General features: G+C 42.6%; 3 protein-coding genes and 1 long non-coding RNA gene across 7 annotated transcripts; 2 read left to right on the top strand and 2 right to left on the bottom strand.

The window, feature by feature from the left end:
- Nucleotides 1–467: 467 nt before the first annotated feature.
- Nucleotides 468–1,639, bottom strand: LOC147148415 (uncharacterized). The gene is made up of 2 exons (XR_015086532.1): nucleotides 1,456–1,639; nucleotides 468–1,103 (listed from the first exon to the last, which is right to left on the bottom strand). It is a non-coding gene; the product is annotated as an uncharacterized LOC147148415 (long non-coding RNA).
- A 2,191-nt stretch (nucleotides 1,640–3,830) lies between these two features.
- On the top strand, nucleotides 3,831–25,130 carry phrf1 (PHD and ring finger domains 1). Of its 4 annotated transcripts, XM_086027701.1 has the most exons (20): nucleotides 3,831–3,948; nucleotides 4,508–4,578; nucleotides 4,685–4,800; nucleotides 4,903–5,016; nucleotides 5,488–5,684; nucleotides 6,582–6,665; nucleotides 7,240–7,373; nucleotides 9,144–9,232; nucleotides 9,808–9,983; nucleotides 12,103–12,235; nucleotides 12,310–12,425; nucleotides 12,528–12,721; nucleotides 12,808–12,930; nucleotides 13,087–13,241; nucleotides 14,028–15,804; nucleotides 15,898–17,015; nucleotides 17,103–17,167; nucleotides 18,623–18,832; nucleotides 18,929–19,099; nucleotides 20,092–25,130. In XM_086027701.1, the coding sequence occupies exons 3-19, from the start codon at nucleotides 4,722–4,724 to the stop codon at nucleotides 19,064–19,066; spliced, it is 4,902 nt and encodes a 1,633-aa protein (XP_085883827.1). In that variant the 5' UTR covers nucleotides 3,831–3,948; nucleotides 4,508–4,578; nucleotides 4,685–4,721; the 3' UTR covers nucleotides 19,067–19,099; nucleotides 20,092–25,130. The 4 variants fall into 4 exon arrangements, with proteins under 4 accessions (XP_085883827.1, XP_085883828.1, XP_085883826.1 ...); XM_086027702.1 differs by lacking the exon at nucleotides 20,092–25,130 and having other exon boundaries at nucleotides 9,814–9,983; nucleotides 18,929–19,515; XM_086027700.1 differs by lacking the exon at nucleotides 20,092–25,130 and having other exon boundaries at nucleotides 18,929–19,515.
- irf7 (interferon regulatory factor 7) lies at nucleotides 20,683–25,310 on the bottom strand. The gene is made up of 10 exons (XM_086027704.1): nucleotides 25,156–25,310; nucleotides 24,802–25,052; nucleotides 23,787–23,955; nucleotides 23,632–23,714; nucleotides 23,486–23,537; nucleotides 23,319–23,393; nucleotides 21,776–21,963; nucleotides 21,204–21,405; nucleotides 21,005–21,120; nucleotides 20,683–20,911 (listed from the first exon to the last, which is right to left on the bottom strand). Exons 2-10 carry the CDS (start codon nucleotides 24,967–24,969, stop codon nucleotides 20,756–20,758), a joined length of 1,209 nt encoding a protein of 402 aa, XP_085883830.1. The 5' UTR covers nucleotides 24,970–25,052; nucleotides 25,156–25,310; the 3' UTR covers nucleotides 20,683–20,755.
- Nucleotides 25,311–31,255: 5,945 nt separating this feature from the next.
- Nucleotides 31,256–32,601, top strand: ascl1b (achaete-scute family bHLH transcription factor 1b). The gene has a single exon (XM_086028781.1). The coding sequence runs from the start codon at nucleotides 31,380–31,382 to the stop codon at nucleotides 31,950–31,952; it is 573 nt and encodes a 190-aa protein (XP_085884907.1). The 5' UTR covers nucleotides 31,256–31,379; the 3' UTR covers nucleotides 31,953–32,601.
- Nucleotides 32,602–50,999: the final 18,398 nt, after the last annotated feature.

Genomic DNA, 50,999 nt, shown 5'->3' with positions numbered 1-50,999 from the left:
GTATGGATTGCTATATGCTGAGTGATGTAATGTGAATTGTAGGCTTCGGCCCACTTTTGGATTTAGAGCACAACCTCGACTATTGTCACTCACTTGATCATTCACTGTCAACTTTATACTTTCAGTTTTTTTAAACTCCATGCATTGTGTAAATGGTGACGTTAAGCTTCACAAGATGGCCAGTTTAGATATAATGATTATTTATGTAGAATTGGATTATAGTGAGAAGATTTCGGTCTGTCTGGCAGGGGTTACATAATCTCCCAAATCCATGTGTTGGCGCCACTGTCTGGACTGACCCGGCGCACCTCTGACTCCCACTTGTGGACGAGATGAGCCCTACATGCCGTCCAAGCGTTTCCATTCAAATGTCCAACCAGCTATACTTTAGTCACATAGGAAGCGCTCTAGTTGTCTACATGCTGTATGCCCCCCTTGAAACAAAAATGACTACACTGCTTCAAGACTTCCGATTAGATGTTTTGTTTATTTATTTTTCAAATGTAACGTAAACTCACACACCTAGGAACATGCCAAGTAAAGCTGACTGACTTCCCATTAAAATGATTGTGATGACATGCAGCTATCAATTCAATGAGAATCTTGCAAAAAAAAAGGCGGCGGGGGGATAAATCACCACGCTTATTAAAATGTGTCACTTTACAAACCACACGTCGTTTCACATAAATGCCTTTATGTAATACGGTGAGCTGCTCTAGTTTGCAATCAATTTGCTGCAATCGTATAATAGGTATCCATTATGAAAGTACAAAAATTCATTAGCATCAATGTATTTGAGAGAGTAGGTCACAGAGGTCGGACCTAGAAGCACATGGTGCACCCGCATGCAGGCCATAAATAAAGTACAGTAGGTGGACAAAGGGGGGCAGGGAGGAGTTGCACTTCCAACTCAGCTCTGCCCAATCGGCAATAGAGTAGTGGGACATGGTGAAGGCGTGCTGGTCGAATGATGTCTTGTCTGCTCCATGAGAGGCATTCCCAAAACCAGGTTAGCCGCTGTCACACGCACAGTGGAACTGGCATTGGGCGCAATGTGCGTTAGTCAGTGGCTTACCTACTTTTAGATCTTTTCAATCACTAACCTGGCAGTAAAAACACAAACAATACAATATTATGAATAAAACACATTGAAGGCATAAAGAACCAGGACAGTCTGTTAATGACATTTGGTCAAAACATACGAAATATTATTTAAAAATATATATAATAGTTTCAACGACCCAATGCAAACGGTGAACTATACATAGTAGTTGGGGGTTTATTCCTGATTCAAATTATCAAAATTTGTCGTAATTACATTATAGGAACTGTAGGCAATCCAAACAGATGGGGTGTAGTCTATTCATTAATTTCATCTGAATAAAGAACGTCCATCCATCAATTTTCTTTACTGTTTAACAGAGGTGTAGAAATACTAAAAAATGTTGTACTTACCGGTCCCAAGTTTTTCTTGTAGAATTTCTAAATACAAAAAACGTGGAATGATATGTTGTCATATCTCGCCTATTTTCCGGACACGCTAGTAATTTTTTTGTCCTTTACTGAAATCACAGCGTTTGATAAAACTTGGACGCATTTAGAGATTACAGTATAGTAAATCCTACACTGCCGAAGTTGAGTTTACTTGCACTGGCTCTACCCAGCCCACTCCCGTGCATCGACAACCTGACCTGGTTATGCAAATTAACAAGTCAATAGGCACAGAGTCTAGCCAATGATTTGGCCGTTAAGCAGAATACGCTCCGCCTATGAGACGTTATTGACGAATGAAATCCTCAGAAAGGTGGTCTTTCCCCAACTAGCAGTTTCTTTGACGTTGACGCTCTAGTTGGGGTGCGGTGCGTTCAGTTTCGCACGTCTTACATTAGGGATAAACCATTGCGCTTATAATCATTTTTTAATCATGTTATTATTTACTCCAAATTTCCACCCGGATGGTTGTATTTATATTTAACTGAACGCTGCGAGTATTTGTAAATGCTGTTATTCTTGTAATATGTGTAGTTTGAACCACTTTGAACAAACGACGCCCCTATGCGTACAGTGCAAAATGGTTGAACTCGACTCGCTTGTGTACAGTGTTGCCATGAGCAGAGGGAGTTTGTGCACGTAGCAAGGATGCTGCATGACAATCTGATCTCACGATGACGACCAGGAAGAAAAGCACTTCATTATTTACGACGTGACATTCGGGAACGTTCTGAGACCATCAACAATACCTATTAATTATTCATGTATAAGAGCATCACATGTTTTTATTGCTGTAATGGTATTGTACATGGTATTTAATTACAATTTAACGCATCTTACACACTGCAATAACGAAAAATAAATATGATAAAACAATAGGGGTCTGGTTTGTCAAAAGGAAGCACTGGGATTCCTCCTTCCCAACTTTTCTCCAAGAGCATGTCTGTTACCAGTCACACGTCCGGTTGGAGACCTTTATTTGAACCTGTCAATCCAAACAGTATTTAGCTATGAACCCCTGGTTGGATTATTCCCATCCAGGATACACATAACCCCATGGAATAGTGTACCAAATCAGATTACACCGCATTATGTAACAAATTACAGTGGTTGGTTAAATTGAACACGAGGGGGCGACAGAGAAACGATGGAAATTGATTTTTTTTCTTATATGTACTGTATCTTTATTTAATAAATGCCAAATACAATGGCAAATTGAACACAATTTGCATTTTAACACACACAAACACACACACACACACACGCACACGAACATCCAATGTGCTACACACCGTTTACTCTTTTTTGAGTATATCTCATTTCTCTTTTTGAATCTTGAAGGTCCTGGACCCACCCCAAGAAACAATAATATTGTATCAATAATTTGATTTGAGCACTCTCGATTCAACAGCAGCATAGACCAGGGTCGCCCCCGTCCTTATTTCCCTTCCTGATCACTATTTTAATGACCTTTTTAAATTGTAATTAAATACTATTTTTGCACTAGCCTACAAAATAAACCACTCCGTGAATGTGTTTCTTTTTGGAAAGGATATCCATCCATCCATTATCTGTACCGCTTCTCCTCACAAGGGTCGCGGGGCGTGCTGGAGCCTATCCCAGCTGTCTTTGGGCAGTAGGCGGGGGACACCCTGAACTGGTTGCCAGCCAATCGCAGGGCACACAGAGACAAACATCCGCACTCACAATCACACCTAGGGGCAATTTAGAGTATCCAATCAACTTACCATGCATGTTTTTGGAATGTGGGAGGAAACCGGAGTACCCGGAGAAAACCCACGCAGGCACGGGGAGAACATGCAAACTCCACACAGGGAGGCCAGAGCCGGGATCGAACCCACGACCTCTGAACTGTGAGGCGGATGTGCTAACCAGTCGATCACCGTGGAAAGGATATGCATACATAAATTAATTTTAAACATTAACATCTTGCGGCGATTGATCAATTCATTTTAACAAAAAAAAAAACACAAAAAAACCTCACAAAATACTTTTTTAAAAATATGTGCAACTGTTAAAGTATGACCTTTTGGGGAACCCCCCACCCCCTATCTGCCACCCCAACCCTCCGCCACAACCACCACCAATAGATGCTTCCCATGATTTTCAGTAATCGGGAAATGCCATAATTTTGGAAGAAGAAACAATTGAACATGTCAGAAATGCTCTGGAGGAGCGGACAAGTTACTTTTTTTTCTAAAGAAAAATATTAAAATACTGTAAAATAATTCTGTTTTTAAATGTCACACCTGAACCACACTCCAAACCAGTAGGTAGCAGTAATGCACTTTAACGATATTTACTAGCCGCCATTAAACACCAAACATGCACACGGCAATTTCCGTCGAAACAGCCGACGGTGTCACTCATCACCTCTCCCTTGGAAACGAAATGTCATTTATTCTCAGTGTAGCTTTCACTTTGCCACCGAATATGGTAGGGTTTTTTTTTAGCCTTTACATACTCGATTGTGACTTTGAGTTGGTGCGTGGAATACACGCTTGCGCGGAACGGGAAAGAACACATTTCCACTGAGTATAGTCGGAGCTCAATGCTAAATGTAGCTTATGCTACTCGAACGGTAGCTAACAACACGGCTTCATGCTACTGCACGTTACGTGCTTGTTGTTTTAAACAAGAACATCTTTGTTAAGGGTTATAATCGTGTTAGTACACACACCTGTAATAAAATAGCTCTGTTCATCCTCTATTAATCGTTAATGCAATACACGATATGAGCGTCGTTCCATGCTGAGTTTGCTTCTTTGTTTACATAATGTAGCCCTCGTCTTTTGAGCATGCATGCATTTTTCCAGCATATAATGTTATCATATTTTTATGTTTTCAAGCAAATAACCGTACTCATTTCTGGCTCTAATGGTCACCCTTTAGTTTAGACCTCGTGATGTCATAAAGTATTGGTGTTGTTTTTCATAACAGTGATTAAAATTTTACTGACCTGTATTTGCATCCTTCATGCCCACTTTTATGTTAGTTTGACACAGGCAGCATTATGGAAATAAACTTTTCTTTCTGAGCAAATCAACTTGCCCCGTCTTCCAAACAGTGAGTAATCCGCCTCTTGTTTAATCCAGTTAACTATCACAATTTTGAATACTTATTTAGAATATGAATAATCGGTCTTAATATTATATTTCCTTCAATTTTGCAGACAAAATTTGGAGTGAAGATTCTGTTCATGATCAATCATGGATGATGATGACAGCCCGGATGAGCTGATAAAGCGTGGCGTCCACAAAAAAAGAACTGCACCGTGGGACATTTCAGGTCGTGTGATCTGTGTTTCTCACAAAAGCATAAAATGCATGAATAACTTGTATCCAAAAGAAGTCATTAATATTATTTATATTTACACTTATGTCATTTTAGACTCCGATGATGACAATGATGGGTCTGAAGAAGGAGAATCAGAAAGCAGCGATGAAGAAGGCGACGAGGATGATAATGATGAAGATGGTGATTTGGAGGGAGAAGAGGAAGATGGTAATATTGTCAATGTTGTCATATGTATTTGAACAGTCACTTGGGTAACTCCACTTCTGGTCCTCATCACAATTAAAGTAAGCCCCCAAAAATCAAATATTTCACATTGCACCACCAATGACTATTATGGACAGATTTAATACTTCTGTAGAATTTGAAGAAAGTGACAATTATGTGCTCAGTGCAGTGCGTATTATGGTGGACAAATACTTTTCAAGTCACAATGTGATGATAGTAAACGTATTTACTTTCGAAGTAAGTTCATATTGTCATCAAAGAATTGCATTGAGATTTTAAATTGAAATCAGCACATTTCATAGGAAACTCGGTAAGTTTGCTCGCCATAAATTCTCTTATTGAGTTAAGGGAAAACATGATAGACAGTATTTACTTTATTGTATCGTCTACTTGATGATTATTTTATATTTGCATTAATGATTAAGAACCTGTACTGTGTATTCTCTATGTAAGATGAGGATGAAGAAGAAGACGCTAAAGCTGAGGATGGCGTTTTAGGCGAGCCCTCTGCAACCATTTCAGCCATGAGCTCAGATGAAGATGCAGATAAATGTCCCATCTGCCTGAACACCTTCAGCAACCAGCCTGTGGCGACACCAGAGAACTGTGAGCACTACTTTTGCCTCGACTGCATCCTTGCTTGGTCCAAGGTAAGACGTGTATAATTTCTCAAGCTCAACACGGTTGAAAGTCGGGGTAATGTGGAGACATGTACGCGTACCAAATGACAAGCACTCGCGTCAGTGCTGTGTCCAAATCTGGAATGAACAGACATTGACAGCTATTGTACAGAGGGGCTTTTTGAGTGGACGGCACACCATATTCTGTTCGTTACATTCAGAGTCTGTTGCCTTCTGGGCCTGTTTAATCGAGTTTCCTCGGTATTTCTATTCTACATGGGTGGATGGATGAATGGATGTCTCAGGGCTTTATTAAAGCAACACTGGGCAAGTATTCAACCTTAATCATTTATTTTCACAACTCTTTTGATGACACATTGACTTACAACTAGTTGAATGGGACTTTTGTCATGCTCTGAGGGGCTCTGTATCGTTTTTACTGGCACTAAGCAATTTTGAGGTGAAAATTGAGAAGTTCCATGTTTATCTTGTAAAATATATGTTCAATTCTTTTTCTGTTGGTTGGCGCATGCTTAACACAGACATAAATCCACTGCCGTCTGTTATTGACTGGAATTGATGTCAAAGTGCCCACGGGCTATTGTTACATTTCTGAGTTTGATCACGGAACACAAGATGTGCCGAGGGCGCTTTGACATCAATTCCAGTCGACAGCAGAGGGCGCCAGAATGTCAAAATGACATCCTTAGTTGGATGAAAACAGGTGGCTTAATTTGCATAAATTCTCATTCCGCCAATACATTATTAATCAGAATATTGTGTTTAGACTGGTGGAGGCACATAGAACGTATTAATGAAAACAACATTTTTGACTTGACTTCCAATTTAAATATTACATTTGAAGTCTTCTAAGTAGAAGAGACAATGATGGCATCCAATATCTGATGTTTTTATCCCTCTTTTTAGAATGCCAACTCATGCCCTGTGGACCGTATTACATTCAACAGCATATACCTTAGGAAATCTTATGGCGGCAAAGTGCAGAAAATGGTAAGTGTAATCACTGCTTATTCCATCAATGCAACAGACCCAATCAAAATCCCAAATGAAAAGAATAAAGTCAGATATGTTACAATATATCACAATCCATGAAATGACCTCACTTAAATCATCACGACAAATAACATACCAAGTTTGTGATTTGGTGTGCCTTGTTGTAGGGCTGTGCAATTAATCAAAATTCAATTGGCATAATCGTAAAAAATTATTATTAATATTCATTTATATGCAATGCACTATGTCTCTTTACACAAGGAAATCATACTTGAATTTATACCTTTGCACCTTTTTCAAAAAATGTATAATAATTTCATAAATGTTTTGTTCCGAAAGGAACTTGCTTACATTGATTTGTTTATATTTTCTATGTTTAAACATTTTCTTGTTTTGTACCAAAAAAAAAAAAGATTGTTTGAATAATCGTGATTTCAATTATTACAAAAATAATCATGATTAATATATTTTTTTCATAATCGAGCGGCCTTACCTTGTGTGCATGTCTCTGCTATTTGTATGTGTCTAGATTGATACTATTTAGTATTTGTTGTCCCAATGCTCCATACAGATTACAGTACAAAAACCAGTGAAGGGAGACGAAGAGGTGACAGTGGATTTGGACTTGGAACAGACCAACTGTGAGGTGTGTCAGGGCAGTGATCGAGAGGACCGTCTTCTCCTTTGCGATGGCTGTGACGCCGGGTAAGGCATTCATCCAATGAAGACTCTTGCGCTGTGTGGCATAAGTAAGTTCCAGTTTTGCTGCCAGTTGTCAGTTTACTGCCTCAAATACTGATTGACTTCAAATGGAAATGGCATTTCTTTCATTGATTTGGTAAATTATGGATTGTTACTTTTTACCGTCATTGTTAATTGTAAACCAATTTTAGTTGGACTGGAAATCTCGATTCCAAGAAGATTATAAATTTGTGAATTTCATTTGTTCTGTCCATTTTCAATTGTCAGATTATTGACAGAGGCAGAGGCGTGAGGAACAAGATGCGTGATTCTTAATGCAGCGTTTTAACCGACTAGTGAAATACTAAACGTTTAATAAATCGTAGACGGTTAAACGACTAGTCGCGCACATCCCTAGTGCTAGTCCACATGCAGCCAAGCAAGCAAGAGACGCACGGCGTTGTGACTCAAGTGTACGTCATTTCCGAGTGTTACGTTCAACTCTCAATAAAACACTGGATATTCATGTCATTCACCACATGAATGAAGCACCCGGTTTCCTCCTCGCTCCAAAAGTGTTCTTTTGTGCTGCGTCTCTGAGCTTGTGTATTTGCGATGGGTTTCGCGCCAAACAACGCATTTCCGCATACAAGCACTTCCTGTACTACAACGACCATTATTCCTTGCGGTTGAGCATGCGCAGAGTGTCTCGGTCGTGTCTGTGCGCGCCGGCAGTATTTTTTTTGCCTTTCTCGCCCTTCTCTCCTTCTCCATCCACCTCTCAGCAGTAGTGCTAAGTACAGCATCCGATGCTTATTATTTTAATGTATTTTCAGTTTGTTATATAAAGTATTTTGACGTAAATTTCAGCTTGAACGGTGAAATCCGACATAGGCGGAAATTGGTGTTACATAGCCAGTGTTGGAACGGAACTCGTTCGTAAAATGAGGACTCCCTGTATTTTAATTCCGGTTAGACCGCCCCTAGCGCTGGAAGAAAAATCCACAGAATAACCGTACCTTGATATATGCTGCCTGGTTCAAAACCGGGGAAAAAAGTAGCGGCTTATAGTCCGGAAAATATGGGAGTTCTCAGAGCTAGCTGTGTTCTTTGTCAGTGAATGAGCTGACTAATAGTTCGGGTAGTTACAGTTTGGCTGGGTACTGTAGGTGTGTCTTTCAAACAAGTTATTAAGGTGGGAAGTTGAGTTCTGTATTGTTGTTCCGGCTTCCCGCTATCCTCTTGCAAGTGGCGGTCCATCACTGTTACAGTTGATACTTTTCAGAAGCCGATAAATGTACTTGTTGACTCCAACTGCCCATTCCTTATGTGGACCTAAAATACAGGACAGCAATTTGGTAGAATGCAGTGAAAAGGCTAGTTTTGATCGGCAGCGTTGAAGGGGATATTGTTGTTTGACTCTGCTGCTCCTTCTTCTTCTTCTTCTTTCGTGTAACGTCAGAGGTCCAACTCGGTGTCGTGTAGCCATGCCAGCATCTGGGGTCCTCAGTCAAAGAGGCTGGCTTCCGAGGGTGGTCTGTATATGGGGCAAGTGGTGATAATATGGCCGGCTGTCTGCTGACTCTGGTGCTCTTTTGTGCTAGGTCTTCACTAACTTATAACTCTTACTTCTCGGACATTAGCAAATTCTGTAAATGGCAAGGGAACTCAATGAATACTGAAATGCAAATGACAAATTTTGGGTTGACTGTTATGCCTTCCTTCCTCCAAAACAAATATTCTTGTACACTAGCAAAGCACTTGAGTTATTGGACAACTCTTCTTTGTCGACAGCTACCACATGGAATGTCTCACACCACCTCTGGACACTGTTCCTGTAGAGGAATGGTTCTGTCCTGAATGTGTTGCTAATAACAACTCAGGTAAGTTAGACAGAATTAGTTTTTTGGGGTACAACCTGCTTAAATATGATTTTGTTCATTATATGTTCTTGTATTATTAAGTTAATTCAGTTGGTGTGTATTTATGTTGTCTTAATAAAATGTCTGTGGCATGTGTTCATTAAAATGATCAATTACAGAGCGCTTTGAAATATTATTTAAGCCTCCTGAATTGTAAAAGGCTGTGACGAGAGTGCAAAAGAGAACCCCTGTAACTATTCAAAGCATTTTCACTCATAGAGGCAGCGATTTATTCTCTACACTTCATACATGTGTCAATTAGCTTTCGTAAGCATGCAATCGACTCTTTGCACAACAGAAATACTCTACCTCGTGACGTAGCAAAATTCAGAACGGCTTTTTGACAGGCATATTTTCAGAAATAGGCAGATAATATAAGATTAGGTTGTTTCATTTCATACTTGATTGACCAGAACTCCAGAGACGAGAGCCAACTATTTGTATAGAATGAAATATAATAGAATCACAATAAACTTTTTTCACAATATAAGTGTCAAGGCTTACATGCTTTCACTCAAAAGCAGTCTTTTTTGAAGGAACAGCAGAAGAACAGAATCAAACCCAAAGGCTCCCAACTACTGCCCAGCCGACCACTAGTCGTTCCCATTCCCGAGCCGCAGGTCCAACACGAGCCATCGCCCGTACTCAGCACAGTGAGCGGGTTCGGGCCAATGTGAATCGACATCGTATCACACAGGCACGCACATCGCAGGTTTGGCATGATGGTGTGATGCTTCTTCCTTGTTTTTGTTTTGTTTTTGTTTGTTTTTTGTTTTTTGGCTTTTTTGCTTACCTTAGACCAGGGGTCGGCAACCCGTGGCTCCGGGGCCGCGTGCGTCTCTTTCATCCTTAGGTTGCGGCTCTGCGTGGCTTGGGAATATTAATTCTAAGTGTCCGATTGAAGTGCTGGTTATTTGTCTCAAAAACATACATCATGTCTTCTTAGGAAGTCAAAATTTTTGGCCACTTTCATAAGTGGCCCTATATTGGATGCCTATCGGATTTTTTTTTCAATGCGACCGCAGTCTGAACCTCCAGGTCGCATACATTTGACATTGATGTCAGGAGCCCAAAATGTGGGAGGGATCAGTGCTGACAACGGGGAGATGGACTCTGCAGTTGTTTTGAGTAACAGTATTGACTTTATATTTGACTTTAATTTAATCCCACTTGAAACATGAAGCATAGAGTTGACATTTATGGTGATAGTAGTAATTCAGCCACGGCTCGATCGGCTCATTTTTTCCGTGCGGTTACAACGTGACGTCATCTTTAGGGACGTCTCCATGAAATGAGATCGAAGAAGTCTCGCCTCATCATTTCCCCCAAATACTGTATTTCTCCATTTACTCACCACATTTACTTGCGTAAACACAATATCGCGAGTGACGTCGATCGTCTCCTCCTCTGCGTATGCGGGTCACTTTAGGGGCGCAATTATGTTCACACAAGAAAAGAGACTGGGGTCGCATTTATAATGTACAGGAAGTCCTCAATTTACAAACGACTTCCGTTCTTACACTGGCGATTTAATCTGAATTTCCGCGTATGTCGGATTTCACCGCTAAAGTCGAAATTTACATCAAAATGCTTGGTATAAAAAAACAAAAATACATTAAAATAAAAACCTAAGATGCTGTACTTAGCATTACTGCTGAGAAGCGGATGGAAAAAGACCAGAGGAGGGTGACAAGGGCAAACATACTGCCGGCGCGCACAGATGCGATTGAGACACTTTGCGCAAGGAATCCTCGCCTTTGTAGTACAGGAAGTGCTTGTATTCTGAAGTGTGTTGTTTGGGGCGCAACCGCGGCAAATACACAAGCAGAGGTAAAAAAGCTCAGAGACGCAGCACGAAAATCACACTTTTGGAGCGATGAGGAAACCGTCCGCTTCATTCCTGTGGTTAGTGACCTGAATATTGGGGATGGACCTTGTATCGGCCTCCTTGACTACCAATAATCGGTATCGGTATCGGCCTGGAAAAAAGCATATCGGTCTATCTCTAATGAATATCAAGTGTTTTATTAACAGTTGGAAGTAACACGCGGAAATGACGTCCACTTGAGTCACGACGCTGTGCGTCGCCGTCACAGTGGATTATTCAAATGCTGGAGCAACTCTGTCCGCTTATTCATGTAAACGGGACATTCAGATTGTTTCAGAAATCGGAATTTTGACTGCGTGTAAACGTAATCACTATGGTGCTGGGGACAAAAGAGAAGAGGAAGCGGCACGAGCATCGTAAAGTCGAAACGTCGTAGGTCGCGTACGTCGTAATTTTGAGGACTTCCTGTAATATGAACGCTTACACAAAAAAATGGATTCCGCAGGATCAGTCCTGCGTAAAGATGAAAATTACTTCCCATCCCAGCCCTTAATTGCAAACGCAAGTGCGCAAAGGTTCAGGAGCAGAAGTCCCTTTAACCAGGTAAAATAAATATTCAGGCAGTTATTTTGCAAATATTTATTTTCATTGTTCAGTGAAATAGTGTTCCAACACACTATTTTACAAGTGTAGTAATATATATAAACATCTTCATTTTGCATGTCAAAAAGTGTTTGCGGCTCTGTGTTTGCTTTACCGTGGAAACCGGGGCGAAATGGCTCTTTGAGTGCAAAAGGTTGCCGACCCCTGCCTTAGACCATTATGTGCATAGATGGCTATGTATCAATGTGTTTTGTTAGTTGCTACAGTATTTAGTGTAAAGGAAATGTACGCACCTTAAGGTAGTATTGACGACAAGATATGCATGTGTTGGGCCCTTGTACCAGAATTGGCTGGTAAAATAAACCTGGGCATTTATTCATATAGTGCTCTTTCTTCCCAGCTCGCTCCAACAGACCAGATCCAGTCTAATTGGCTGGATGAAACCATCAATGCAGTGGTTGCTGGGCTGAACACAGCCATATATGTAAGGGACCTCATACCTTGTGCACCAACCGGACGCAGGCGCAAGACTGGTAAGTAGGTTGACCAAAATACATCAGTGGGAACAATTGTAGCAGAAAGAAAAGTAGCACATTTTATTGAACAGGAACACGCCGAAAGGCCACAAAAAAGAAGGCGCTCTCTGTCAAGGGGAAAAAAGGTCGGTCAACAAAAGCGAGGAGGAAACGTAAAGGGAGGAAGACTAAATCCAAAAGGACACCGGTGAGTCTCTGATCAGCAATTGTGAAGCTTCCACGAAATATATATAATCCTCGGTGCAATGTAAAATTACTATCTCTTGTCTATATTTATGCTTTGTCACAGGTGGGGAAAAAGGTAGCGACTCCTCGGAGCCGCATTGCCAATAGTCTTGGACTGTCAAAGGACAAGAACAACTGTTCACTTCCTACAGTGTGTCGACCCTCAGAGCACACGCTAAGCAGTATGCGCGCCGACATAGGCGCTGCATCCCTTTCAATCTATGGGGATCCTTTTGACCTGGATCCTTTTGTAGATCGGTATGATCACTGGATTATTGCACTGTGATAAATTACCCCGAGAATGGTTGAGCAATTTGTTAGCTGTGGAACTGTTTCTTTGCCAGTGAGGAGGATGAGCAGGAAGGAACCGTTTCGTCGTTGTTGGAGGCAAAGAGACGAGGGATCTCTCATTCTGCTTTTCGCTCTCACCAGCCTGTTGCTCGACCTGTCAGTACGGGCATGTCAAGGTAAAATCCCACCCTGATGTGTAGCGTTTTGACTTCCCAGTGATATTGCAAATATAGAGAATCTTAAATAAAAAGGAGAAGATGCTGAAAGGGTTTTTTCCCCCCCAAAATATTCATTTTAAAATGAAGAAACCCAATACCTCTGTGTGATACCAGGCGGGGTCTGGATGTTCCCCAAACTGGAGGTGTTGCGGAGGCAGCGCCAGTGCCCGACCTGCTGGGGAGCATTCTTTCAGGGCAAAGCATGCTCTTGATGGACAGCTCTGATGTCGTCATTAGTCGTGATGGTTATCTTAAAGCTTCTCAATCAGGTACGTTTAGAGATTCGAATCATAGAGCCAAAATCATAGCTTTTACCTTTTATTGAATTCACCCTATCGGGGGGAAAAAGTTCTTGCTTTTAGCTAATGACTCATGATCAGAATTACAGATGTTGGCTTCTTCTCAAAAGAGGTGAATATTTAACTGCCACTTAGTTCTTCCAGATAAAAATCTGTGCCTCATCAATCATTCAAAAGTCTTTTGATACACAAACACAAGATTCCTTCCATTGTCTGAGAAGTGGGAAATTCCAATAATAATTTTAACGTGCTACAATATAACAGGATAGGCTATACACACACGTACACAACAACAAATCCTTTAGAAGTGGCCTCCGCAATCACAACTGACAAGGGATGTAATGATTAATTGAAAATCGATTCAAAATCCATTCACCCTGATTAATCGTTTTGATTAATCAAAAATCGAGTTGATTAAATTCATCTAGAATACGATGTCTTGAAACGTTTTTTCATTTCAGATGCATATCACATTCTGAATGTGTAGATGAAATGATGCTTTTGCGCCAAACATCATTGCGTATTGCATATGTGGATGGCTGCAGAACCACACTAGTGCACAGAGACAAGCATGTAGCAATTTTTAAACAATCGAATCGAAAATCGGGAACTGAAAATCGAAACTTGAATCGAAACGGGGCTTGAGTGAATCGTTACATCCCTACTATTGACTGCTTTCCTTCACCTAAATGAGCATTAATATGAATACCTTCCACAATCAGTATGATGTGCCTTAACATTGTGCTTTAATTTCAGCAAATTTGTCTACATTGAGGCCAGGTTTAAGAGAGCGCAGTAGCTCAGAGGATTCCAGTGGTTTTGCCCAGCCAGCAGTTTCAGCCAGCCAAGGAGACTGTTCTTCGTCCACTTACAATAGACATGTACCAAGACCCTCCCACAGCAACCTTAACAGACCTCTCTCCCAGTGTTCCTCTCCAGTACCTTCAGATGTCAGCCATGTCCAGCCTCCTCACCATCCAGATTTATCATCTCGAGGTCATTTGGGTTTCCAGCCACCTCTTAAAAACCGACCCTCACCATCGTTTGGTGTCCAGAGAACCAATGGAGCTTCCATGTGCGACGCACCCTCCTCATGTAGGGGCTCGGACCCGAGCTCTTATAGCAAAACAACACTTCCAAAACAATGTCAACCTAGCAAGGCACCTACAAAGCCCATGTGGGTGGACGTGAACATCCTCCCAAGGATACCCAAAATAAAACGAGATGCCACAAATGATGGCAATAGTGGCACTAATAAAAGCAATGGTAATTCTTCCTCCAGTATTAATAATTCTGGCATTCCTGAGACAGCCTTGGTCAGCTTTGCTGGGGACAAAAACGGGCAGCAACATGTTGCCCAACAGAGCAACCCTGACCGCCAGCCTCAAAACCAAGAAGCCGGGTCCTCTCAAGCCTTTGCCAACTCATTCTCCATTTCCTCCTCCGCCGTCTCTCCTTCCGCGTCATTCTGCAATTCTACAGTGTCTTCCTCATCGTCTTCATCCATAAGTTTCCGCATTAACATCAGCAGGAACTCGTTGCATTCACGACGAATCATCTTCCCATCATCCTCTGCTAGTGGAAGCAGCACACAGGCTGAAAGGAGAGAGAAGATGGATGAGACGAGGAAGAGACAAGAGCACAGGGATAAACAGAAGCTGTTGACATCACGCACAGCTGCCAGTAACCAAAAAGACACGAACGTCTATGACCCCTTTAATCCAACCATGTCAGATGCAAGCAGTTCGGACAGTGAAGACGAGAGCTCGGCCAGCAGCTTTCACCGATTTAATTCGGTTCCCGGTTCAGCGTTCACTCGGGATGTCACGCAAAGTAAGCAGAAGCAGCTTCAAGTGAAAACGCAAACGCATGAGAGTGAAGTCGCACAAGAAGAACAGAGGAGTGCTCATTTACGGACCTCATCACGGGTGGGCAGCTGCTCAAGAGTTGTCAAAGTCGAAAATGAATCCATACTGGTAAAAACCGAGAACCATGCAGCACTCAGTGGCATCGAGGTGAAGAGGCAGACGGGACTCGCTGAGTCAGGAAAGGACAACATGTTTGGACACAGTGTGAAAAGTTGTTCCGGTTCAGAAACACCAGTCGCGTTTTCGCCTCTTCAACACAACCTGGACTACTTAAAGATAGAAGAGGAAAGTGGACAGTGTGCCATTAGTTCCCAAAATGTCCCCCACGACAAAAAGATTGATTCTTCGGGCTCAGGTTTGTCTTTTATGAAAGTAAGACTACAGGAAGACATCAAATCTGATCCAAGAGATTTGAGCCACGGAAAGAAAACGTCCACCACAGCGGTTCCGTTTAAGCAACAACACTCTACTTCAAGCGTCTCAGCATCCGACAGAGGCAAGACTAAGGACCATCTTGTCTCGAAGCAGGGAGACCGGCAAAGGAAAATGGACAAAGACAGAGAAAGACGGTCAAGGTCACGAGAGAGAAGGACACGCTCATTGTCAGAAAGTTCTCAGTCCAGTTCTCCCAAGAGCACTGGTAAAAAGAGGCAACAGAGATCAAGGTAAAGTGACACAGCAATTTTTTTTTTTCTATTTTCAAAGCACTAGATATTCTTGTCTTGTTAATTGTTCCTCTGTGATTTTTTAATCTGAAGCTCTAGCTCCAGTTCGAGCAGCAGAGAGCGTTCAAGGAGAAAGAAATATGACGAAAGCAGCGAGGAAAGATTTAAAGGCAGCAAAAGTGGCCGTGAGAGAAGAATGGCGAACAAGGACAGGACACGCCGCCGGTCTCGGTCCAGATCGCGCTCCAGAGGTAGAGCCAAGGACCATAGACGTGGACGCTCCCGCTCAAAATCCCCATCAAAGTCACCATACAGGTCCAGATCCAAAGAAAGAAGGAAAAAGCGCACGCACTCGCGTTATGAAGACGTGAAGACTGGACCTAAGGACAAAAAGAGACCCCGGTCCAGATCCAGCTCAAGAGAGAGAAGGAAAGTGGATGGTTCATGTAAAAATGTAACAAAAACGTCAGCGTCCTGTGTTCCATCCTCACAATCTCACAAGGATTCTGAAAAGGACAGCAGAGTCTCACCAATTTCTGTAAAAGAGGAAAAAATTCCCCAAGTCCAAAAACTTGTGTCCAACTTTGTTGCAAAAGTTAAAAAGGAAGATGACAGTGCAGACACTATGGCCATCTCCATCGGAATTAAAAAAGAAATAACAATTGGTAAAAAGGTCAAGAAAGATGAGCAACAATATATAGACATGTTTGAACATTCTCCCACCCCCCCGCAAACTAAGGAAGAAGCTACACCTTCAACCATTCAAGAAATAAAAAAAGAGCCCATCAAGATGGAAGTGTGTAAAACAATAAGGACAGAAGAAACTCGTGAAATCACCCCAATTAACGCCGAGTCGGTGTCCTCAGAATTGCCGGTCACCTCGCCTCGCACCTCAGGCGGTCACCAGGAGTCGCCGAAAGACTTTCAGCCCAACGGCAAGGCGCCGGCGGAGCAGGCGAGCGCGACTCGGTTGAACGTCCCAGTGAAGCAGGCCCCAGAATCTGACGAGGACATTTCTGTGGAGATGTTGCTTGACAGCTTGGACTTTGTGAAGCAAGAGCACACCGAGGGCCTCGGTGCCCATGTCAAGCAGGAAGGCAAGACTCAGGCGGAACAGCCGCCGACTGCCTCCAAAGTTAAGATTCAAGGGAAGAGAGTGACGTGGAATATACAAGAACCTGTTGGAGCGCAACCAGACAAGTGTGCGAGCAGTAAGTGTTGATTTCTCATTTCCACATTCGGCAGTCCAGTAATTGCATCGGCATCCGTTTGATTTCATTCACGACGCTTTCTTTCAGAACTGGCTTTGTGTAAAAGAAAGCAGGAGGACGCTCACAGACCCCCACCCATTACCACCAGCCAGGTAAGACCTCCTACGTTGAGGTCCATGTAGGTCCGCAAGTATTTGGACAGGACAGATTTGGTTTTTAAAGCGGAAGTCAACCCAAACATTTTTTTTTTTCAAGAATATGTTCCCAGCAGGCCCACTAGTTGAAACAGGGCAGGACATCGCAACTCCCCACAACGACCAATCACGGCGGACCAGTTGCCTGAATCTGAGACGTGATTGGTCGTTGTGAGCAGTTGTGAAGTCATTTTCAAGTCGACAGAAGTGACAAAATGGCCGCCCCCAGAGATGGCTGAAAACGAGTGCATTTTGCTGCTTAATTTATATTCCACAAATGCAAAATGAATCAGAATGCCGTGCTCCAACTAGTGGGCCGGCTGGGAACATATTCTTGAAAAAAATATCTTTGGGTTGACTTCCGCTTTAAATTTGCCTCGTTACACTACCCCAGTGGATTCAAAACATGGCTGGGACAGATCAATAACATTTCAATTCATTTAAATGGGAGCGGTGATGTGATATATATACAGTCAGATCCATAAATATTTGGACATTGACACAATTTGTAGCATTGCAGCTGATTACAACACCACAATGGATTTGAAATGAAATCAAGGACAGGATAAAGGCTGGAACCCGTGGACATCACCAGATGACATCACAGATTGTTTAGATTTTTCAGCCTAATGATGACTTGCTTCGCTGGTAGCGGCAGGTCTTTGGACTTCACATTGAGAGATGGTCTCCTCCCCAGATATCAAATCTGCACCTTGTAAGTGAAATAACGAGGGAATGACACGTACCCGGCCACGGAACAGCCGAGTAGCCAATTGTCAAGTTACTTTTGCACCCTTAAAAAGGTGGAGTCGCATATGCTCTAAAGTATGTTTTAAATCCCAAATGCATTGTGGTGTTGCACAGAGCTGGACTGCTGCAATTTGTGTCAATATCCAAATCTTGAGTTATGAATTCAACTCATAAGTCAAGTTACCACTGTATTTAAATTTAGGTCTTAATCCAAATATTCTGAGCTCCCGAAAATGCAAATTAAAAATGGCTTTTGTATTTCTAAATGGTAATTGATATCAAGACCCGAGGCACTTCTTGTTTGCTTTGTATTTTAGTAATTGAAGTTCTGCACCCATTTATGATAATAATTGAATCACCAGTGGGTGGCAGTGTTTGTCCCAGCAGGGGTTGTTGGCGGCAGCCTTTTGCCGTCACACCATTGAAACCGAAACCTGAAAGTGGTGTCAATTCAGACTAAATAAAACTGAAACCCACATCAGGAAATTGAGTATACAATATTACTCATGGAATAATAAGAATAATCACATTTTATATTTAGATGCCATGTTCAGTCAATAACCTTGAATAGTACTGCCTTTTAAAAAAAAAAAAAAAAAAAAAAAACGTTTGTCAAAATAAAACATCCGTCTCATGGGACTTTTCTACCCCTTGATATGACAGGACACAAGTGGACCTGGTTCAGTCAGTGATTCATCCAAGAGAGACGACAGCACTTTGCCAACCGGCAGCGGGTGTCAGGCGTATTTGAAGAAGCTTCACATGCAGGAACGAGCCATCGAAGAGGTGAAACTTGCCATCAAACCTTTCTACCAGAAGAGAGACATCAACAAGGAGGAATATAAAGCCATTCTACGCAAAGCGGTGCAGAAGGTGGGTTTTTCCAGGATAGTTGAATGAAACGACACGCTCGCTTGTTTTCAGCCTCCACCGAAGACTTGGAATTGAAGTCGTTATGTGTTCAACCAGGTGTGCCACAGCAAGAGTGGAGAAATTAACCCGGTGAAGGTGGGCAATCTGGTAAAGGCTTATGTGAACAAATACAAACATGCTCGTAAACACCAGAAACCTGAGCCGAAGCCCATGAAGACTTCTGACGGCCACTGATTGAAGTCCCATCAACGCTCATTCAAATTTACTGTAAGATTTCATTTCTTCATCACGGTGGACCAGCATCGACTTTGGTCTTTTGCTGTGATGCAAGTCAAAAACGTGTGTTTTTGTGCACAACCCAAGTTGTACTTTTAAGAGACTTTTCTCAAAGTACTCCCCTTCTCGGCACGCGTAACTTTTTGTTCACATGATATTCATCGGTGGCCAAAGCTCCTCTTTCGGTTCACGGGCAGTTTTTATGCCGTTATTTAAAATGTTTATCATTAGGAAAAGTCACTGTTGTTAAATCTGCGGAGAAAATGTCAATAGTCTTATTAGGAAGTTCAATATTAACTTGTAAATAATTTGGATTTAATTATGTCCACTTAGCTGTTTCTTTTGGTAAACGCTGCCTGTTGCTAACGTCTCAGTTTAATAAATGGATTAAGATTTTGTTACTTGAATACATATGTATGGTACTCTATTTTCTTCTCTGTCAATTTTTAAGTAACAGCATCCAAAACAACACTCACTGGTAAATGTAGCCGAGAAACTCCTCCTGAAGAACACAATTACGAATATGTAGACCAAGAGAAAGGAGAGAACAACATTGTGTCTAGTCTAAGCCAGCTACCTAACTATCAAATACAGCTCTCCCGTTTTTTAGGCCGTATGAACTTTATTTAATGGAACAAAGTAGAGCTGCATTTTTTTTTTCTCTCGTTTTTGTCTCTTTATAAGATCATTTTAGGAGCGTACTGAAGGAGGATTGTGTGTCATACGCTTCCTTTTTTCTGCTTTGACTTTGAAAATATTTTTCCTGTGAATGTTTTTTCTTTCGTTTTCACTATTTGACTTTAACTCCTCTAGGAAGCTAAGTAAAAATATACAGTAGGAAATTAAATAAATCTGTGGCAGAACCGCTTTGAGTTGGCATGTCATGCAAGCTCAGCACCGTATAGGCAGTAGCTACAGTCAGTGGATCGGAAAAGTATTTGACCCCCTTGATCTTTTTGACCTTTTGCCATTGACCATTTCAGGCTTCAAACATGAAGATATAAAATTGGATATTTTTGTGAAGAATCGACACCAAGTGGGACACAATCGTGAAGTGGAACGAAATCCATACCGTATTTTAGTGTTTTTTTTTTGTTAGATTTTTTTAAGACTCACCCCACAAGTTCCCTGAGGATTTCTGAATGATCCAATGTTGACCTAAATGATTGATGATGTTAAATAGAGTCCTCCAGGGTTTAATCAATCTCAGTATAAATGCACCTGCCCTGTCTCAGAGATCTGTTTCAAGTGCATATAGACCAAGGAAGACATCAGGCAGGACTGAGATAAATTTGTGGAGAACTTCAAAGCGGGAATAATATTTAAACATCTCGCGGAGCACTGTTCAAGCAGTCATATTGGAATGGAAAGCGTGAGACTGCTGCAAACCATCCAAGACCCGGCCGTCCCTCAAAACTTTCAGCCCAAACGAGGAGAGCACTGATCAGAGATGCAGCTGAGAAGCCCATGATCACTCACGATGAACTGCAGGGATCCACAGCTGAGGCGGGGGAAATATTAGTCACACACTTTACAAATGCGGTCGTTATGGAAGAGTGGCAAGAAGAAAACCATTTCTCAAAGGAAACCATAAGAATTTATTGGCAAATAGAAAAAAAATAGGGGGTGTGGATCCCCACTGGACTGTTAGCTAATCTCTGTTGTCGGTGGACTCATGTGAGAAGCTATGAAATCATAGAAGCTGTTGTGTGACAACTGGAGGCTGATATTGGCGCTGTTCAGAGAAGACGCTCCCTCACTCTGGGCCTTCTCGTGTAAGGTTTGGAATATCAGCGGGACCACCTGCATTAGCACAGGGAAGGACATTTTAGATCCCTTGCATTGTCTGTCCGAAAGAGGATTGACTGCACCTGATGTATGCAAGTGGAGCCCCACCTGGACAACAATCAGCTTCTTCTCCAGCGGTTTTCCATCCGGGAAAATCTCTCCAAAACACATTGTGATGGTATAGTTAGGAGAGCTTCCCTTGTTCTCCTTAAACTGTTTTAGTTCTGAAACACATGTAAATGAAAAAGGTAACATTTCACTGCGTACCATACTTTGATGTTAATTGATTTTAGGTCAACATACTCACCGTGATCAAACTTTTTAATGTTAAAGAGCTCCATAATAGTGTTTTTGGGTAATTTTCTCGGGGGCGCTCGAGCCATGCTGGGCATGTCAGTGCTGGCAAACACACGGCAAGTGTCCTGCCTGATGCCATAAATGCCAGACTCACGGACCTCAAGGAGTAGACCTCTCTGGATACTGTTCAGGATGCGATTGGTGTACGCAATCTGGTCGAGGGACAGTTGTGGTTAGGAAATAATGAGCGAATTATGCTCATATGAGTCATTTTTTTCAAATGCTTTGCAGAAGCATTGAACATTAAATGGTTGATGGAAACAGCACAAAATGATTTTTTTTCTTTCTGGATATCCAATACATAAACTGTTTTTGGAATAATACCGTTGTTTCTCCTTTCCGAGGTGAAATCAGATTATCAGGTATGAGTCTACAATTCAATCATGTTGATTGAGTGGATGGATTCCACACCAGCTGCAAGTGAACTGGCTCATCCAGTATTTCTCTGCGGTAACACTTATAAAATCAGTTCTGTTGCCGTCGGCCATTTAAGGCTATGTTTTGTTGAGTGTTGCGAGGCACCTGTTTGTGGTCTAGCAGGCCTTCAGTGGTGGGGAAGCAGAGGGGAAAGGAGTTTTTCTCACAGGCCTCTTGGAGGTAGTGGAGCTGGAGGCGGGCCGTGTTCACTATAGTCTTTAGCATTTGTCTCTTTTTGTAGTGGATGGAGACCTCCAAGTCAATACTCCAATACTGAGGCAGGTATGGATGTACTGGGAAAAGAAAAATAAACAAGTTTTAGTCATGACCGAAAGAAGAAGGTCATGCTACAAGGATACAAGTAGCTAGCGTGGCGTCCTCGCCTCCTTTGGAGATAAAGTGAGAAGCTTAGTCATCTGAAAGGGCGATGAGTAGAGACTCCTCCACATTGGAAGGAGCCAGACAAAGTGGCTCGGGCATCTGGATAGAATGCTTCATGGGCGCCTCCTCGGTGAGGTGTTTGGGCACGTCCCACTGGGAGGAGGCCCTGGGGATGTCCCAGAGAGGCTGTCTCTCAGCTGCCCTGAGGAGGCCTTGGGATCCTCCCGGAGGGGCTGGGCAAAGTCTGGACTTAAAATGCTGTTCCTATGATCTGGCCCCATGTAAGCCGAAGGTGAATGGATGGACATCAAGTCAATCATCAATCACACACATTTAGATGAAGAAAATGAGATTGTCAGGAGAGATTAGCAATTGCATTTTAGTACTGTCCGTCAATGTAGTATTTCCCACAGAGCTAATTATTCAACTCAAACATTCATTCATTATCCATACCGCTTATCCTCACAAGGGTCGCGGACGTGCTGGAGCCTATCCCAGCTGTCTTTGGGCAGTAGGCGGGGGACACCCTGAATTGGTTGCCAGCCAATCGCAGGGCACACAGAGACAAACATCCGCACTCACAATCACACCTAGGGGCAATTTAGACAGTCCAATCAACTTACCATGCATGTTTTTGGAATGTGGGAGGAAACCGGAGTACCCGGAGGAAACCCACGCAGGCACGGGGAGAACATGCAAACTCCACACAGGGTGGCCGGAGCCGGGATCGAACCCACGACCTCTGAACTGTGAGGCGGACATGCTAACCAGTCGACCACCGTGCCGCCCAACTCAAACATGTCTTTTTAAAAATCTGATTAATATTGTGGAATATGAGTTACAAATTCCACACGTTTTTACCCATCTCCGAGGGCGGCCATTTTGTCACTTCTGTCCACTGACAATGACATCACACACACTCTGATCACGACCAGTGATAGTTCAGCTTCAGAAAACAGGTGAGCCTTGATTGGCTGTTATCTGATCCCTGAGGGTCTGTGATGTCATTTTCAGTCGACAAGTGACAAAATGCGCCCCCCCTCCCGAGATGGCTAAAAACGGGTGGCTTTCGCTGCTTAACTGATATTTCATTTTAATCATAATGCCTTGTTTCAATTAGTGGGCCTGCATAAAACATTTTCTTGAAAAAAATATGTTTGGGTTGACTTCCCCTTTCAGGTACTTTTTCCGAAATGTCTTGTTTTAGAATCCATTGTGAGGCAACAGTGTCTACTGTTTACCCGCACAGAGGGAAGGAAATGCTCACCTTGTAAAAGTTGACTGCCATTCTCAGCTATTACAGAATAGTTTTCCTGGACAGTTGGATGTTGAAAGTGTTCTGCTACGCACCATTAGAGCGAGAGGAAATGAAATTGTAATGAAGAACGTTGTAAGAAGGAGAAATGTTATCTTTAATTAAGCAAATGGGGGTACCTGCATGATGACTGTCAAGCTCTAAAACTGTAGGATTACTTGCAAATTGTTGCTGTTTGGAGGGAAAAAAAAAAACAGAATTGAAGTGTTACAGAACTCTGGAGCACCCATTAGCGCAGACATCGGTGGTGAAAATGGAAATTCACCTCTGGGGGAGCCCCATAGAGGTCGACAAACATGTCAGACTCCTCCCATGGGTTATGTGTCTTTTGTATACTTTCTTCTGTGCCTTCAAATGAATGAAAAACAACAACATTAAATTTGTTTTAACGAGATATGGATGAAGTCAGAACTGTCTTACTCTTAGTGTTGATAATCTCATAGATTTTATGAGGGTCTGTAGTCTTGGAGTTATCTTCAATCAGTTTGAAGCGCAGTGGGTGGTTGTTCATGTTACAGCGAAAGTTTGTTTTCCATCTGGCCTTATCATTGGGGTAGGCACTGATTTTACCACTGACAACTGCCCATGCCTGCGAAATAAAAGTCACATCTTATTCGGTGAAATACAGTGTATCTGTTTGACCTGAGCCGTCATTCAGTTCTACTGTACTGTACGTCTTTTAGTTTCTTAGCTCTGCATATTTGTGCAAATATACTGTATAGATGAGTGATTCTCAACTGGTGGGTCAGGACAGCTAGTAAAATATGACATGTATTTGTATTCTGAGTTTTTCAGAAACGTACAGAAGAGTACCAAGTTCACGCAAAGAACATAAACTATTGGATAAGCGTCAGGAAATGTTACTCACTTACGCTCTAATCACTTGCTAGTCTGTAAAGAAACATGTGCAGCTTAGCCTTTGGCTAGCAGACATGCTTTTGGCGGCATATCAAGCTCATTTGAAACATCGTTAAAAAATGGAACATCCTGTACATGGATGAATGGATGGATATCTTTTAAAAAAATGTGTTATTCTTCTTAACTTCTATAAAAGCGGTTTGTGACATTGCAATAGAAAGATGTTGGTCCCAGGGTGACAGAGAACCACTTGTGTATGTAATCTTGCAGCACACGTGTCCAGTCCAATGTCCCCAATGTGTAGTTGGTTAGAATATTCTACATTGTGCTAGAAATTCCCGGGTTTCTATTAAATTGGTGCAAATAAATAAATAAATATTGGACACAATTTTTGCCACATTCTAAAGCCATTTCAAACTCAAACATTCAACAAATTGACTTGAAATTACATTTAACTCCAAATTTAGGCTTTACTGTACATTTAGTGAAAAATACCAAAAATGATCATAATTATTTGAAACCTCATTCATTGAACTGTAGAATATGGCAAGCAAGTGTGCCAGGAAGCCAGACCTACATGAAATATTTTAATGTCGACATCATTGCAGTCCCTTTTGGAGTTGTGCTTCCAGGGAATTCGGATCCTGTTTGCAGCGACGAAGCGCAGACCCTCATACTGGCCCGCCTGCACTTGCTCTATGAGCCAGCTGGCAAACGCCGGCTTGTGAGTGCTGAGAGGAAACATGTTGGATTACTCATCACTCTGTTCTGCTGCACTCGGGAAGAAGTATTCGGTCAGTTGGGAGACTTGAGCAGTTAAGTAACAAGCTGGAAAAAAAGAGCGACACTGCAAGCTTGAAAGCGGAAGCTTCCACACTATCACACACTGTCCACCCAAAAGCAAAAGAGTTAAAGATGGAGAAAATCTTACCATTGCATTTCTTGGCAGTTGTTACTTCCTTGAACAGAGGTTTATCTGATTCGTTCCCGCACTGTGTGAGATTTTATATGCACACTCACACGGGGGGAGGGCACCATTTCCTGTGGTATTCCCTGCTTGAGAAAGTGTGTTTCATTCATAACCAAGTAGGAAATGTTGATCTCACATTGCCCTATAATCAAGTGGGAGGCTGCTTCAGGTGCATAAATTAAGTGAACCGGTGTTTTTTTTTCTTCTTCTGATTTTCTTATTCCACAAGTAGTTTCGGTATTGAAAGAAAACGAAAGTTGTCAAGGACGTATGATGTCATCTCTTGTCTTGCATCCTTGTTTTATCAGCGGTTTCAACCAACTGAAGCCTTGAGACCAAACATACCCTATTCCAAATATTTACTTAATCTCCTGATGGATTATTATATTCACACGGGGCCTAGTTCCGAGTTTATTGCACAATGTACTATTTGGCCTTCCTTTTGACACAATGAGCTCGAAAACCTATTGAATCTGCCTTGCTTGCTTCATGTTACAGCATGACAGGTTAAGTATCACAATAGGATGGGTGGAGAAAAACAAGATGATTCACTGATCTACGATAATGTGGTGCAAACCAAAGCTATTAATAAAATTGAGATCTGTGGCTGAAACTAAACTGTAATTGAGACCCATTTTGCGGCATGAGCTCTCATCCACCTGCTCTGACTCTTGAGGTTTTGCTCACCCAAAATACTGAATAAGAAAGTACTCATGGATTTCGAGTTAAATACGTCATCTCTAAATGAGGTGCCATAATCCACACCAAGGGACTTTTGGCATCAGGATCCTCGCAGGTGTGCCATTGTGTGAGTGACTAATAACTGGTGATGGGGCATACCAGCTTCATGACGTACTTCATCTTCCAAACCACCCAATAGAGATTCCCTTTTTTTTATAGCACCACGATATTTCCACACCTCTGAGTGGACCGCAAAACTGGAAGATCAAGTTGGATTTCATCTTTTATTGGTGGCTTGTCCATAGTTCTACCCACACTTACCCAACTGTGCAATGGCTTTTGGCTACAGTATTTGCTGAGGTTTTCCCCCTGTTCTTTAGAAACATTCATAGTTGAGATGTCAGTAATGCAGAAGTGATACATACCCAATGTGGACACTTCCCCATTCCTGCTATGTGGAGTCGCTGTATCTCCTGTTGAGGTCACAGGCCTCATGGCAGGAGCAGAGAGGATTTCGTTGCATGTGACGCTTTTGTATCCGAAGAATGCGGTCCAAACTTTCAAGCTACGAAAAAATCCGCTGGCCTGTGAGATCCAATGGGGATCTGTCTTATCGATCGTCATGTATTTTTACTGCTCAAACTCAAGAGTGGATTTATGCTGCACGTTTCAAAGTTCCCATTTTATGCTCCCAACAGGCACAGTTCTGATATTGGTCGTAATATTGTAGAGATACGAGGGGGGAAGGTTTGTGGTTTTAGCACACTTAGCGGACATGCCCACAGCGTTTGCGAATCGAAAGAATGGTGTGATTGTTTTCCCCTCCGGAATTTGAATCCTCATTTTATATACTTACAAATTGATTTTTTTTTTTTTTTTTTTAATCATTCATATTCGTCAGGGTTGCTAACAAAATTCTTCTCTGTAAGGTGTCAAATTTAGAAGACCTTTTCACTTTACAGGAATTTTAAACTTGTAATGTAAATGCTACTGAGGTGTATGGCGGTCTACAAACGCAATGTTGTAATTACTTGAGTCGTACAACCGCTACACTACACGGCGCTACACAACTGCAGAAAATGTGGTACCTTGCTTGTACCTTGGACCATCTTCTGTCTGTTGGACCACATGACTTCTTTCTGGGATGAATTCAGTAAGGTTCTTTAAATATTTGCTGACGTGTCGGGACCTTCGGGCCATTTCTGTGTTCGTTCTCCTGTGCTGTGACTCCTTGCCTTCCCTTGTGCCTTCCCCATCAGTCTCTTGTTTTGGGGTTTTTCCAAATATTGGAAAGTTAAACACTTCTGATGAGAGTGCATTGAAGCACAGCTTGAAACTATTTATCGCAACCTGTTCAGCATGGGAAATGATGAAATGTGTTACTATATCCTCTGTGAGAAGCAATTTAGTACAAGCAAACAAGGTAAGAAAAGGTAAGTGAAGCTGCCAAAACAAAGTTTGGTTTTGTGTTCAACCTACCCGCTAGTATTCAGAATACGTGTTTGATGACATTCCAGACTGGTTGTGTTGTGTTGATTTTCTGCAATACCTTGACTGCACTTCTTTTGGGTTTTAATTCTCATGGCTGTCCTCTTCATGCATCCACTTTTCTCCCCCAGTAAGACCCAGACAAGATACTTGACTGAATTGAGATGTGAAAGGCCAATTGTCATGATTAGGAAAACACTTTGTGATGGTTTATGCTAATGTTGGTAGGTTAGCCTGCTAAAGAAGATGCGTGCCTGTGCTCAACAGCAGCCCTCTGGTATTAAGAAGGCTTCAATATTTACTTCCAACCTTTAACTTCTTAAGTGCTTGAATTATGCAATTCTTGTAATGATCATCTTATAATTTCCTTCTCTTAGCCTTATTTAAACTTTGATTTTGCTGTCATGATTTTTGTCTCATCTAAACTTGATGACATTTCAGTTTGCAACTTTGTAACCATTAATATGATGCAAGCATTTAAAAGGGGATTTTTTAAAAATGTAACGCATCAACAGTACTGTTGTCCCTCCTCCTTCAACTTTCCCTCCTGTTCATGCTTGCAAACATACTGCACACCAGCGCTCTCACACACCTTTCTAACAGCATATGTCGCGCAAGGCTTTTTCGTTTGAACGATGCTGTTGTTAACTTGTTCCTTCTAATAACTATGAATACACTTGTGTATTGTGTTTCTTGCTGTGATATGTGTTTATGTTTGGAGGTGAAAGTCCACTTGTTCCACTTTTGCATGACTGTCATATTCAAATGGGGAAGTCCCACAGACATGACTGTCATATTCAAATGGGGAAGTCCCACAGACACTTTTACAGGGTTTTAAAAAATGTTGCATAAGATGTCAAGTGTGAAGAGTTGCGCGAGTAATCAGGGTTGTCCCAGCTGTTGATACGGGCAGCCACAGAAGCATTGTGGTGCGATCTTCGGCATTTTGTTACGGGATAGGATCCGTAAGCACCATCCAAAATGAATGTAACTCCTCCGATCACAAATTCCGAATAGACTGAGGTTTACTTTTTCTGCTGTGTGAAAATCCATTAAGAACAAGACATATACTGTATTCCTTTTTTTTCCTGAACTATTGAGTTTTGCTGGTGTATACAATTGTATCAAAACATTAATAAAGTATGCAAAGTTCATAGAAATGGGAAAAATTGTGAATTGGGAGCACATACTGTATTTTGACGTTATAATGATCGCACCAAACCAAAGTGTAAGAAAAAGTATATGTACTGAAATAATCACCAACCCATGGCCTTGAACACAAAACCTTTATTCTTTTGTCATTCGGTTGTAACTGGTTTGGTACACAGGTGAAATGTACCTTCTGCCATCTAGTGGAATTATACATGCCATTCTTCTGCCTCTCACGATTCGTCGCATTGACAAATTAAAAAAGATACAGTAGGCTACATGATTTAGAGAAAATCGGTGTACATTATTTTCAGAATATCCCGCGGCACACCTGATGGTCTCTCACCGCACACTAATGTGTTGCGACACGGTGGCTGGCAATCACTGATCTAATGAGATCCACAGGAACCTTATGACCAAATTTTATGTTTTTACAACAGTGATGACACTGCTGTCAGATAGGGCAAGACTGAAAGAGTGCTAGTATTGGGTAAAATAAGAGAGCATTACAGGCAAAACAACACACACAAGAAAAGACTCACGTGAGTTAGCCTGATAAAAGAAGAGAAAATGGATGGATTCATCCAAAACATTTTTTATCCTTATGAGGTTAAGATGGGCAGCACAGTTAGCACGCCTGCCACGGTTCAGAGTTTCGGGGTTACAATGTCGACTCAGGCCTTCCTGGCTGATGTTTGCATCTTCTCCCCGTATAAACAATGCATGTTAGGTTGTAGACTCTAAAAAGAAATATAAGAAAATAAACGAAAATTGATGGATGGCTTGGCGGCACCATGGTCGACTGGTTAACACGTCCGCCTCACAGTTCAGAGGTCGTGGGTTCGATCCCGGCTCCGGCCTTCCTGTGTGGGGTTTGCATGTTCTCCCCGTGCCTCCGTGGGTTTTCTCCGGGTACTCTGGTTTCCTCTCACATTCAAAAACATGCATGGTAGGTCGATTGGACTCTCTAAATTGCCCCTAGGTGTGATTGTGAGTGCGAATGTTTGTTTGTCTCTGTGTGCCCTGCGATTGGCTGGCAACCAATTCAGGGGATCCCCCGCCCACTGCCCGAAGACAGCTGGGATGGGCTCCAGCACGCCCCGCGACCCTTGTGAGGAGAAGCGGTATCGATAATGGATGGATGGATGATGGATGGGTGACACGTTTTAAGTTTTGGGGAGACGACCAGAACGGGCACAACACAACACGGGGGCTAGGGGGTGCTATAGCACCGACAGTAATGTGTGGAGCTCCAGTAAAGCCCAACCCACCACAATTGCCACGCCCGGTATTTTATTTTATACGTTAACACATTTTTTATTCGTATGATTACATTTAATAACATTAAGACGTTCACAACTAACCACTCTGCTCTAATTCAATCCCTGCTCCCATGATTACCTTTACCCCGTTTGTGTTAGTGAGGGAGGGGGAACGGCGGGGGTCGGTAACGAGGGAGTCCTGCGCTTTAGGTTCGAGATTTTGCCATTGGTCCGTTGTCACTTGTACGTATTAGGCTTAAGTGTTGGAATGTTATTTATCTAAATTCAATTAAAACATAGGCCTGCGTTTATATTGAACAACCTTGTGCGGTTGATCATCCTTAAAAAAACACACAAAAAAAACCCGACAGTCTCTGAATAAAAAAGTGAAGTGATGAAATCGATTATTTTATCAGCAACCCACCCATCGCCAAGCCTCCTCTAAGTCCCATAAAATGTGTTGGCACCGTGCCTGGACCAGAAGGTGAATTGGTTGCAATTTCTGATTTATACCAGAAGGTGGCGTAATTATCTTTTTTTCCACATACATTGAGTCGCTGAGTTTCTTCTGAAAAAGACCGCCAGTGCGCAGATAATACTTAACAGTACCTGAACAAACCCAAGTAGTTTCCCCCCTAACATTTTTAAGCATGGTGCACATTTAAAACGGCAAGAAAATTATTTCTTGTTATCAAACTGTCCACTCTGAGATGGTGCTGAAATGCCTCTAGGCACCTGCACTTCAATTTGGGATTATGAACTCCCTCTGCGTGCGGTTTTAATACCGCAGCAATGTCTTTTGATTCCAACAACAACGAACGCAACAGAGTGCACATAGCCTGCATGTCATAAACAATGTTTACTTTGGAGTGAATCGCGTCCTCGCGCCACTTGTCTAATTGCCAATTACTGTGCACAGAGACACGCTTAGCATATATTTGGCTGCGAAGAGCTGTAGCCTGGATACAGCACCAAGCGTCTTGGTATTTGTGATCGTAAAGCGCCAGAGGAGAACGATGGTGGGGGGAGAGGACTTAAAATTTGAAGACTTGCCAGGGGTACATTGTCAAATTCAAAAGGCATTTCAAAGAGTCCAACCATTCACTTTTTCATTCTCCCCTTTTTTTCCAGTCTTTTCTGTGTCTCCCCCCCCCCCCCCCCACACCGCCCAACCTCTCCCCCTCGAGCTCCCTGCTTTCTACTCGCACGGTTGCAGGCCGTTTGAATGGACCAATGGGCCTTCAAGTTGGAGACATTGGAATGCAAATTAGTCCAGCGCGTGCTCAGGGCCCAGTGAAAGCTCAGATTGTTTATTGAGCTCCCGGAGCCACGCGCCTGGCCCGAGGGAGCCGGCCCGCAGAAGAATCACACAGCGGGGGCGGGGCCTCGCCACGGAGCGTGCGAGGAGGGGGTGGGTGCTTGGGTGGGGTGTGTGTCAGGGCGCGTGTTGAAAAAGAGGAGTGCTGCCAAAGTTTGGGTCACATAGGCTCGTGCAGAACAGCAGTCAAGAGAGACTTGGACCACAGTCGGCCACCACACGGTCCCCCCACGCGAAGGACACGAGAGCCAAGCGTCACCGCATCCATCACGGGAGCTGTCACAGACATGGCAACCATCACCACCACGCAGACCGCCTTCGCCTTCGCGCTCACTGAGAGACGCGCCGGTTTGAGCGTGCACGCCCCGGCGCACGATTGCTCGCTCCCGACCGCGCACGAGCAGAACCGAAGCAAGGTGCTGAAGAGACAGCGCTCCAACTCGCCCGAGCTGCTGCGCTGCAAGCGGCGCCTGAGCTTCAACGGCCTGGGCTACTCCATCCCGCAGCAGCAGCCCGTGGCCGTGGCCCGGCGGAACGAACGGGAGCGGAACCGGGTCAAGCAGGTCAACATGGGCTTCCAGACGCTGCGCCAGCACGTGCCCAACGGGGCCGCCAACAAGAAGATGAGCAAAGTGGAGACTCTGCGCTCAGCGGTGGAGTACATCCGAGCTTTGCAGCAGCTTTTAGACGAGCACGACGCGGTGTCGGCGGCGTTCCAGTGTGGGCTGCCCTCGCCGACGCTTTCCAACGCCTACTCGGCCGACCCGGAGTCGCCCCACTCCACGTACTCGTCCGACGAGCCTCTGAGCTCCGAGGAGCAGGAGTTGTTGGACTTCACCACTTGGTTCGACCGGTACTGACGCAGCACCACACGGCGGCGCCCGTGCGTAAAAGCGAGCCGGTGCATGGCCCAGACTGGACACACGGCAGGTTCGAACAATGTTGTGACCGCCCGCCCTCACTTGACTCTGCTAGCAAAGCAGCCAAGCAATAATGACAGGAGTCGAGGGAACGACGGAGTGAAGGACTTGGACTGTGTCATGTTGACGCGCAGAAGTAAATACTGTTGAATAAGTGCAATTAGCTGACGCTCTCACACGCACACACACGCACACTCACACACACACACACACACACACACACGCACACACACACACACACGCAACCACTACCGCAACCGTCCTCAAATGGCTGAAGATGCATGGACAGACATGTACATTTCTTTCTTGCTATTCATTGTAACATGAAGACCTATTTTTGTACACTGAAAATTGTCACTGACTGATGGGCTAGGTTTTATCAGCAATATCAAGGTTACTACCTGGGACGAATTGTAGTTTATTTCCCCTTTTGATATAAATATATCTAAAAATAAGGGGCGATAAGGAGATCTCTTTTGATGTATGCACTTGCTCTCCACTTCCTGTAGCCTCCAAATGTACATATTTGATTTTAACAGATATATTTGTGTAAAACGATTTTTATAAATAAAATAATCTATTTATATTACATGCCTGTGTGTGTGTGTGTGTGTGTGTCGCTTTGCTTCCATCTTTATGACCTTATGTTCTCGCGTGGGAGGGAGTGTGTGGCGGTAATTGAGCAAACTACGGAGCACTTCTATTCAAGTCCAGCCCCCGCCCGCCTCCTCGGTGACCTTTCCCCGATTTGATTGGGCACATGGGGCTAAAATTGCGCAGCTGGGTGAGCCCTCAATAAGCATTAGAGACGCGCACCTTCCACGACTCTTTGTCTGCATTCAGGGAGGGGAGATTAATATTACTTTTCTTGCATTGCATTGTTTCATGCCTGCACTATTCCGCCTGCAGGGAGAGTGCTTTTTTGGAGGGGAGGGCAATTCACTCTTCTCAAAGCCCATTTGAAATACGGCCCCGGGAACGTCAGCAAGACAATACTCAGGTCAAAATTCGTATTGGCCCGACTCAGATCAATCTAAATAAAAACCTGGCCTTGTAGGCTAGTTGTATCCCCGACTGTGTTTTTCATGCGAGGCTCAATCACAAGCACACCTCGCGCAAAATAGGGAGCACAACACCCCACTGTGGGCGCCATTGTGCTTTCTTTGCACCTCATTATTTAAATTTGGGTCCTTCATTGGAGATGATTAAACTCAATTATAACTATTATCATCATAGCCATCAAAGTCTGATGGCAAAAAGAGCCACACAGATCGATCATGACTCAAAGTGTATTGTTTTCCTGATGCAGCACATTACGAGGTCACAATTATATGTATTCCGTAGCTAAAATATGTTTGATAAAATAATATCAATATATAAGTCTGACTCTGTGTCTGCCCCTCTCCCTTTCTCTACTTTATTTATAATTAATTTAATAATTATTTTGACAATTTCGGTTATATTACTATTGATTTAATTAAATATTGTGCTATTAATTTTTTTTTTCCAAAATCCTTATCATTGTACTTATAATTGAGTAAAATCTCTGAGAGCGAACACAATCTCTTTTAACTTCAAAGCAAATTTCACACAGCAAGTTCATGTATAGCGATATTGTGTTTAAACATAAAGTGCCATGAAAGTATAGCAAATCAGTTAACTGGCCATCAGACTAAAAGAATTATACAAAGTGCATAAAATAACATCAACTTCATGCTTTTTAGCATTCTCAACCTTCATTAAAGTGCAACAATAAGTTAGCCATTGTACTGTCGCTTCGCTAGACAACTAACAATGTACTTAATCGGAACTTTGATTTTATCGGCGGCACACCCGTGGCACAGTGACGAGTATGAGGAGGGAGAGTCTTGTGTGTGCCTGGGCGGGTGTATTCACATAGAGAATAAACACACATAACATCGTGGTATACTTTGTCTTCCTTTAAATATGATTTTTACTCACTTTCACCCTCGATAAGTGTGCTGTTTTTTGACACAACGGTAAGTTCTGTTTTGGGTTACATGGTAATCATCGCAAACTCCTCTCACCTTTTCAAAGGTACAATTCTGTGGTGGTTTAAAGTTTAAACAATAACGTTCTCATTATTATGATTACATTTACTCCTCGATTGGCTCAGTTGGTTCTTCTGTCTCTTTGGGAGGGTATGGGGCGTGGGTCCTATTCAACTGAAGTTTAAGTTACGGGTCCTTGAATGCTCTGTAAAAAGGCTACACACCCACACACGCACGCACACACTTACACGCACACGGCCTGCAGGTGTTAGCCACGTGCCTGCACTTGGGGTTGGGGGAGGCTGGGGGCGGTGACAAAAACTCTGGTGCATCTATTGGTCGGTGGCACAGTCAGGATCAAACAAGTGATAAATGACTTCAAGGACATAATGTGTCGTATAGCCCTCCTACGACACCAGGACTCCCAAAGACAAATCAAATTTGGGCGTGCAACACCCCGCTGCCCCATTATGACACGCTTGATGGTGTCTCTGATGTCCTTGAGTGTCAACCAGAGGCCAGCTCCCGCAATGAAAGAAAGCGTTTGTCCATTGACGGATTGATTGATACGCAATTTTCTCCTCTGCTATGGCGGGACAAGATGAATTTATTCATGCTACTTTGTCCTGTAGGGTCATTTTCATGTTGCAAATATAAGGGCCATGTTCATGTTAATCCATCATTAAATGATCCATCACATGCAACCCATTTGTGCAGCCAGGCCAATGTGCCGAGAGTCAAGAGTTGGGGGGTGAGGAGGGGCGGGGTGTCCCCGCAAACAAGCAACACAACACAGCATTAAGAATTCAGAGCATATTTACATGATATCAATCTAAGTGGTGCTGTTTGCATAACTGATTTGTGAGACACCACTGAGGAGCTCAGTGTGATTCATTCAGCCCTACAAAGTGAGATCAGCATGTCTTTTTCTTTGTACTCACTTGTATTTGTCGTAGTTGTATTCATATACATTATGAAACAAAGGCCATCATTATATTATATCAAATATTCAGAACACGCGCACACACACACACACAAAGCTACCACTACAGCAAGAAGCTACAGTTAAATTGGAGTCCCTATGTGGTAAATTCTGTTGCTTTGAAGATCCCAATAAACATGACCTCCATCATCCATAAATGGAAGAATTTTGTAACCACCGGGACTCTTCCCTGCCTGTCTACACTGAGTGATAGGAGGAGAAGAAACCTCTGTCAGAGCTCCAGTGTTCCACTATTGGAAGAAGAGAATCTTCCAAAAGAACAACAATCTTTTGAAGCAATCTATCAACCAGGCCTGTTTGGAAGAGTGGCCATGCAGCAAATGGTAGACTGCAGGATTGAGGCACAAATGAAAGCAGAAAGCATCTTGGATGGAAGCCGGTTCCATCACGCTCTTGACCTCAGACGGGCCTGACGTTTCATCCGTCAGCAGGACAATGACCCTGAGCAAAGAGGCAAGACAATAAAAGAGCGGCTTCTGGACAACTCTGTGAATGTGCTTCAGTGGCTCAGGCAGAGCCAAAGCTTCCAAGAATCCAACTGAACATCTACCGAGAGGTCTGAAAAAGGCTGTGCACTGACACTCCCCGTCCAACTTGATGGAACTTATGAAACTGCCCTAAAATAGGTGGGCCGAGCTTGTGGCATCATTTTCCAAATGACTTGAAACAGTGACAGCTGCCAAAGGTGCATCGACAAAGTATTGAACAAAGGCAGAGAACATTTTTTTGTTTTTGATACATGTGCGCTTCCGCCACCCATATTGTCGGTTTTATTTTTGTTCTTATCTTTTTTTTTTTTTTTTTTTCAAAAAGTAAAACAGTCTGAATCAGTTACAAATAAATTATAGTATGTTCATTTAACAACACACAAAAAAGGGAAAAGTTAGTTCTGGTTCCATTAACAGAGAAACAAATCAAAAGAACCCTTAGGGTGCTGACCCAGGTCATAGTCAGAAGAAAACAGCATCTTTAGGGCTTGAAAAGGTCTGACATTATTTAGAGGATGTGTGTGGGAGTGTTTGTTCACATGTGATGGAGGCACTAATTGACGTAGACTGCACTTAAAAATTGGCATGTTTTTGTCAAAACAAAACAAATTGACAAACTTTTTTATTTGCATTTGAGAGTTTAGCATTTGTTTGATGCTGAGCTGTAGAAAACAAGTTGAGGGTCTTGTGGGCTATTCCAACCAGAGAAACGGACCACGTTTACATGCAGTCAATATTCGGTTAAGGTCAAAAATTCCAATTTCCGAAACATTCGGAATATACCGTTTACATGAATGAGGAGACAGAGTTTTTAAAAACCTGAATTAGAGCATATTCAGGTTTTCGTACGCATTTCCATGGGATTTAAAAAAACAAATACTGCCAATATTCGTGTTTTAAACGGGTTATAGACCGGATGTAAACACAGTCAGTGACAAAAGCTGTCGTTAGCACCGACACAATCTGAGAGCTGTCCTGGCTGGGTTCCATCCCATATTGTAGGTCGCTAAAGTTGGGGTTGGCATGGAAACGAATGTATGACTATTCTCCTGATTATAAGTCCAAAAATGTAAAGTGAGCTGTAATCCTAACCAGAGCACACAGATTTATCTTGATGATGATGATGATGATATTAGGTCTCTGCTGAAAATGGTGACAATTTACATTGAGTATTTCCATAGTGTTATACCGGGTTAATTGTGTCTCTCGAACTTGAATTTGTCCTTCCTCTCAATGGGGCTATGTGTGCTGGAAATCCACACTCCAAGCAAAAGTCTTAAATAGATGTCTTCTGTTGACAGCCACAAAGTCACTTGTGCTTAGTGAAGAAAAAAGTCAATCTTCAGTCCACGGAATGAAAAGGGGCATGGACGTGAATCCCTGACACCCTTGACACCTCTGCATGTGTGAGGAACCAAGCTCAGGCTGGAAGAGGGGGGGGGGGAAGGAGTTGGAGGTGCGGCTGTGTAGTAGTGTGTTGTGTGGAGGTGGCGGGGGCTGTGATTTGCATGGGCTATTGTGCTGCACAAGTTTGGGTGTTTTTTTTCTGTCCCGGGCCCTTTTGGCCATTTACTTCCACTCTGGCTGGCTGTGGTGGGCTGTGAATAGTCTCTGCTTGGAGGAGACACAAAGGTGCTTTTGTGCTCCGGCTGCACCATATTCATCATGTAATGCCTGTAAGACAAATCTGATTGGACGTCTGTGTCACTTTGATGTGGGTCCAGAATGCGAGTGGCCCTGAGATTGCTAACTTCACTCTCTATTGCCTATTCTGCAGCAGTGATACGGGGGTGGAGGAAAGGCAGAGTGAGAAGAGGTGGCTTGGGGGAGAAGGAAAGCGCAGGCAGGGGGTACGACTCATTATTTGCAGGAGAAAATTCATAATAAATTTGCCCATTCTCCAAAACCGGGTCGAGATGATTGACACTACTTTACACCAGGCTCAACAAAAGCGTTGATTTGAGCAGAATACCAAATGAATGGGGCGAGCGTGGACCTAATTCAAACAATTTTAATCCTCTCTGTCCTCCCTTATTTCTCCGCTGCCCATTACCTCACACTTACCCTCTTTCTCAGCTCCAACTTTCTTGCCTCTTTTGTCTCATTTTACAGGTTAATTCTACTCTAACGGATGTGCTAATTATTGATGGTTTAAACTGGAGGCTGGTGGACTCCTGTGATACAGAGCTTATGCTGGCCCAATGATTTAGCGCAAGCTTGAAGCATGCGGTGTGTGCTTTTCTTTTGGGCTATATGAGGAAGTTAGAGTCAATATGAGCACGAAATTTGGAAATGCAGGGAAAATAAAAAAGACATTTCAATATAATGAGTAGAAAATGACAAACATAGAGCCTTAGTATTATTATCGTTATCCATTTTTATAGCACTTGTTCTCATTAGCCCATATGCATATCCCAACAACCGGTCACATTCACTTTCACCTTGCACGCACGCCTTCTGAAGCTCAGATGAAGTCGGAGTTCCTACAGAAAACTTAAAAACTCAGAGCCAGGATTTGAACCCGGAACATCTCAACTGTGACCCAAACATGCTAATCTCGATTTCACACTCTAAAAACAGTTGGTTTAAAAATAACACAATTTTGGGCCAAAAAAGGACCGATCCACTACTTGACCCAACGTGTGGATTGGTCAATTTTTGACCCGCAATTGTGTTATTTTTAACCCAACTGTTTTACAGTGCATGTTTTATAATTAGTAGTAGTATTAAATAGTTACATTTCTTTACATTTCATTTAAGGAGTACATTAGGCTTGCTAGTAGTCCATCAGACTACTACAGACAAGCATATCAAAATGCTGTTTAAAACATAATTATTGTACAGGTGTTGCATTGACTAAGGATATAGGCGATTTAAGCAGAGGTGTCCAGCATCCTGCGTAGATGTTTTAAGGTAAAAAAAAAAAGTCTTGTCAACACACAGGTCCTTGTTTTAAGAGGGTGATGAAATACAATAAAGATTGTAGTAATGATAATAATAATAATATTACTTTCAACTCATTGATTTATAAAATGATTTAGAGGGTTTAATGCATGAAAATCACGTTACACCACCTGCGCCAAGACCTGATTCCAACAGGCGGTTCCGCCACTACCCCTAAGATGAAAAATCAGATGTTGGCTCCCCACGCTCCACCGTTTTTATGGCCCGAAATTTTTGTGTCGATGGGGAGTGGCTGGTGTGGGAGCTGATGATGGATATTTGAATGATGATGTGCAAAGGTCGCTTGATGCCTGGGGCAAACATCAGCTTTTCATGCAACAATAACAATTTCTTGACGGCGGCGAGGGGGTGGCGGGTAACAGATATTTGAACAACATATCAAGTACATGTTGGGGCGTTCACGCATGACGTGCGTTCTCGATGATGTCCCAGTGCGTCTCCTCGCGCCAATTGGGGCCCCCCCCCCACAGACGGTGGTGCCTGATGAACTTTCCAGTATCTACGCGTGGGGAGCGGCAGCCCAGCCAGCAGGCGTAAAGTTTAGTTAACTTTCAGTCACCAAAATTTCAGGGGCATCCAGGGACATGTCAAAGAAACACCCCTGGTACACCGAACGGCCAACATGGCGCAGCACCATCTGCCAAATTCCCAAATATGCTCAACAAGGTTTGCGCCAGCAAAAAAATCACAAAAAAAAGATGCAACTGTTTTTATGCTTGAACGCATTTGCACTGACTCCAAATATGGATCCCAAGATGTTAAGTCATCATTTAAAAAAAAGTGACTCCTCAAACGGTCTGAATACACATCATGTGGAGACTTGTCCTTTCGAAGTTCCGTTTAAAAAGCTTGTCCGCTTTCTCCTGCCACCATCAGGTGTTTTCTTTCACTCAACAAAACGTTGTAACGTCTTAAAGATGGCTTGCTGTGCAAATTTGTTGTCTGTCTACAGGTCTCAGTTTTACACACACATACGCGCACGCACACACCCCAACCCGCTTCCAAACATTCAAACACATATTGTACTCACACAGTTATGCCCCTGAGTTCTAAGCAGGTTGGAGCATGCCCCTGCAGAACTTGATCAGTGACACACAGCAATACACACACTGTCGTCAATATGGCACATGTTTCTATTGTTCGCCTTAGACAGAGGCATTTTTGTCTCATGTGTATCATTGCATTATCTCATCTTAGCGTTGCATCTGGTTGGTTGTTCAAGTTCTCTGCATTACTATTTGGAAGTACAAAAAACAAAAACACAACCTTCTCCCAAACTGAAGTTAGTATCCCAGCTAGGGCATGTGCAGTTGAAAATAGTCTAAAGTACCTGAAAGTGATACTTGTGTACGGTACAAGCATCTTAATGGAAAATAACTTCAGAAGAAGAGAGAGATATCTTGTAGAATATTGAATAAAACTCTTAAAGTATCTGACATCAACTGTACTTGAATATCAAAAATATTTTCTCACACTAAATGTACCGGTACTTAAAGTAGAAGTATTTGAAAAGTGCATAGTTAGAGATTTGATTCTGTTATTCGTTTTTATTTCATAGTTATGTAGTTAATTATTTATTTTATTTCAGTGGTGTAGTTAAAGTGCTGCGAGTTTACTAGTGAGCAAAGTAGCCTCGCCATCACGTTTTCCCTATGCCAAAACAAGCTCACGATAACTAAAGCAACATTGATATTTTCACTTCATTGAATTAATATAAATTAATTAACCTACCAGGATGGACAGGGAGTTTTGGAATATCAATATTTCTGTCACTTTAAGTAGAAGCACTTCATCCTTGGGGAAGAGTCATTCACTGTAAAAACAATTCCTGTAAATAGGCCAAAGGAATGAAGTATGCCCCAATGGAAAGATTCCAACATTTGGTTCAATGGTCGAAAAAAGGTGGCTCATTAAAATGAATAAAGAATAAATAATGCAAACAATAAATTAAGATTACTAACTAGTTTGAAGCAAAGTTCTTTGCAATAAAAAACATAAGGAACAAAGTTAAACAGTAATACAGGGAACAAAGACAAATAATTGTAGTTATCTTCATTCGGCGGTCCGTCTATCCGTCACTGACGGACGCCCGTTTTGCTGACGGTTGACGAATGACGGGAAAAGTTTTAAAACAGACGGAATAAGCATAGATGGAAACCCCTTTGTTTAGTCCTCCATTTGTATGCAGTCCATCATTAGTCTATTTTTCGCAGAGAGGCTTCGATGGCCGCGGCGAGCGCGGGGCGAAAATAGTGAGTTGTTGTTGCTTGGGGGACAGTTTTGAGTGAGGGACCAGGCTGTCAAAGCAACCAGGCAGTTAGTAACTATTTCTGTTTTGCTCGACGGCACGCCTTTCCCGCGCTGAGTTGAAAGGAAATGAGAGGAGCCACTTTTGATTGGCGTTCACTCAGCGGTGCAAACTCCCAATGTGGTGAACTAGGCAAGATTTTCTATGCCCCCCCCCCCCCCCCTGTGTCAGTGACGAAACATACACAAAGGAAAAAATTGAATATCATTTTTACCTTTCTTCATATATAAGAAATAATAAGAATCTAATATATATAATATAATAAAAAAAAAAATATATTTTTTCTATTTATTTAGAATATTTACAATATTTTTCTAGAAAATTAAATTAGTAGTCAAACATGGTTGAGCATGCACAGTGCACACACACAGATGCACACACACGTGCATTTGCGCGCATGCCCCACAAGTCCCCCCTATTATCAGCAGAGATGCCCTGTCTTATGAAGTCCTGCCCCCTCCCTAAAACAAGGTAAAGGGGGGATTAGTGAGCACCATTTAGGGGCTCCTTTCAGTGCCCCGTTTCATTTCATTAGCTTGTGACCTCTCCAGTTAATTATTTTGATCTGGCCACAGGCCTGGCCTGCGTTTAATGATGCTGACTTACTCACCGCCCCCATCACAGAGCACAATACTTAACACACCCATTGAGGCCAAGGAATAGGAGGAGTAAAAAGGGATGAGGAGAGAAAAGAGAAAGATTGAGAGTGGCATTTACCAGTCACCAGCAGCGGCTGTATGGAAAGGAGCAGAGTGATGGCAGGGTGGCGTAAAGCCTTCAGACTTTTTGTCAGTATATGCTATTGTCCCCCACTGATGGAGTGGCTCTTATTTTAAATGGGCGAAATTGTTGTAAAAGCTTAAAGCTGATTCCGGTAAAAAAGAGGAAAGAATAAGAGAATGGGAATCCAGCACACATTCTTACAATCTTTGGAGGGATGGAGTCAAAACATACACCTCAGGAATGAGTTGCTCTGGGGGTCATTCAGAGGAATCCATGAAATAACAAAACGTCACAAAACGTACTTTTATTCAATAGTTTACTTCCATGCTTTTATGTGCCATGTATAGATAATAATTATTCATTACTGGTGTGAGCAAAGGAATAACATGAGTGCTCATGTCCACAGAGAACCATTGAAACCATTGAAAGCATGTTGTCATTTCTAAGCATCTTAAGCTGTTCAGCACCTTTTCAGCACATTTTAGCTTAAAATGAGGCTAAAAAGATGCTGATGATTTCACAGTATATTTCTTTTTTCCAAATGTTTATTCGCCCTGTATTAGCTTGGCAGGTCAATTTACTCTGTCTGGATGTGCATGTAAAAAGCGTCCCCTCTTTGTTACGGCCCTGGGCCCACGGCCAAGCTCCCCCTTTAACTTGAGCCACACGCACACACACACACACACACACCCACACACACACACACACGCCCACGCACGCACTCACACGTCCCTCAAACAACTCTCTCCCCGCGTTGCCCTCAAATTGCAAATGACAAAAAAGGAGGATAGAAGCGCAGAGACAAGCATCACTTTAAAAAGCAGGTGTCCAGAACTTTTCAGTGCTTGTCGATTTCAAATGGAGACCCTTTGACCTCTGCGCTTTTCTAGCTGGTGGCTGAGGTAGCCAGTCAGAGGCCTAATCAGTCTCGTCTAACAATACTGGGAGGTTGAGGGCTGTCAGTCGCTCTTTCAGACTGGGCCTTCAATGAAGCCATGGCAGGGGAACCTCTGATTGATTAGTGCCTTTTTATTGAAGTGTATTGCAGTCTGTGTGTGTGTGTGCGTGTGTGCGTGTGCATATAGGGCCCCCAACCAGGAAGATTTATTTAAATCCAGCCAGAGAGAGCACTATAATTATGACTTTTTCTTTCTGCTGGCTGGTTCAAGCTGACAGAGAGGGTTCTTATGGCTCACTCCACCCTCTCAGCCTTCTGAGAGCCTAAAGAGAGATTATTGCTGGCCCCGAGAGTTCAGACCAATTGGGCTCATCAGCGTGGCTTTCTCGGCCTGAGAGAAGGGCCAGCCAATGTCCAGAGCAAAACTCTAAAAGCAAAGGAAAGGATGCAGGACGGAGATGAAGGCAAGTCATGGTGTAATCCCGTTTCAGACGCATTCAGCGACACCAGAGGCATGAGCAGCTAATCTATTTCAAATGTATCAGAGCGGACAAAAGTGTGCCGGAGTGATTCGATGATGGGCTCCCACAAGCCAAAAAACACCGAAGCTTGAAAAAACCTGTTCCGACAAACGTATTTGTATACTGGAGATCTTGTGTGGTCTCATTGGTCAAACTCTCACTTTTTTTTATGACCATGTTGGCCTCTATCAGTGTGTGCCTACGTTCACTCTATACTGAAGGTGTCTGGCCTTCTATTGTTCAGTGACACCTACCGTTTGCTCACAGTGTGTTTTCACCTGCTCTCTAGGTGGTATCTCTTATAATTTGTGTACTTGCCCCTCACTTTCTTTGTAGTTCTTGTAGGGCCTGTGTTATTACATCAACTCCAGAGAGCAAGCAAACTCATCCCAGTGTTGGGTTTTAAAGCAAATGAGGTTAAATGGCCTGAATCAATGAATAAACCTTCTGGAAAGAAATGTACTCAAACATAGTCAAGCAGTAATTTATGCCAGTCAGTAGGAGGGAAAGTGATTTATTTTAGGTATGAGTGCATTGATTCATGATCAATAAAGAACATTAGGTGGTATTATATTCAGTGCCTCGATGTCCTATTTGGGTGAGGGTTGTACTTATATTTATGGAGAAATTCTTTAGGCGGATATGATACAGGTACATTTGTTCTTTTTCTACATTTTTTGACTGATTACAACCATTACAACTTCAAACTGTTCAGTTTATTCTCATAACTCTTTTTAATTTTTTTCAAAATTCCAAAATCAAAGCCAGTATTTTAGATTTGTTTTGTTTTATCCTCTACTTTCTACATTTTTGGACTCATTTCAAACCATTCCACGTTCCACGTGTTCTCCATTGTATATCCTTCTGTCGTTTAGTATCATTCCACATCATTCAAAATCATTTCAAATCAATCCACAAATTTTAATTCAGCATCTCAACCATCACACACAATTTTTCCAGAAATTGCATTCTCTAGTATACTGTTAGAATGCCTCTACACATGTGTTAGTATTTCAGGCTCAGCACTTTCTGGTTTAGTTCCTACCTCAGAGAGGACACACCGTGTAATTCATGGCAATGTGACTTCTGAGTTCTGTAATGTTACATGTGGAGTTCCGCAGTGATCGGTTCTTGGCCCTAGAGGTGGGCGATATAGATTGTTATCGGTGTCATCGTCAATCTTGCCTACACGATGTGTAATTTTACATTTTCGAGTATTAATACTGCCTCAAAGCGAGTCAGCCGACGGCCGCAAAGTTGTAGGAAATGCTGAAAAATCAGTGTGCATTGACGGCAGAGGAGGAGGAAGTGATAATCATTCGCCGAATCAGCGGGCAGGACCTGGTTATGCGAGTCTGTCTGCACTGCAGCGGAGCTGTTTCCCCCTCATTTCATGGAGGAGTGTCTAGCGGGGATTTATAGCTAGGCGCGAGTCCACGTTGTCCGTAGTCTGTAAATGGTTTGGAGTTCACAAGACTGACGTCGGTGGGAATAACATTGTTAGATGTGCCAAAAAGCTCACCGTGAAGAGCAACTCTGTTTTACCACGAGCCATATGGATTACGAGGAAAACTTTGCGACCGCGCAAGCACGCTAAACAAAAGCTTAAACGCACACTCAGAAAACAGTCGCCGAGTTGAACCAACAAATATAAACGCACGCACACACACACTCAGTACTTAAGCGAGCAAGGCAAACATGACATCCTGGATGATCGTTTAACATTCAGTTTACACGCTTTTATTCCGCATCATTCATAACTAGCCTGTATTCCCCAGACTACGACGGTTTATTAGTGTGACGCCAGCATACAGCCAAACATGAATAAAGTCACAAGTCTCCATATCACAGCGATGAATGAGTGGGAAAATGTACTTTTTAGTAAATTGCAGTTTTGTTATTCAACTTTATTCCGAATACGGTGGCCAATATATGAGAACGGGTGTTGTCATGACGACATCTTTTTTTTTTCTCTTGCTGGGTGACACTTCGTCACACGTCACATATCAAATACATTTTTTCTCATTCTGATTGCTGGAGTTAACACCTTTTTCTCATTCTGATTCCTCTAGTAGTTGGCAGTGGTACACCAGTACCTACTGCAGCTCAAAATGTCACATCATTATGGAATAACAGCAGAGACATTTCAATGACATAAATATTCCCAAAAATCAATGAAAGTCTATCCATCATTTTTTTTGTTCTTTATTGTTAAATATTGTCGTAGATAATCATTATGTTTTGCAGAAGCTGTATTTAGCAATTTAAAAGAGATGTTGTTCACAAACGCTGAAGTTAACGGGTTAAATTCCTTTTTTTGTTTGAGAACACCCTGCACTCTTGCCTTGCCTCTCCTGCTTCCCTGCACTTGGGTCCTAACTCCACCACTCCAACCCATATCATGACAGAACAGGCTCAGCAGTTACAGAAAAAAGATTTCTTACGGTGGAAGCTGGAAACCACAGTTACCATTGTTGTGTGCGTGCATATACGTGTTTACGCTTTAGTCCATTCACATTTGGTCATTTCTAACATCTACCTCTGGGTGTGATGGGACTTGAGTTCTCCTGACAGTGTGTCTATTCCACTCCGCAGACAGAGAGGCGAATGGCCTTCCAAACATCCAGTAGAAGTCCTTGAACCAAATTGTGTTCAGGTAAATTGTGTGTTACCTGAACAAATTTGGTCACCCAACATTTATATTGAATACAGTGCAATGATTGGTTGCATTTTTAAAGAAAAAGAAAGACACTGCTAGCTATTTGAATAGCCTAATATTAATTTGCTTCACTTTCTGTAAAGGAATAACACATTTAATAATTGCTTTTTTTTAATGTGATTTGGAATAGAATGTGCAGTGTAAGAAAATATAAGCTGTTATAGCAATGTTGAAGTCACTATTTAAAATATATTCTTATGAACTAGGGGTTAAACAAAATTATGTGATGAAAGACAAATGGATGTCAAATAATCGAATCATTGATTGCTTGATTTTTCAGCGCACTTTTTTGCACCACGGACTGGTTTCATGTAAAGATATTTTGATAGGCTGACAAAAACAAATGATTAAAAATATAACTCACCATTACACTGAATTTAGTTTTTGTCATTAGTGGGAGCCCTGCGCGCATGTTTCCCTTCAATAAACTGGCAAATTTCGCCTTCTGGTCGATAGCATAGCATTTTGTGTAAGATGGTACACCAGGGCTAGGCTCCCCCAAAATATGCATTTCTCTATTCACTGCTTCTGTTTCATTTGTGCATTTGAAAATAGACAACTGCATGTTTTTCATTTTCGGTAAACTAGTTCCACTTGTACAATCAGACGGCCGTATGCCATATTGCAAAAAGTGTTACGACACATTGTTTGTAAAGTGATTCAGGTGTCATGATGTTGGTGTGCATTGTGTTTCTGATAAAGTTAGCAGCTAGTTGTTTTTCTGTGCCCCAGCTCTCATTTCTCACTGCCAGACATGTGACAATCCCTGTTGGGATTCATTTTTTAAAAACTAGTGACGAACGGACTAGCTGAAGCGAGTGAGGCTAACCGCTGTTCTCATACACAACTATCACATGTTCATGCTCATGCTCTATGAAGAGTGTGCCTTGCCACGTTGGCCCAAGTCGGAGCCGTCAGGCGATGACAGCAGAAGCGCGAGTTAAAAGTCGAATGTAAATTGGCTTTTCGAAAGACGAAAGCACGTGTTTAGTCCCCTCAAGCTTTAAATGATGTGGAGTGGCAAAGTCAACTATAGTTGACAATACTGGTACCGCTTATCTTGTTCTGGGCCGCGGGGAGCTGCAGCCTGTCCCAGCTAAATTCAGGCAAAAGGCAAACTACGTCATGGACCGGTGTCCCATCAGTCGCAGGGCAGGGACAAGCATTCACTCACACCATCACTGAGTGGGATCTGAACCCACACTGCCTCACACCAGTCAAGCGAACCAGTGACCCCAATGAAGTTTTTTTTTGGTTTGTTTGTGTCACCAGATGACTCTGCCCTAATCCTGACCCATAATTGACACACTGATTGGCAACGATTAACCCCTACCAGAAACAGGTGCGCAGCCTGGATCAAGGGACTGTGATTGGAGGACAGGGTATACGAGTTGTGCTCTTAAATCCCTCTCTGTCGGACAGTGGGGAGTGGGCACAGGTGCAACACGTCGCGTGAGAGTGCCGGGCGGCGGCTGCCGGGCGGCGGCTGCCGGGCGGTGCGGGCCGCACTGCACTGTCAACGGAAGAGCGTGATTTTTGGACTGCGAACCAAGCACTCGACGAGCTAAGTAGACATTGAAGGAAGAAACCTTGAATGGACTTGAATGGTCGAAACCCCCTTGTGGACCGATTGATGGACTAATTCCGTTTCTCCTACATTATCATCTTTGTTTTAGAAAAATCTTTTAACCCATTAAGGATGAGAGCGCATAACCGCGTTTCTACCACTAAAGCCGGGAGAGCTGTTGCGTTTCTCCTTTTAAAGCCGGAGAGCGTATGTGTCATTCTTTTTTTTTTTTAATCCAAATGTGACATGCAAGTGACTCCCATGGCACCCATCAGTGCCCTCTTTCCAAAAGATTGGTTTTACCAAACATTTTCACATTGGGCTAAAATAAATAAAAGAAACCGATTGCTGATCCTCTGTATCCTATTGACGTGTGTGTCAACCGATCGCAAGTGGCGTTGTCGGCAGGATTTTACCCCGAGTGGAGTAACATCTGTAGTATGAAAGAAAAATGCTTAACACCTGCCTGGATGTTGACTTAAAATCTTTATCAGCAATATCTAATTGATTTGATATCCAACAACAAAAGTAAAAACCGTCAGTATGACAGAGGAGGCACTGGAGCATGGCCCAGCAGTAATGCCGGTACCCACGGGAGCCCCGTGGGCACCTAGATCCAGTGGCCTAAATTCGGAGAGAACAGTAGGAAAATGGGTTTCTCAGACCACGTACCTGGCCGAGTCACCAGGGTGACATTTGTTTTAATATTACAAACATTGGAAAAAGTGAAATATGTCACTCCCCACGTTTTTGCATAGTTTAGCTACACACCAAGGCAAGGTTATCATAGGTAATGAAAACTAATAAAATAACTAAAACTGAACTAATCAAAACTAAAAATTGTTTACTTAAAAAAAAAAAGCCTAACAAACTTACGCTTAAAACTAAGTGAATTAAAAAAAAAAAGAATAAAGTCAAAAGAAAATAAAAACCAACTAGAATGAAAATTCCGAAACAATTATAACCCTGGTAGGGACGTGAAGTGTAAAGCATTCTCCTACATACGGTGCTTTCATCTTGACTCACCCTTTTCTTGTGTGAATGGCAGCAAAGCAAAAGTTGACACAGCAATAAAGTCAATATTTAGACTCTCTTCTATGTGATTTTGCTGCTACTACTCAAACCTTTGGCCAAAGCATCATTATATGGGAGCTGCCGTCATCCGACTCCTGGGATTAACACGAGCAAAGGAGTGTAATCCCGACACTTTGAAGTGTGTCAGTATCGCCCATCACACAGTGCGCCGAAGAGAACTATCATTGTTGGTGATCTAAGGGAGCCGCTGAGCTGCTTTCAGCTTTTAACATCACTTCATTTTCTTTTCTGCTTTTTAGTCACTGCAAGGAATGTCAGAGCCCCTCTTTACATGCAAGAGGAGAAAAAACAACAACTATGAATCACCACATGCATTCATTTTTAAGAAGCACCTCATGATAATAAAGCGGGTCTCTCTTCAAATGTTGTGAATGGGTGTTAGGTTTCAGGTCATTTGAATGGCGTGTGGCTGCAAGTCAACTCTGTTCACCATTAATGACAGTGTATTAGTTAACAGCCTTCTCTTAACGACCCGCCCACGTTCATGGCCCCCGCGCGCATCATCCAGTGGTAAATGAACATACAAACTCACACACGCACACCTAAACCTGCTTAAGCATTAACTATGGTCACCACATCAGTGACCAAGTGCTCACATTTCCTCTCTATCTGTCCGCCATACGCTCACACCTGTGTTTAGCATGTCTTCTAGTTAGAGGAGGAGAATTCCAACATGAGGCCATTTATCAGTGGCTGGTGCTAGTGTGGGGGCAAGCGATTAGATATTGCTGATAAAGATTTTAAGTCAACATCCAGGCAGGTGTTAAGCATTTTTCTTTCTTTCTTTCTTTCTGAAAAAGTCTTCAACAGCAATAAAGGATGTAAACCACCCTTACCTCTCTACTCCCCCTCTGCACAAGTGCTCCGTCTCTCTGGGTCAGAATTCAGACCTTCCAAATAGCTTGACAACCAGTGCCTTTCCAAAATTAGTGAATTGTTCTACCTTTTCGACATCAGAGATGGGCATTCCATCCCAGGGACGAAACGGTCCATCCGTCCAGATGCTCATTTTGGGGACGGAGGACGGAAGACGAGAAGTTTTCTAAAAAGGTGGATTTTCGTCCGTCCCTGTAATCATCCCGAACCGTGTCAAGCACAGACAAACGTCCATTTCACTGACGACTTATAGAAACACGCCCAGGCTGTCTTGCATGTGTAATCTGCCAATACACTACATCAGACTGAATGCGAAACATCACGATGCGCCGCTTGTCTTGTTCGTGTTCGCCGTCAAAAAAAGTTTACACATCGCCAGTCAGTCTGGTGACCGACGGTGGTTGTGTTGGCAGCCGAATGCTATCTTGGTTGACACTTAAACAGTTGTAAACAATTCAATCCACTCACAAGATACTCACAGCCTGTTAAGAAAGCCGTGTGTCGGATGCCTTTCGGTCCCGTCCGACAGACCGCAAAGCTATTGTTGTCTGCCGGACTTAAAATACTGGTGACACAAACAGGCATTCGAGTGGGTGTGGAAAAACGGGTATAGAATTAATATATTTGGTCTCAGAGCAGAGTGACATCTTGCAATGCTGTTGCGTGTACTGGCACTTTAATTGAAAGTTCAGCTCTGCTTACTGTGTAAGACGTATCTATGTGAGGGGACTTTTGCACATAGAACGTGTGGTAGAAGGTGTTTCGTCAAACTGTTAACGCAGAAGTGGGGCCCCTAAGGTAAGTGGATGTGAATAAGGAATTAGCCAGATCTTGAGCTTTAAATAATGTTGATGAATTATGAAACCTCTGCTGTTAGCCTCTCTCCAATGGCGTCAATTATAGCTTTTCTACGGTGATTAGTGGACTGTGAGAGATCATCAGGTGTGGTAATTATCGGGTAATTATCCAATTTCACTCAACTGGTCTTACTCCAAATAAGGTATCTCTGTTCATCTAATGTGTATCTACTGACAGAACATTTAAATGGTCTTCCACTAGATGGCAGAAAGTACAGTTAACCTGTGCATCCACCTTGAAATTTATACGAAGGAATAGCAGCTTTCTGTCCAAGTAAATGGCCAGAGTAAGTAGATTTGTGAATAAAAAAATAATTCACAGCAAAAATAATAACGCAACACTTTTGTTTTACGCTCCTATTTTTTATGAGATGAACTCAAAAGGTCTAAAACCTTTTCCACATACACAATAGCACCATTTCTCTCAAATATTGTTCACAAATACAGTCTAAATCTGAGATAGTGAGCACTTCTCCTTTGACACCTCACAGGCGTGCCATATCAAGGTGCTGATTAGACACCATGATTAGTGCACAGGTGTGCCTTAACTACAACCTCACAATGTATTTTAGCCAAAGGTACACTCCTAGTGGATGATTGCGCTTTTAAACCCTTGTTGTTGTACGAGGCAAAAAGTAGTGTCAATATTTCTGCTCTTGTTGCTTCTTCTTCGTTGTTGTTGGCGGTGGCGACGGCTTCTTCTTTGTTGTTGTCTTCTTCTTCCTTTCTCTCTACAAAGAAGAAGAAGCTCTGTCACCCTAAGTAATCATGGCAAGTTAACTTTCGATTTTGATATCAACAAGGACCTTTGCATAAAATGCAACATTGGATTCTAGTTAAGGGAAGCTGTTTTAAGGATAATCTGTAACAAACACTTTTAACAATTTATTTGCCGATGTTTCGTCGTCCTTGTGCTGAATGCGTTGTGCTTGGGTGGCTCCGCTCACGAGGCTCGA

The sequence above is a fragment of the Filicampus tigris genome, chromosome 4, assembly GCF_054856515.1.
Source record: "Filicampus tigris isolate MCC_2025a chromosome 4, RoL_Ftig_1.0, whole genome shotgun sequence".
Lineage (NCBI taxonomy): Eukaryota > Metazoa > Chordata > Actinopteri > Syngnathiformes > Syngnathidae > Filicampus > Filicampus tigris.
Note: the sequence above shows the minus strand (reverse complement) of the source record. Positions and strands in the feature narration are given on the sequence as shown.

What these genes read in the sequence shown, in the direction of transcription:
- ascl1b (XM_086028781.1), top strand. Translation starts at nt 31,380, where the DNA reads ATGGCAACCATCACCACCACGCAGACCGCCTTCGCCTTCGCGCTCACT.
- irf7 (XM_086027704.1), bottom strand. Translation starts at nt 24,969, where the DNA reads ATGTTTCCTCTCAGCACTCACAAGCCGGCGTTTGCCAGCTGGCTCATA. An exon ending in GCCTGCTAGACCACAAACAG is followed by an intron (nt 21,406 to 21,775) that starts GTGCCTCGCAAC and finishes TCCCTCGACCAG; the next exon opens with ATTGCGTACACCAATCGCAT. An exon ending in AGAAGCTGATTGTTGTCCAG is followed by an intron (nt 20,912 to 21,004) that starts GTGGGGCTCCAC and finishes GTGCTAATGCAG; the next exon opens with GTGGTCCCGCTGATATTCCA.
- phrf1 (XM_086027701.1), top strand. Translation starts at nt 4,722, where the DNA reads ATGGATGATGATGACAGCCCGGATGAGCTGATAAAGCGTGGCGTCCAC. An exon ending in TGCGATGGCTGTGACGCCGG is followed by an intron (nt 7,374 to 9,143) that starts GTAAGGCATTCA and finishes CTTTGTCGACAG; the next exon opens with CTACCACATGGAATGTCTCA. An exon ending in TGTTGCTAATAACAACTCAG is followed by an intron (nt 9,233 to 9,807) that starts GTAAGTTAGACA and finishes TCTTTTTTGAAG; the next exon opens with GAACAGCAGAAGAACAGAAT.